The 60,948-nt window shown below is 38.5% G+C and overlaps 2 protein-coding genes and 1 long non-coding RNA gene across 5 annotated transcripts; 1 reads left to right on the forward strand and 2 right to left on the reverse strand.

Moving 5' to 3' along the window:
* Window positions 1-24,887: 24,887 nt before the first annotated feature.
* On the forward strand, window positions 24,888-26,590 carry LOC124281691. Of its 3 annotated transcripts, XR_006899962.1 has the most exons (4): window positions 24,888-25,126; window positions 25,741-25,849; window positions 25,991-26,095; window positions 26,479-26,568. It is a non-coding gene; the product is annotated as an uncharacterized LOC124281691 (long non-coding RNA). The 3 variants fall into 3 exon arrangements; XR_006899961.1 differs by having other exon boundaries at window positions 24,888-25,849; window positions 25,991-26,163; window positions 26,479-26,590; XR_006899960.1 differs by having other exon boundaries at window positions 24,888-25,849.
* Window positions 26,339-28,500, reverse strand: LOC124281690. Its single transcript, XM_046717644.1, has 3 exons — window positions 28,107-28,500; window positions 27,260-27,392; window positions 26,339-26,614 (listed from the first exon to the last, which is right to left on the reverse strand). Exons 1-3 carry the CDS (start codon window positions 28,387-28,389, stop codon window positions 26,407-26,409), a joined length of 624 nt encoding a protein of 207 aa, XP_046573600.1. The 5' UTR covers window positions 28,390-28,500; the 3' UTR covers window positions 26,339-26,406.
* Window positions 28,501-29,584: 1,084 nt separating this feature from the next.
* On the reverse strand, window positions 29,585-60,608 carry LOC124281705 (protein TANC1-like). The gene is made up of 2 exons (XM_046717656.1): window positions 60,371-60,608; window positions 29,585-30,627 (listed from the first exon to the last, which is right to left on the reverse strand). The coding sequence occupies exons 1-2, from the start codon at window positions 60,606-60,608 to the stop codon at window positions 29,585-29,587; spliced, it is 1,281 nt and encodes a 426-aa protein (XP_046573612.1).
* Between the last annotated feature and the right edge of the window lie 340 nt (window positions 60,609-60,948).

The raw sequence follows: 60,948 nt of genomic DNA on the forward strand, positions 1-60,948 counted from the left end.
CATTTCAAAATAATCTCATAGTAGTTTTAAGAATTTTAGATATTCTGGTTATTCTGCTGGCCTTCCATGACAGCTTCTTATGAAGTATAAATATTTTATTTAATCTTAATGTATGAGTATCTCTCGTCCCGATGTGGCTAAAATATTGCTGACGCGACGTAAACTTCTCACTCACTCCTGACTAACTGATGGAAGCTCCATTCTTACGACCGAAACTCTATGATTACCTTTGCAATGCATTGAAAGGTCACCCAAAGGCATCATCATATTCGTCCTGCTGCATGCTAGTTTGTCGTGTTTAAAGGAAATTAAAAGTCACAACTGGATGAACCATTCCGAGTTGAAATTATACAGTATCACCTTGATTTTACCCATAGCCTCAAAATATACATTTTGTTGGTTGCAACAGTACGGTTCACTCATTGTCAGCTTTATCAATATATACTAAGACAGGAAATGACGTCACTATTGTAATGTTGACATTGAAATATATTGCGTTGGTTAGAGCAATTTGTTTTCACATACTTATAATGGTAAAAAGGTGAAGATTCACACGTTAATTAACAGACAAAGAGTTTACCAACACCACTGCAGCCTTTATTGGTGTGCTTCTCTTTACTTGCTTCCACAAGATGGCGTCAAAGTCAGTGGTTTGTTTGGCCACCATTGGTAGCAATGACTGCTCGGCACCGTCACGGCACAGACTGGATAGGTCGACGAAGTCACTCTTGCAGAATTCTTCCCCTCTCCCTGCAATGCGATGGCCAGTTGTGGAAGTGTCTGAGGCGTGTTCCGACGTTGACGTACACGTAGATTGAGTTCATTGGTGTTCTATCGGGTTTAGATCTGGTGATAGAGAAGGCCATGGCAAGACATTGACGTTAGAATTGGACCATGACGCGTAGTGTATATGAAGTAGCGTTGTCATACTGGAACAATTCCCTCTGTCGATCCGAAATCAAAAGCATGTGACGTGCAAAGAATTTGTTGATACAGCGAAGTGGTGTCAAATTCCCATGAACCATCGCTACATCCCACACCATGACACTGTCTCCAACAAATCTGTCGACCTGTCGAGTGCAGTTAGGGCCAAAACGTTAATTTCTCCCAGGTAAACACGCTGTCTTCGTTTTCGCCGTTGAAGACGAAATCGTGATTCATCACTGAACCAAACTCGCCTCCAGTTGTATGGTTCCAGTTTCGGACTCTACGACACCACCGCACAGGGGCGATAACTGGCCTTCTTGGTTGAATCCCCACTTCACGCAATCAATTCCTGACAGTTAAGTATGAAATTCTTTTCAAACCAGGGATGCGTTGTGCAGTCTCCACGGCTATGGCAAGACGATGATGCAAGTGAGCATCCCGGATGTAGCGGTCCTTTGCTTGGGTGGTAACTCTTCTCGGGCGATCTTGGGGGGAATGGGTCTGCAGGAAACGATCCCAAAGGCGATGAATGTTGAAATGTCGGGCAACTGCTGACTGCAGCTCCCCAGCTTCAAGGCGGCCTATGGCGACGTTTCGATTGGCGGCACTCAGTCTTGGCATGATGATTTCCTCTTTTCCAGGCAAAAGCGAATGACAAAATTCAACAAATCACACCTATCAATACACATCACACCTGTCAAGACACACATCACACCTGTCAACACACATTACACCTGTCAACACACACAGTGCACCTATCAACTCTTTTTGTGATACTCTAGTTATTTTACAGTCCGTCGGTGACTGGTTATTTAACTTCTTGTAATTAGTGTGTATGTACAACCTTTCTCGTCACCATATGGCTGAAATATTGCCGAGGTAACGTTAAATATTAACTCACTCACTCACTGAAACAAGACGGATCATCAACACATGACAAACCCCGTCCTACCCTCCCAACCAAAACAATTTTGAAAGACCAAATCATCTGACTGTCGCTTATAATCCGTTTTAATGAGAGTTCTTTCCTTTTTTTACAAGAGCTATTGAGCTGTCAAAACCATACCTTGGACTTTGTATTCCTATGTCAGATACACATGAACATGAGTCACAATCATAGCTGACATGGCAACGGAAAAGGGTATAAAGTCTAGAAGGTCCCAAGTAGTAAAAGGGACCAGTTTCAAAAACGTTCTTTATCCACAGCTTCATGAAAGAAGACCTATTGGTTTTAAAGAAGTCGTATCGGTTTTAAAGAAGACCTAATGATTTTAGAGATACGGCCCAGACAACACAGGACTATGAACAGAGTTACAGTCATATTTGATGCGATGAAAACATCAAACTATTTCTTAATAGCAACAGGCAGCACGCCAGTCCTTAAGAAATGCATGTCCCGAGTGTGGATGAAAAGTATTGAATAGTTTTTGGCTCTGCTCAGGAAACGACACCAACCTCCTTTTCATTTAAGTCGTTTCCTTGGAAAAGAGGGTGGAAATGTAAATTCCCGAAATAGCAAAGAGCTCCACTTCATTATCTGTTTTGAAACTCCTGCCACGTTTTCTTTTCAGTTATACAAAATGATTATGGATGGGCGGGCAAACTGACTTACGAGGTGTCGACTACACTCTTCTACAATAAATAGAAACGCATAAGCCATTTTTATGAAGGTTTATTGCTCTTATTTTGAGACCATTTATTTCAATTAATTTGGTTTTGGTTTTGCCGCAGCTACATGAGTCCAATATTGTCAAAATCGCCAATGCGGTTTTTTTCGGGGTGTTTTTGTTTGGGGGGTTGGGGGTGTTGTTTGTTTGTTTTATGAAGAGTGTATATCCAACTGCATTATATGGTACTAGGGATAATAACACGATATTATCAATGTTTGTTACTCGCGTGCCATTAAAGTTGATTGTCCTATTCTACTATAAGTAACATCAAACATATCATGATGCACGGCATAAACAAACAAGCTGCACTTATTTCTCTGGACAGCCCCGAGAAACCAGAAAATTGTACACGCGAGGTGTACTGTTGATCTCTGCCAACATAGCTGCTGTTGCCCCATTCGTGTTCCTGTCTTTAACGTTGACCATGTTCTCTCTGATGACGTGCTTCACTATCTCCAAATGTCCACCCAAAGAGGAATAATGAAGGACGTTGTTGCTGGTACCATCAACTTGTGACACATTAGCTCCCTTTCTGACGAGGAACTCAAACAAGTTTTTGTAGCCTCTAAATGCAGCTGTCATCAATGGGGTCTTACCATGTAATCCCCTACAGTTAATATCAAGGCTGCTTAGTGAAAGTAGATACTTCACCACACCTAGATGTCCCCCTCTGCAGCCCCAGTGCAGGGCGTTGTAGCCGTCATCATCAACCTGTGACACATTAGCTCCCATACACACAAGGAACTCACAAACGTCTGTGTGTCCCCGCCATGCAGCCTGCAGAAGTGGAGGCATGTGCATATTGTTAATGTCTATATCATATTGTGGGAGTACACACTCCACCATACCCTCATGTCCACCCCTGCAGGCCCAATGAAGCATGTTCTTACCATCATTATCCACTTGTGACATATAAGCCCCTTTATTGATGAGAAAGTCAAATATTCTGCAGTGTCCCTTCTGTGCTGCCACCATGAGTGGTGTTATGCCGTGATTCCCGTCTCTACTGTTGATGTCGACCAGACCCCGGGACAGGATGCTTCTCACTCGAGTCAGGTTCCCCTTCCTGCAGGCCTCGTGAAGTGGACTGCTCGCCAATGTTTCCTCCTTGGCACCTATGTGTTTGGGAGACTTCTGGTAGTTCTGCTTCTCTATGGATATTATACGATAATGACACAATGACGTCAATTTGTAAGCATTATTCACCGTAATTAGTAAGCATTAGAATAAACCCTGTGCTACCACATTTGCATAATGTGTCAGGGAGAGCAATTTGTATGCCGTCCTCGGATTTGAATTGAGCTTAGAAGCTAAAATGTGACATCGACTCTTTGTAGATTAAAGGACTGGACGCTCTGACACATCATCAGTAATCCACTTATTCTGGCCAACCCGTGAAGATCCGGGTTAGAATTAATCTTCTGTAACCCATGCTTGTCGTAAGAGGCAACTAGCAGGATAGGGTAGTCAGGCTCGCTGACTTGGTTGACACGTGTCATCGTTTCCCAATTGCGTAGATCGATGCTCATGCTGTTGATCACTGGATGCCTGTCCCAGACTCGATTATTTACAGACCGCCGCCATAGCTGGAATAGTGCTGAGTGCGGCGTAAAACTAATCTCACTATTCTGGGCCATAATATTAGCTAGAACTAAAATAAGCCGCTAACTCATTAACGTCACCAGGAAATTGCAAGTTCCCATGGAAAATCTACCTTTTATACCTGATGAATATTCCTCGTATTGCAATCGATTATGAACAATGGCACTGGTGGTTTTAGATTTTCGAAACCATTAACTATTATCATAACAAATGATTTCTTGTGTTATGGACGCTTAGGGGCTTGTCCCTACGGGGGAATGTTGTATGTGTGTATACTACATACTGTTTCAGACTTATTGAAGAATATGACTGCATATTGAGCAAAGCCTGTATACGCATTACACAATATGGCCGGTAGACGATGTTCTAAACTTTCCACAGGCAAGGGATGCTTGGCAAGTAATGCTTTTCTACTGCACTTCCTACATCCATAAGAAATCCCTGCAAAAGGCAGAGTCGATTGCATTGTTGCGACTGGGCATGTATTTATGAGGCATACCAGGTGTTTACGAAAAGGTGAGCCTTTCCTGCCCATACTGATATCCACCCGTCATAAACATATTGAAAAGGTCGCACTAAAAATATTCCGGATCATTCGAGATACAAATCCGAATAGAGTATTGCATCGGACACAATCTTTGTCACTTCTGTGTCAATGTTTTATAATGTGTTCCACGTGTATACAACGAAACGTTTTCTTGAAAGCTTTTCTGATCCTATCTCTGTTGTAACCTGGACATCAGCATGTTAGATATTTTGTCAGTGCAATTCAGGTCACATGTGCTTCATCTTTAAGCAATTCTCCTAGACCAGTTTGATGGAATTTCATGATTTCCGTCCCTCAAGTAAGCCGACATGGTATTGATCACATTATTTGTTTCAAATAGTTTCTGTGGATGTAACGAAAGTCCTTTCGTTACTGAACATAACAATATATAAATCTTTGGACCAACTTTAAGAAGCTTGGAACACCAGTACAAAGGTATTTGATATTTCATGTCCTGGTGTGGATTGTAGATCGAGTCTAGTTATATTGACGTTAGGTTGGATTCACATCAGATTAAGGGTGAGCATATAGCCAGCGTCGGTATGAGGTGTAAGTTGCAGTTGTAACTCCCTGTATGAAGCTTTCCTCTCAGGTGTATTGTGAACATTCAGATCCCTGTATTTAGCGTTTGTATTAGGTGTTAAGTGGACTGGCAGCTCCCTTTATTCAAAGTTCGTCACAGGTGTAATGTGAACTTGTAAATCCCTATATTTAGCATAAGTCTCAGGTGTAATGTGAACTTGTAAATCCCTATGTTTAGCATAAGTCTCAGGTGTAATGTGAACTTGTAAATCCCTATATTTAGCATAAGTCTCAGGTGTAATGTGAACTTGTACCTCCCTAAACTGAACGTTCATCGCAGATGTAATGTGAAGTTGTGGATTAATATATTTAGCATTAGTCTCAGGAGTAAAGTCAACATGTAGCTGCCCAAATGTAGCGTTTTAGGTGTAAAGTGAACTTACAGCTCCCTTTATTCATTCAATCATTCATTCATTCATTCATTCAGCAGCTTGTAAGGTTAAAATCCAAAACCTTACTGTGAGTGTTAATGTAACATATTCTATAAGATGTTATGGTAATGACAACGATTGTCACTACAGTGACGTACGTACATAAAACACCGAGTGCTGTCCAGCCCATTCCAGGGAGTGTATAAGACAAATACGAAAAATACCGACCATCACCTTGCACACAGACAGACTTTCCAGATCGAGTCTTCAACGATCGTTGCCCGAAACTGCACATCTTTGATGAACACGAACCAGTCGGAACCTTCAAACCGGAGAAAGAAGTCTTAGGTTATGTCTTTTATTATACCTCATGTATCATAATAATCTTTCCTGTTTATGTTTAGTTCAAACACCATAATACTATAATCTTTGATGTCGTTGAGATTGTTTATTGGTGATATATACCCAACGGACTTAGCGTGTACTCCAGTGACCACCATGTTTAGATAAAAATATAGAACCTTTGGTCTAGAAACAGCCATTCCTCTCTAGAACTGATTGTTTATCCCTCCTTGATTGTGTTTCTCTTTTCTCAAAAACGCCTCGCCAAAACAAGATGGTTTACTTGCTTGTGGTAGTGTCATTGGATCCAGAACAGTATCTTCTCGATTACCAGATCACAGCTTCAAATTACCAGATCAAAACATTCACTTTTATTAGAAATGATTGAATTATATAATGATCTTGCTACTGGCCAATGCGACATCGTCCTCTGATGGTTACCCCGCCACGTTGTCATTTCTGGGAACACAATGGCCGATGCTGCTGCCAAGGCAGCACTCAACAAATCTGTGACACCACTTTTTATTCCATACTTTGATTACAAAGCTATCATTAGATCTTACATATGTGATCTGATGCAGAGGAAGTGGGACATCCAGGTAGGTATCGCTAAATTACATCAAATAAAACCAACGATCAGTTACACCTACTTGGGCTGTCAGTCCACATTTGAAGAGGTCCTTATGTGGCGATGTCGTATTGGCAACAGCACACATACGCATGAATATACATTTTTGGTTAATAGCATTTGAAAAAGTTTAGGTAATGGCTGAGTGGTCTGTTTTATAGCCCTGTAGAATATCGGAATCAAGTGTAAGAATAAACAGATCTTGTGAGATTAAAAAACGTCCAATCTGTCTTGACACAAGTCTTTAATAATTTGTTCGATTGTGGTGTATTTCCAGGTCAGTGGGGTAAAAGTATTATCTGTCCATTACCTAACTCTGGAGATAAAACAAGTGTTGATAATTATAGAGGGATTTCACTAATAGATACTCTATGTAAAACCCTTCCTGCTGTGTTAGATAAGAGGTTGAGAATTTGGTGTGATAAGGGAAATATTATTTCAGAGTTACAGGCTTGTTTCAGACCAAATTACTCAACTGTTGATCAGATATGTTCCTTGCAAGCAATGATTCAAAAACATCTCTCAAAGAAAAATGGCAGGTTCTATTGTATATTCATTGATTTTAGTAAGGCATTTGATTGTATAAATCTTATAGTTTTCTTTCAAAATTTTTATATGATATCGGTGATACCTGATTCCTGATTTCAATGTATTCAGCTTTTTCATCCTGTGTCAGACCACCCAGTGGAATAACAGAGTTTTTCAAGTGTAATATCGGAACTAGGCAAGGCTGCATCTTAAGTCCTCTAATATTTATCATTTTCATAAATCGGTTATCAGTGATACTTGAGGAGAAAGGGGGAAATGGTATTTTCATGTTCCTAGGGTGTTCAAACGTGATTGCATTATTTTTTGCGGATGATATGTTTGGTGTTAGTGATACTGCTGCTCAGTTCCAAAGGTTTTGTGATGAGACAGGCATGAAGGTAAACATAAGCAAAACTAAAATCATGGTGTTTCGTAGACGAGGTCCTCTCAGATCCTATCAAAAATGGTACTATAAGGGGAGCAGAATTGAGACAGTTAATTATAGATATCTTGGTGTTGTGTTTACTTCTACTCTATCATGGACTAGGGCACAGAGTTGTTTAGCATCTCAGGCAAATAAAGCTTTAATGTCATTCTATGGTTACCAATATATATATATATATATATATATTGCATAGATAAATAAAAACAGAATGCCTTTTTCTCCAACATGTTTCGTTCTTTACTCTTCAGGGAGATTGTAGCGGTTACAGTATGACGTCATTACATATATATTGTGACGTCATAATAGGGACAACATTCTAGAGCGACAAGGTCACAGCTTGCAATGGTTTAACATTGGTTTGTACTTGTCTATGAAGTAGTGTTCTTTTAAAATTCGTTTTACTTTGTCCGAATTTTGAACTTGATAAAAAGGAAATATTGTAAATTTAACATCGTTTCCTTTCGCACAGACATCTAGATGTTCACTCAGTGGGATACATCGGGTTTCAGGACACTTTATTTGTTGTTTGTGGACACGAACCCGGGCTCTTAAATTTTCTGATTGACCAATATACTGTTCATTACAGCCTGTGCATGTTATGACATATATTATGTTTTTGCAAGAGCAGTCAAAATTCTGTTTTACATAGAATTCTCCGTGTCTCGTGAAAGTTACAGAGTGTCCTTCAACAATATGTCGACACGTTCCACAGTTACCTCTGTTGCATCTAGACACAGTAGGATTTGATAAATTCTGTTTATTTGAAATAAATTTGGCTTTTGTTAGTATCTTTTAAGATTCTGATTTTGTCTTTGCTATTTATTATTTTCTAGATTTCAGCATTGATTTCAGTTTTTCATCTTGTTCTAAGATGCACATATTTGTTTTATGTTCTGGAACACATTTGGGTTCAACGGATTAGAAGTAGATACAAAAGCAATTACTTTTTCCTCATTGGTTTGTTTCATCGTTCCTGTCAAAAGATCGTCTCTATTAAGCTGTAAAGCTTTATATATTCCGTCTTCAACAAGAGAATTTGGATATTCCCGTAATAGTAAAAACGTCCTAAGTTCATTCAGTCTTTGATTGCGGGTGTCTTGGTTTGAAACTATTGTACATATTCTTCGTGCCAGGTTATATGGAAGACTTCTTTTGGTGTGGCTCGGATGGCAAGATTTGAAGTTTAAATATTGTTTCGTATCTGTAGGTTTGTAGAAGATATAAAAATACTAAAATACTAAAATCATACCAGAAAAATTCAAAATAAAGGAGATTCCTGGCGAACCTGCAGAACAAAGGAGAAAGAGAGAGAGATGCAAGCATTCAACTACATGCAAACGGAGATAGAACTAATGAAGATGAGATCGGCTGGCCAACAGGAAAGAGTTGCTGACATAGATAGAATGATGAAAGAAGAAATCAACAAAACTACACAGGGCACAACAGCCGACACATTATTCAAACAATGGCAGCAACAATGTGAGAAAGAAGAAATCAAATCTTATAACAGATGGGATAAAAACCTCTCATGGCTGAAGAAGTACGAACAAGAATTTTCTTCCAAAATCTACGCTGATAATCCGTGGCTGAAATCTAAATTAAACAAACAAGAAGGAAAATCCAAACTTCGTGAGTCAGTCCACCACAATTCGAAATCAAGATCAGTTACATTTATCGGAAGCAAGACCAAGAATGGAAGGATACTGACAAATAACAGTAACGTCCACTTCCAGTCTGGAGTTCCATACCAGCAGAAAACACACCAGAAGGAATTCACAAATCAGAATCCAGTGCCGCGAAATCAAGGTAAAACTGATGTATTCCCCTCACAAAGCCACAGATACTACAGCTCTGAAAATCCTTTTTTATTCAACACTTGGAATGTGAAGAAAAGAAGGAAAATGAAAAAACAAAGACAGTAGACATAAAGATATTTAACTTGTCCAGGCGCCCTTTAACAGAAGATGAAATGACAATATTAAATAAGGGACTCAAATTTACACCTACCCCAAAATCAAGTAACTGCAATGAAGTGAAAGAAGACTTAACTGAATTCTGCAGAAAACTCCGAAATCAGGAATACTTTTTCGAGTGTGAAAATGGGGAGGAATCCCTAGTTAGAAATAAAAGTTTTTGGTGCGCCAAAAAGGGACAAAACAAACATTTGGATAATTTTGTGGATCAAATAAACAATTATCCAATAATTCCTAACGCAAGCAAGAAACACTCTAATATAACCAGCAAACAGAGAGATTCTTTAAACTCTTTGGCCAATGATCCGAACATCATAATAAAAGAAGCTGACAAAGGCGGAGCAACAGTGATAATGGATTCAACGAACTACAAACACATGGCAATGGACTTACTCCTGGACAAAGGTACTTATGTCCCGTGCAGTGAAAAAGAGTCAGGTTCTTTAATTTCCGAAGTACACTGTCTAACCAGTCAGTACTCAGAAGAGCTGACATCAAAGGAATTAAATTATATTACACATTTTGACTGCAAATCGAGCAATTTCTATGGCTTACCCAAAATTCATAAAATTAAGGAGATCATAAGACAATGTAAAAATCCTAAAAGCAGCTATGTTGAGATGGAACACCCGGGAGATTTGAAACTCCGACCTATAATTGCAGGCCCAGCGTGTGCTACACATAGACTAAGTAATTTCATTGATATTTTATTGAAACCAATCTCATCAAATGTTAAAAGTTTTACTCGTGACACCATGCATTTCCTTTCCTCTTTACCACAAAACGTTAATAAAACAAGCAAACTTGTAACTTTTGATGTAAAAAATTTGTATTCAAATATCCCGCACAGCCTAGGAATTAAAGCGTTGGATTATTGGTTAAACCGTTGTGAAGAACACATTCCTGAGCGAATTTCAAAGTCATTCATTTTGGAAAGCGTTGAATTCATCTTAAAAAACAATATTTTCTTTTTTGACGATAAGTACTATAAACAGTGAGTGAGTGAGTGAGTTATTATTTAACGTCACATCGGCAATATTTCAGCCATATCGTGACGAGAACATTTGATAGTGAAATAAAATATATGTATACTATAAAACACCTGCCGACGAAGGACAGTAAAACAACTAGAGTATCATAGATATACATGTAAAACTAGTAATTGAATCTAAAACATTTTAACTATAGGGGACAACACAATATAAAAATGGGCTATAGATCGCCAACAACTGAAGGTAGATCACCATGCTAGGAGCCATGGGGACTTACATTACTTTTGCTACCTGCATGGATCCTAGCTGGATTTACACCATCCCTTCAGCTGCTGGCGATTGTAGGAAAATTTAGCCAACAGTTAAAATAACAAAAATACTACGTTTAAAATGTGATAATTTATATTTTACTTTGAAAGTTTTGGGACTTACGTACCCTCTCAGGAGGACAATAATTTTACGCTACGTCAACCCCCTTTGAGGGTACAGCCACTAACAATCTCAGTGACTAATTTAAATTACCAAGAATAAAATATTTATCTATTTACAAATCAGTTAACAAATCTAATTCTTTTAAAAATTCAACTATTAAATGATAATTAACATTATAAAAAAGATCCTTCAATGTTTTGACATTGAAATACTTATCCCTTGTGATGGAATATTCAACACAGTCAAGCAGGACATGCTTGACTGTGATTCTTTCATCACAAGGGATACAAAACGGAGGATCCTCACCTTTCAATAGGTACTCATGCGTATATCTTGTGTGGCCAATACGACATCGTCGTATGATGACCTCTTCAAATCTGGACTGACAACCCAAGTAAGCGTAACCGATATAGGGTTTTATTGCATGTAATTTATTGATACCTACTTGGGTGTCCCACTTCTTTTGCATCAGATCACGGATGTAAGATCTAATACAAGCTTTATAATCAGAGTATGGGAGCAGAAGTGGTGTCACAGATTTGTTGAGTGCAGCCTTAGCAGCAATATCAGCCATCGTGTTCCCAGAAATGCCAACGTGGCTGGGTAACCAACAAAAGACGATGTCGCATTGGCCAGTAGCAAGCTCATTATACAATTCAATAATTTCTAATAAAAGTGGATGTTTGCAAGAAAGATTTTTTATAGCCTGAAGACACGAAAGAGAATCTGAAAAGATGATATATTGTTTATATTTACGGTGTTTATTAATATATTTAAGAGCTGTTAGTATTGCGTTTGCTTCTGCTGTGAAAATTGAACTGTCATCGGGTAGTCTGGAAGATATTGTTTTGGACCCAATGACAGTGGCACAAGCAACCGCGCCACCATCCTTGGATCCATCTGTATATAAGGATTTATAGGTATTATATTTATTTCTTAATTGACTAAATTCTTGTTTATACTGTAAATCATTAGTTTCGGATTTTTTAAATGTGGTTAATGTTAAGTCAACTTCTGGCCTCACCAATTGCCAAGGAGGAGAAGAAAGAAGACGAGAAGGAGAGATATTCTCCAGCTTAATGCCAGCAGCAGAAATGAATGGTTTAATTCTGTGCCCAAGAGGCGGAACAAGAGAAGGCTTTTTGTTATACAAATCCTCATAAAGAGGATTGAAGACACAGTTAAATGCAGGATTAGATTCGTTTGAATATAGTTTGGTAATATATTGTAAAGATAATTTAATACGGCGTTGGGAAAGAGAAGGCTCATCTGCCTCAACATAGAGACTATCAACTGGAGAGGTTCTAAATGATCCAAGACAGAGTCGTAGACCTTGGTGGTGAACAGAATCAAGTAGTTTAAGGTTGCTCTTGCAGGCTCCACCATATACGATCGAACCATAATCAAGTTTAGATCGTACCAATGATCGGTATAAGTGAAGGAGCGTAGTTTGATCCCCTCCCCACTTTGAATTGGAGACAACCTTTAACAAATCGAGTGCCTTCAGGCATTTAGCTTTAAGGGATTTAATATGTGGCAGGAATGTTAAATGGGAATCGAAAATTAGGCCCAAGAATTTGGCCTCCTTTACAACTTTGATGGGAGTGCCATTTAAAGATAGTTCTGGGTCCTTATGAGGCTTATATTTACGGCAGAAATGTACACAATTAGTTTTGGATTTAGAAAATTTAAAGCCGTTTTCAAGACTCCATTTATTTATTTTATTTAAACACAACTGCATTTGCCGTTCAATAGTATGCATATTTTTACCACGACAAGAAATATTAAAATCATCCACAAAAAGTGATCCATCAATTGAATCGTTTAAAACCTTGGATAAACTGTTAATCTTAATGCTAAATAATGTGACAGACAAAATACTTCCTTGTGGAACACCCTGATCCTGATTATAATGGTCAGACAGGGTAGAACCCACTCGGACTTGAAATTGCCTGTTATTTAAAAAGTTAGATATAAAGTGAGGCAAACGGCCTCGTAATCCAAAGTCATGTAAATCTCTTAAAATACCATGTTTCCATGTTGTGTCGTATGCTTTTTCTAAATCGAAAAAGATCGACACTGTATGCTGTTTATTAATTATGGCATTTTTTACAAAAGACTCTAAACGCACTAAATGATCGATGGTACTACGGTTTTTACGGAAACCACATTGGATATTAGTTATAAGGTTATTGGTTTCCAAGTACCAAACAAGTCGATTGTTGATCATACGTTCCATGGTTTTGCAAACGCAGCTAGTCAGTGAAATTGGTCTATAATTAGAGGGATCAGTATGATCACGTCCAGGTTTAGGTATGGGAACAATAATAGCATCCCGCCACGACGAAGGAAAATTTCCAGATGTCCAAATGTCATCAAAAATATGTAAGAGCGTCTCTAAACATGATTCAGGTAAGTGCTTCAGGAGTTGATAATGTATGTTATCAGCCCCTGAAGCAGTATCATGTGCCTGATCAAGAGCAGTATGTAGCTCATGTATCGAAAAGGTTTCATTGTAGTCTTCCCCATTATCTGAATTGAAATTAAGAGATTTCTTTTCTTGCTGTTTTTGATACTTTTGGAATTCAGGTAAATAATTAGATGAGGAAGAATGTTTGGCCAATGTCTCACCAAGTTTATTTGCAATATCTGATTTATCAGTCAATAACTGATTCCCATCTTTGAGATGGTGAATGCTAGACTTAGAGCCCTTACCCTTGATTTTCTGGATCATATTCCACACCTTTGATATAGGTGTGCGCGAATTGATTTTTGAGACATAGTTTCGCCAAGAGTGGCGCTTATTTTGCTTGAAAGTACGTCGTGCATTAGCGTTTAAAATTCTAAATTTGTCTAAATTGTGGACCATAGGATGGCGACGGAAATAATGCTCGGCTTTCTTCCTTGCCTTCCTTGCCTGTTTGCATTGGTCGTTAAACCATGGTTTTCGTACGTGTGGAATTGCAGAGGACTTTGGGATACACTCGTCAGCTATGTTGTTAAGTTCATCAGAAAACAATTTTATAGCATCAGGAACGTTAATAAAAAGTTCAGGTTTAAGTTTGTCAGTACAGAGAGTTTCATATAAAGGCCAGTTGGCCTTTTTAAAATTCCATCTTGATGATGGAGGAACATCAGATGGGTTCACGGGGTTTAATATTGTTGGGAAATGGTCACTTCCACAGAGATCATCGTGGACTGACCATTCAAATTCACTTAATAGGTTGGAATCAGTAATTGACAAATCAAGAGCTGAATATGTTCCTGTGCCAGGATGTAAATATGTCTTTGAACCGTCATTATAAATACATAGATCATTGTTTGAGATGAAATCCTCCAGTAACTTACCTTTGGTGTTTGTGTTAGTACCACCCCAGAGTGGGTTGTGGACATTTAAATCACCCATAATTAAACAGGGTTTAGGTAATTGATCATAAAGAACTTGTAGATCCGTCAACTGGACAGCAGATGAAGGTGGAACATACAATGAACAGAGAGTAAATGCAACTTGTAACGTAAGTCGCACTGCCACGGCTTGGAGATTTGTTTTAAGTGTGACTGGGCTATGGATAACATTTTGGCTTACCAGGATTGATGATCCACCAGTAGCCCTATCACCTGCAGGAGAAAAATAGTGATATGCCTTAAAATGACGTAGGTCAAAATTATCCGTCTGCTTAAGATAGGTTTCTTGAATGCAGAATGCTGACGGTTTAAAATCTTGGACTAATAATTGCAAATCGTTTAAATTAGTCCTTAGTCCTCTACAATTCCACTGAATTATAGGTGGAGACATTATTTCTTGGGTGGAGGATGTACAGGAGATCTACCCCTTACCTTCCTTGAGGGCGACAAGCTTGTGGTGGCGCGTGGTCCTGTGCTTAAAGCTCAGGTCACAAATCGGTGAAGTTAAGCAGCGTCGAGCTCGGAGAATCCTTGGATGGGTGACCGTGTTTGGCAGCTTGACTCCTGAGAGTTTCTAGGACTTTAGTCCTGCCCCACAACGAAGCACATGTGACACATGTGGTCTCACCTTAGGCAAGTGAGTTTGTTCAAAATCGTCTCTGTTCACCCAGCAGGAAAATGGGTACCCGGTGGAAAAAAGTCATATGACTATAACCTTCTAGCGCCTAACAGGCAGCTTGGGTTATCCGGGGTAATAATGGCCTTGATTGTTAGCGCTATGAGCATACCTAGTGTGGAGTTTGGCGCTATATAAATGGACACATTATTATTATGTGTCCTTCCATGGCTGTGGTCGGACACATCCATGTCCTCAAGGGTTCCAAACCTATTGAAGGTTTGGATCGGATTTTTTTCCCCTTTGGAGGCTCTGCCACTTTGATTCTTTTTGAATGTGTCATTATTTGCTTTGCTTTTAGCAACTGGTTTCACAATTGTTTCCGAGTTTGATGAATGTTTCCGAGATGTGGATGGATCCATTTCGGAAGATGTCTTAGGATGGTTAACACTTGTAGATACAGTGATAGTTTGTGAACTGGAGCACACTTGTGGAGGCCTTGCCTTGACTTCAACAGACAGCAGGGTAGGAGCAGAAGTCCGTGCCCACGTGTAATCTGTTTGGCAGCCAACAGTAGTACATGAAACATTTTTCGGTTTTGAGGCTTGGATTGAAGCAGAAACAGTGGTAGAATATGTAGGACCACATTGTTCTTGGGCAAGTACAATTTTCTTTGCTTCAAAGAAGGAAATGTTACGTTGATGTTTTACTTGAGATATTTTTGACTGTAGTTTCCAAGTGGGACATTCTTTGGAAGAAGATGGATGGCTACCGGAACAGTTCACACAAGCAGGAGGTCTTTCACAAACAGTACTGTTATCACATGTTCCAGCACACCTATGGCAAGCAGATGCATTATGGCATGATTTCGATCCGTGGCCATATTTCTGGCAGGTGTAGCACCTTAAGGGATTAGGGATAAATGTATCCACCCTTAAGTTGCAATAGCCAGCTTTCAGTGACTGTGGATGTGTGGGAAGACAAAATGAAAACAGATATGTATTTGATTTTGTGATTTCATCATTCCTTTTAACGGTAAAACGTCGGACATCAGTGACTCCTTGTGAGCGCAATTCTCTGACGATGTCAGTCTCAGTCATGTCTGAAAGGCAACGACCGACATCACGGACGATGCCCTTACTGCAATTCAATGTCCTGTGAGGGGAAACCTCAACAGGAACATTTGCTAACAGTTTAGTTGAGAGGAGAACTTGAGACTGGATCTGTTTCTTGCATTCGATCAACAGAGAACCAGATCGTAGTTTTTTCACTTCTTTAACTTCACCTGCCAAACCTTCAATGCCCTTTGCTATTGCAAAGGGATTCAGTTTAAGTGGACCACCGTCAGGTGAAGACATGACAACGTAACGTGGCCAATTATCAGAATTAATGAGAGCTACAGGAGCCTCATCCTCCGATGAGAACGAATCATCAGATTCGTGCGATCGTTTTTAAGTGGGGTGCCATGGTAGAAATATATATGATTCACCCTCCTAGCTCCCCACCCACCATGGAGTGTCGACAAGGACGATGCCACATGTCTGTGGGTCTCCTGCAGACGGCACCAAGGATACTAGGAGGGTATACTCAAGCAGGATAATATCTTAAAAGAAAGATCCTACCAGATTGGCCCATGAGCCATCGCCTTCTGGACATTTAGACTCTAGGCAATATAAATAAGATACGTCAAATCAAGTTATGTTAGATAAACAAAAGAAGCCGAGACCTAAAGTCAACAATAGAGTTCAAAATAGAATTTGTGCAATTGCAAGTAATGCACAGGGCTCGACATGACCAGCCGATTGGTTGAACCGGGCCAATTCAACCACCCGTCTAGGTGAAGTAAGGGTCGAAGTGGTGTATTGGGCAAAGGAACGCTGTTCCTGGAGCCCTTGCCCTCAACCACCAGAATCCCGTCCTCCACCGACACAGGGGCGCAACCCACGGCAAACGGGTTGGTGGACCTAATATCCCCCCGGGTCCACAACGGGGGGTTGAAGGGCGCTTAGCGTGACCCAGCACCCACCACGAGGAGGTGGCCCTTCATGGGTGCCTACTATAAACAGATTAAAGGAACAGCCATGGGAACCAAAATGGCGCCGACTTATGCGACGCTTGTCTTAGGATATCTGGAGGAAAAGTTCAAGCATAAAATCAGTCAAATTCTTGGAGAGGATGTTGCCCATTATTTCATGGAAAACTGGATAAGATTTCTAAACGACTGCTTCATAATTTGGCCATTTTCTGAGGAGAAACTAAATACATTTTACGAACTATTAAATAGCATGGACGAAAATCTTGTTTTCACTATGGAGACAGATCAAACTAAAACAGCTTTCTTAGACACAATGGTCATCAAATCGGGGCGGAAATTGGACACAGATATCTTCTACAAACCTACAGATACGAAACAATATTTAAACTTCAAATCTTGCCATCCGAGCCACACCAAAAGAAGTCTTCCATATAACCTGGCACGAAGAATATGTACAATAGTTTCAAACCAAGACACCCGCAATCAAAGACTGAATGAACTTAGGACGTTTTTACTATTACGGGAATATCCAAATTCTCTTGTTGAAGACGGAATATATAAAGCTTTACAGCTTAATAGAGACGATCTTTTGACAGGAACGATGAAACAAACCAATGAGGAAAAAGTAATTGCTTTTGTATCTACTTCTAATCCGTTGAACCCAAATGTGTTCCAGAACATAAAAAACAAATATGTGCATCTTAGAACAAGATGAAAAACTGAAATCAATGCTGAAATCTAGAAAAATAATAAATAGCAAAAGACAAAATCAGAATCTTAAAAAAGATACTAACAAAAGCCAAATTTATTTCAAATAAACAGAATTTATCAAATCCTACTGTGTCTAGATGCAACAGAGGTAACTGTGGAACGTGTCGACATATTGTTGAAGGACACTCTGTAACTTTCACGAGACACGGAGAATTCTATGTAAAACAGAATTTTGACTGCTCTTGCAAAACATAATATATGTCATAACATGCACAGGCTGTAATGAACAGTATATTGGTCAATCAGAAAATTTAAGAGCCCGGGTTCGTGTCCACAAACAACAAATAAAGTGTCCTGAAACCCGATGTATCCCACTGAGTGAACATCTAGATGTCTGTGCGAAAGGAAACGATGTTAAATTTACAATATTTCCTTTTATCAAGTTCAAAATTCGGACAAAGTAAAACGAATTTTAAAAGAACACTACTTCATAGACAAGTACAAACCAATGTTAAACCATTGCAAGCTGTGACCTTGTCGCTCTAGAATGTTGTCCCTATTATGACGTCACAATATATATGTAATGACGTCATACTGTAACCGCTACAATCTCCCTGAAGAGTAAAGAACGAAACATGTTGGAGAAAAAGGCATTCTGTTTTTATTTATCTATGCAATATTTATGACTGAACACCAGTACTACTTTGGACATTTTGTGCGTATATATATATATATATATATATGGATTAGTCTCTTGTACTGATGTATTTAAAGTTTTTGACACAATTATTTTACCTATAGTTACTTATGGAGCAGAGGTACTGGGTGTTCATTATTCACAAATTATTGAAAGAGTACAAAGACTGTTATGCAAGAGGGTATTGAGGCTGAATAAATATACATGTAATGTTATGGCATTGGGTGAATGTGGCAGAGTTCCCCTTCAGTATAATTACATGTTAAAACCGGTTAAATATTGGTGTAAGTTGATTATGATGGATAACAATAATCTTAAATAGCGCTGACGAAATGAAACCCTCAAAGGAACTCCCTAAATAGCACATTCTAATACCACCCGGTGTGGTGTTTCGAACCCAACCCGGAACCAGTAAGTCGAACTTTTACACTGATTTCTCCCATGAGGAGCTCCCTCTCGCGGCGATTTCATACCTATATACTGGTAACCCGTGGAAGGATATTCCACCATACCAATATATTGGTAAGCCGTGTAAGGATAGTTTTGTTAGCGTTGTGTCATGTGAGGATGGTGTTTTGATAAGTATTGCTAAGGTTTCTGATGAAAGCTTACACAAGCTCACATGTTATCTTCAGAAGGGTATATTATGCCTATACACTGTGCAAAAATGTTTCCATAGTTTACAAAGGCAATAATGTATAAAAATTGTACACCTTATCAAGCGTTTTGTATGCTTAAGACACTTGATGATGTAGGGAGAATTACATGGGCATCGCATAGCAGAAATATTCTATTTCAATTTGGTCTTGGTATTTTATGGATAAGTCAAGTCAAAGGAAATGTAAAAATGTTTATCTCGCTTTTTAAGCAGAGATTGTCTGATTGTATGAACCAAGATTGACATGATAGTTTCACTTTTGAGCAAATGTCAGACATACTGTCAATTTAAGACAATGTTGCAAGTTAAAAGATATCTGTCGTTAGACATTCCATGGTGTTACAAACATGTTTAAAGCCAGTTCAGATGTAATAACTTCAAACTTGCAACTGAAACAGAGAGGCATAATAATACACTGTACTGTAGTACACTTTGTGCATATAGTCATAGCAGAGGCATGTCATTAGTTGAAGATGAATACCACCTATTGATTGTTTGTCAACGCTATAAAGATGCAAGAATTGAATGTTTCCACCATACCTACATGTACTTGGGTGTCCCACTTCTTCTGCATCAGATCACGGATGTAAGTTCTAATGCTACCTTTGTAATCGTGACTATAAATTATTCTACCATGACATCAGTAAACACTGGATTGTGATTGGTTAATTAAAGTCATTCAAAGGTATATAATCACGTTATACAGGTCTCTGTTTTCCGTGCGCAATCATACATGGTTTACGGTAATGCACTATTTTTTGTCTGCCCACTAACATGGCGGACACCAAACAACCTACCGATGCATCGATAAATTACGGCGATTTTACTGTCGGAAATTACACATATGTCTTTAAAGATGGATTTAGCGATGACGGGCTCGACTCACTACTTGCTTAAATCACAGCAATAGGTGTTTATACATACAAAAGTACTTCGAAAGCATGGAAACAAATATTCAGTCGAACAAGATCAAAACATCGTCTGCTTTCCGAATAAAAATTCAGCAAAAAAACAAATATGTTTACGTTGATTCTATGTTATGTCAGAATAGATCCAGCAATAGACTGCTACATAATTTCCCGTGTTAAATTTATTATCAGCTTTCGTCAACGATATCGCCACTGATCTTGATCCGGTAACGGAGGATGCATTAACATCGAACGCCGAAGAAATTTTAATGCCTTCCGTCGACATAAATAAACAGTTGGGTTATCAATTCAAACAAAATGATAATTTTGAAATTTGTACTGTTTCAAATTTAGCGGTAGTAAAACACAATTACAGTATCTGCAAACCGTTCTGTTTAGCCCAACATATTTTTTTTCTAAAAGTATAATATCGTTGAAAAAGTTATTTAGCTTAGTCATGATCCCTCTTATCCATTACACTGCTTGATCTAAAGTAGTCTATTAAAGTATAATTAATTACCTTACCGTGTTTATGCCAGAGGTACACCCTCATGTCCTGATCCATCCTTTCGGAAATATCACCACAAATCTGTCTCTTTGTCAACAGACTCGCGAACATGCCAGCGAATCCGATTCAATTTGAATTCACTACACTTTGAAGCCACTAGGTCACAAAACACTTTCCAAAATGTAGAAAATAATATCCGTAGAATCGAATTTGAGCACAAAGTACACATGAGTGTGTAAGAGTCATCACAGCTGTCGCGCGCAGACGTAGAGGTGCGTGAAATCGTCAAGTTGACAGGGCGCAAAATTCAACAGTATCTAAATTCGGTACAACACGGACTCCTCGTTACAGCAAAAGCGCCTCCACTCTTAAATTTTGTACCAGTACCAGTAATTAGATATCAAAGACTATCTCTGTCATACAATCAGGTTAACCTTGCGCAAACTGTCAGAGGCTCTCCTGTCGCATCTTTCCAAATTTGCACGTAAATGTAAACAATGACTTCCGAGAAAAGGTCAAGGCCATGAGGTTGCGGCCATTATTCTGGTGGGGTAAGGGTCTACTGTGGAATTTTCAAATGTGAACCAAGCTTTTTAAACTTATTTGATATATGTTTTCCAACTTATCAGTTAATGATTGGTGATTGATGCATTGAAAAAACAAAACGTGATTTGTTATTACTGAATCTGGAGTTTGTTAGTCATTGGCGGTTTGCCACCAATCACCCCGTTTCGGGCGATGCCACTTGAGATTGGAATGCGAGGCCGCTTCACGTATTGACTCGTAACCAAAGAAAGAGCTCCACCTGAAATTGTTCATAAAATTGTCATGGTAGAATGGAGATAAACCTACTGTGTTGGAAAATCAGAGGTATATAACGAAATTATAATAGCTCTAAATTGTTCATTTAAAACCTCACGCTACGCGTTCGGTTTTAAATGAAATTTAGAGCTATTATAATTTCGTTATATACCTCTGATTTTCCCACACAGTAGGTTTATCTCCTAATTATAATTATTAGAGGATATTTATATAGCGAATTAAGTTATGAGGTCATAATAAATCATTAAATAAACCTGTTGGCGAAGGACAGTAAAAATAACTAGAATGTCACAGATATAATTGTAAAACTAGCATGAAAATCTAAAATACCTTAACTATGAAAGACCATACAATATATAAACAGGCTATAGATTGCCAATAACTGAAGGTAGATCACTATACAAGGGACAATGGGGACTTACAGTACCTTTGTACCTGCATGGACGTTAGCTGGATTTAACCATCCTTTCAGCCATTGGCGATTGTAGTCAAAAATAGCCATACTTTAAAATAACACATTTTTACGATTAAAAACACGTGGTATGAAGAATCCTTTGAATGAAATGGGACTTACATACCTTCTTAGGGGGACAATAATTTTACGCTACTTCAACCCCTTTAAAGGTAATGCCACTAACAGTCAAAGTCATTAATTCATTCTCACAAACTAAAAATTCATATTCTAATTGGTTCAATAGATTGAGCGCCCTTCCCTTTTTTTCTGGATCATATTCCATACCTTTAATATCGGCGTTCGTGAAAATATTTTTGATACATAATTATTTCGCCAGGATCGACGTTTACTTTGCTTGAACGTACGCCGTGCCTTAGCATTTAAAATTTATTCAAAGTATCGACCATATGATGGCAACGGAAATAATTCTCAGCTTTCTTCCGTGCCTTCCTAGCCTGTTTGCAATTTTCTGTAAATCATGGTTTTCGGATGTGTGGAATTGCAGAGGATTTGGGTATACACTCATCAGCTATATTATTGAGTTCATCAGAGAAATCTTTTATGGCATCAAGAACATCTACAAAAAGTTCAGGTTCAAGTCTCAGCAACCCATTCTTGTCACAAATGGCGACTGCTTGTCGTAAAAGGCGACTAACGGGATCGGGTGGTCAGGCTCGCTGACTTGGTTGACACATGTCATCGGTTCCCAATTGCGCAGATCGATGCTCATGCTGTTGATCACTGGTTTGTCTGGTCCAGACTCGATTATTTACAGACCGCCGCCATATAGCTGGAATATTACTGAGTGCGGCGTAAAACTCAACTCACTCACTCACTCAAGTTCAGGTCTGTTACAACAGAGGGCTTGATATAAGTGCCAGTTACTGGCAATTCACATTCATTCGATAGGTTTGAATCTGTAATTGATAAATCAAGAGCTGAAAAAATTCCTGCGCCAGGATTTAATGTGTGTTGGAATCGACATTATATATGCATAAATCATTATCCTGAACAGAACTCTTCCAAATGTTTCACTGATTATACAAATCCAGTCGAGAGGCAGACGCCATTTTGTTTACATGTCCTGTAGTCGGTAGCGAGCTTATCAATCTTCAAAATAAAACAAGTTGTCACTGAGGTGACATAACCCCACGCCGCAAGTTATCAAATCAAATTTAAAAACTAATGAAAGTGAACGCTGTAGTTTAAGATGAATTTAAATGTCTACAAAAACATGATCAGTCAACTCTCTTGATATCTTGCTCTGTAGCTGTTCAGACACACACGTATTTTCACGGTGTATGAAACATAAAAATTACGTGAAAGTCACCAGAATCGACCGGGCCCTGTGCCTTCCCTAGATGAAGCTTGGCGTCAAATATCAAGAAAATCCAGCAAGCAGTTCTTGAGGTAATTCGCTTACAAGGGTAAAACGTTAAAGTCACCTTGTGACCTTGAAATTTAGGTCAAGGTCACCAAATTTGACTGGGATGTTTCGCATACTGAGATGAACCTAAGTAAGAAGTATGAAAAAATCTATTCATTGGTTCTTAAGATATTCCAATTCGTACCTACGTACGGAGGCTAATACTATATCCACCGCTTTGTGCTGAACGCGCAGAGGGGGATAACAAAATGATATTTTGTACTTTTAAGATAGTGGTAAGATAAATACGTTGAGATCTTCTCCCTCGGATAATACGGTCTGATGGGTGTCTTTTCGTATTAGAGTCATCCCTCGCCTACAGGCTCGGATGGCACTGCTACAGCAAGGCATACATCAGATCATATTAACCTCGAGAGAAGCATACAACTTATAATATTCCGCCGAGAGAATACACAAACTGCGTACACAAACTGATTCAAACACTGAACACACAGCATAGGCACCATACAGATACTGCGTACACATACTGATCCAAACACTGAACACAACTAGCACAGGCACCATACACGCCACATTAAATCGCATCAGAGTATACACTACACAACACAACACAGCACAATACCTCCATTCTACACATGCAAACACACGGACACATTACACCCGTCAACACACACATAACACATATCAACACGCACATCACACCTGTCAACACACACATCACACTTGTCAACACACATCACACCTGTCAACACACACATCACACCTGTCAACACACACATCACACTTGTCAACACACACATCACCCCTGTCAACACACACATCTCCCCTGTCAACACACACATCACCCCTGTCAACACACACGTCATACCTGTCAACACACATCAAACGATGCCACACACGGACATCACCCCAACACGATATGATAAAATAACCTTCATATTTATAAAATATTTATATCAGCCTGAATTGGTAAAAATTCTTAAATCAATAAAATTCTTAGAATTCCATTATATTTACACTTAAGTGTTAAGAATTTCTTAAGTCACATTTATAAAACTTTGTATTCTTAGAATTACTCCTAAGTATGGCACATATTTAGGAGTGCCCCTATGGTACTCCTAACTAGTTAAGAATTTTCTTAGCTTTACAAACATGGCCGCTCGTATGCGTCGCTTGAGAGATTTTAGGTTAAGAAGAGATGTATTAGCAGTGTACAACAATGAAGAATTGATAAAGAGGTACCGTATGGACTTGGGGGGGATTGTTTTCATCACGAATTTGGTCCGGCAACACTTGACAAGTCCGACAAAACGGAATCATTCCTTGGACGCTGAGACTAAGATTGCCATCACTCTGCGTTACTTAGCCACTGGCAAAATGCAGCTTTGTAGCGGCGACGATTTCGGTGTTAGTCAGCCCACTGTCAGTAGAATAATATCCGAAACTTTGTCAGTACTTTCTGACCCTCAAATTGTCACGCAATTCATTTCAATGCCGACTTCACAGCAAGAAACACAACGCCACAATCGCCAATTCCACGCACTTGCGGGCTTCCCCGGTGTCGTAGGTGTCATTGATGGGACACATGTGAGGATAATAGCTCCTACTCAAGATGAGCCTGAGTATGTGAATCGGAAGAACTATCATTCCCTGAACGTACAAACAATTTTCGATTCCGATTCTCTTATCCGAGATGTTGTAGCGAAATGGCCTGGAGCAACACACGACGCCCGGATCTTTCATGAAAGCGGCGTTCGTCAGCTGTTTGAAAGGGGTTTTATGCCAGCTGGGTCCCATTTACTTGGAGACAGTGGCTATCCATGCAGAAGATATATTTTAACACCCTTCCTGCACCCACAAGCTGGACCAGAGACAAATTATAACAGGTATTCTGTTTGTTTATATTCACAGACATGTAAACTTGTCCGACACGGTATGAATTAGAGTAGCTTCCCTTGGGAAGGTGGTAAATTCTATAATTTGAAATTGTGTTTTTTAAACGAAATGACATTGTAGCTTTGTAATTCTTCATAAAACGGATTAGCGATTAAGGATTTAACGATGCTTATTTTATTAGATGAGTAAACGTAGTAAATATAAAAGATGATATACTACTGTCAGATGTTCATCTACATTTATGAATGCAATATAACAATAATGCAAATCTCCAAAAATACATATGGGTTCAAATATCATACTGCATGTAAATTATAAGAAAAATGTCTTTTGCAATCAAATATGGTTTTCATATCTTGTGATGAACATATACTTAAAAAATTTGAACAAAATTGATGAGAAATTAAAGAAATATAGAGTTCCTGTATGAAATTACAAATTAGAAATTGAGCCAGTATTTCAGTCAAATAAATTTAAAATTCATCTGAATCATTAGCATAGAATTATACATGAACTCAGTGAATTTGATTAATTATTTCAATACATTGAAATATGTTTAGGCTTGAAAACATTTCAATTAAATGTCCTTAAAAATTCCTTTTAGATCTCACAAGAATACAAGGAGTGTTGTTGAGAGAGGCATTGGACAATTAAAGAGAAGATTTCATGTCCTGCATGGAGAGATTAGGCTGACACCTCAAAAAGCATCAAAGGTTTGTTTATGATATATTGTAATGTTTGTGTTTTTGTAATACTTTGTTATTAGAGAAATGTAATAATTACAATAACATAATTGGTTTTCTTGATTTGTGTAATTTCTATCTTTCTACATGCTGCAATTGAATATTTTACAGGTTGTGATTGTGTGTGCCGTGCTCCATAATATCTGTAAACAAAGAAATATCCCACTACCTCCTGGACAAGATGGACACCAAGATGGACAGAGACCGCCTCCCCAGGTTGTTCAGCCGCCAGCAGACGGTGTCAGATATCGCCAACAATTTGTCAATCTTCACTTCTAGACATGGTACTCCATCTTATAATAATATTCACTAAATTTTCATTGTTTTTTAATTCATGTTTATAAGTCAGACACTGGGAAGACTAGGAATTGATCCTTCCCCAAGTTTCCTAAGGACCACAACTTTGAGTAATATTTATGTTTGTATTAAGAATTCATAATAATCATTAGATAAAGTATCTTTTACTGTGATAGCATCTTTATTATGGTGGAAACAACATTGAACATCTTTATATATCACACAGTTCCTTAGTCTCTTTTCAATTTCTTTATCTTCAGTTGGTAATACTCAAGCTGGGCCTCTAACACTTTTAATTCCAGCTCCCTCTTCCTGTCAGTCACGGGAACTGGAAGTTGTACTGAGGCCGGAACAGGGACTGTACTTGCAGCTGGATCAGGGACCATGGCTGGGACTGACACTGGGACATCCACATCGAGACAGTCGCTCTCATATGGACTGAAACATGACATTACTAACACTGAAGTGATCAGCAAACTTGTATCTTCTTGTACAAGTACAAGAACCTTGAATGTCATCAGAATCTTAAAGGGACAGTCTAGAGAATCATTATAAGTGAAATGCCAATGATGTGTGATATCCAGAGGTGTGGTGCCCTTTTTCATTATATGGTGTTGACAGTGTGGGCTTGTTGGATAATTTGGAGTTCATTTCAAAGTTGCACCACTTCAAGCAAGCTCATTGATTATAGTCTATGATGAAAATAAGTCTATATATTTACAAAAAATTGATATATTAGTTTCCTGGAAGGGACCACTAATAACATCTGCAGAGTTCAAATCTGTTGGGGGAAACTACTGTGCTAATGTGTGTCGTTAAGGTTGTATAATTTCAACATTTCAAGAAAGCCTTTCATAAAATAATTTCATTACATTCAGTTAGGTACATGCATTTGTTTGGTAGGGTGCTGTAAAGTGTATGTACGTATGTAATATTGTTCATTTCGTCATGATATGGTGCACATTTTAAATACATGAACCAAAGATCAAGCTTGATATCATCTTTGATACATTCCATAAGGTAATAAGACTTGTTTTAAAATAATTGAACAAGTTGGAACATTTGTCTTAATGATATAAATACCTCAGATTAATAAACTGCAACATGGATGTGTCGATCCCATTGTCTAATCCACTTATAGATGCGTTAGCTTCACCAAGAATTGATTCAACTGTGCTTGCAACCGCTGAGAGGGGAGAAGTACTTGGACCTCCACCTGAAATTATTATGTACACAACTCGGATCACTAGTTCACAAAAAATCTGCTCAAAGTTATGTACATCAGACATGAGGTGATTGGAAACTGAAATGTAAGTGAAAGTAATTAATTACAAAATCTGTGAGCATACATGAAGTAATGGACTGTTTATAAATGTTACTGGCAAGTATACAAATATCATTAAAAATTATTGAAGTATATAAAAATCTTTATGATGTTTGCTTTACGATCGCACGTTCACACTGTTCAGTGTGGTGAACAAATTATGATATTGAGCATAATTGTATTTTTATTACCTAGAACTTATTGAGAAACAAACTTGTTTCGAATAGAATGTGAAAAGTATGACCATGGGAAAAAGAACTGTTTTTTCTTGGTATTGATGTGTTTCAAAAATAAATTACACTGTGTTACATTTAAAGATCAAGACCAAATACTATTTAAAAAGCTATTCCATGTAAATATGATTGCTCTTTTAACATTAAGTTTTAACTTAATACAAAATTAGTGTTTTCATGTGAGATTTTCGTTGTGTTATTTATGTAAGTAATTGCTTTTTATATGTTCGAACAAGAAACATATAGTATTGATCAACAGACTATTTCATGTTTATTTCCTAATTAACTTACTAGAAAAAATGGATTACTAAAAAATGATTGGCCTACGTACATGTAAATAAATGAATGCGTTATGCAATATTTTAAATCCCACCTGTTGCTGTTGTTCCTCGCCTGTATGCTGCAATTTCCTGCCTTGATTTTGAAAGTAGATTATACCACTTTTTCTCCACTTCTTCATTGGATCGAATCACATGAGGATGGGATGCATTGATTGATTCGGTGATTGACATCCACGTCATCTTCTTTTCCTCTGATGTTATTCGAGATGAAAATTTGCCTCTTATTATTTCTTTCTTTGATTCCACTAACTGAACAAGTGACAGACATTCGTCACTTGTCCAGTTAGGTTTTCTGTTCCCCTTTTTCGCATTCATTTTGCGCTCGTCACGAACAAACCAAAGATCGTCGTCTGCTAAGTTTGCACGAGACAACTTGCAGATATAGATTTATTTAAAAAACACATTTTGGGGATAACATAACTCGATTTACCTACCTTTTCAATCGAAGTTTTGGTCAGGATGCTCCTCTTCCGGTAACAGAGCGTAAACAAACTAAACTCGGTTCAGTCTGCTATTCAACTCTTCATATAAGTCAGCGCAAGCGCCGCCATCAACATGACGTAAGCTATTTATAACCTCGGGGAATTCCCGGAATTCCCTTGGCTACAGCGCTAAGTATTTTCTTAAGATCGAACTCCCATTCTTAGTTAAAAGTTACTCCTAGACCCTTTATGAATAATTCTTAAGAGTTACTTTTAGCTAAGATTTTGTTTTGGTAATCTTAGAGCAAAACTAAGAATTTTCTTAGAATTTTTATAAATACGGCCCCTGATCTTCATTGTCAATAGATATTTAAGTGAGTCACTGCACGATATCCTCTTCTCCTTCCACAAAACAACCATTAAGACTGAACGAAGACGTGATACACATACAGATGCCCATGAACATGAGTCATAATCATGGCTGCCATGGAAACAGAAAGAGGTATGAATTCTAAGAGTCTAAGTAGTCAGTATTACTAGTTTAAAACATGTTCTTTGTGCACAGCTCCATGACAGAAGACCGATTATTTTTAGAGATATGGTCCAGAGAGCACACGACTATGAACAGGGTTAAATTCAAACTTGATGCCATGGAAACATCACACTATTCCTAAATAGCAAAAGGCAGCACCTCAGTCCTTTATAAATTCATGTCCCGAGTGTGGATAAAAAGTATTGAATAGTTTTTAGTTCTGCTCAGGAAACGACATCAACCTCCTTTTCATTTTAGGCTAAGTAGCTTCCATGGAAAAAAGGGGGAAAAATGAAAATTCCCGAAATAGAAAAAAGCATCACTTCAGTATCTGTTTGACATGCCTGCCATGTTTTCATACCAAGTGGTGCGCCAGAAATGAAATGGGACGGACAGACGAGGTATTGACATTATCCAACCGCATTATATGTCGGCAGGGATAATAAATAACACGATATCATCAATGTCTGTTACCTGTGCGTCACTAAAGTAGATTGTCACATTCTACTATAAGTCACCTCTAACATGATGCTTGATATAAGAACTCAAGCTGCACTTATTTCACTAGACAGCCCCGGGAAACAAGAAAGTTATACACAGGACGTTTAGGCTTTGCTATCATGGCTGCTGTTTTCCCATTCTTGTCTCGGGCGTTAATGTCGGCCATGTTCTGTGAAATGATGTGCTTCACCATCCACAGGTATCCATGCATAGAGGCCAAATGAAGGATGTTGTGACCCTGATCATCCACTAAGTGAGTTAGACCACCTTTATTCGCAAGCAGATCAAACACTTTTCTTTTACCATAATACGCTGCATTCATCAATGGTGTCCTTCCATGTGTCCCCCTGCTGCTAATATTTACATTGCCCTGTGAGAGAAGACTTTTCATGACATCTAATCGTCCGACCTTACTGGCAATGTGCAGGACGTTGTTGCTGTTATCATCAACTTGTGACAAATTAGCTCCCCTACTCACGAGGAGCTCACAAACGCGCGCGTGTCTCCACGATGCAGCTTGCATCAAAGGGGTCTTGCCACCTTTCCCCTTACTGTTAATATCAAGACTGCATAGTGAAAGTAGATACTTCACACTACCTAGATGTCCCCCTCTGCAGCCCCAGTGCAGGGCGTTGTCCCCGACATCATCAACTTGTGACACATTAGCTCCCATACACACGAGGAACTCACAAACGTCTGTGTGTCCCCGCCATGCAGCCTGCAGAAGTGGGGATACGTGCTTATTGTTAATGTCTATGTCATATTGTGGGAGTACACACTCCGCCATACCCAAATGGTAACCCCTGCAGGCCCAGTGAAGGATGTTCTTACCATCGTTATCCACATGTGTCGTGTTAGCCCCTTTTCTTATAAGAAAGTCAAATATTCTGCAATGTCCTTCCTGTGCTGCCACCATGAGTGGTGTTTTGCCGTGATTCCCGTCTCTACTGTTGATGTCGACCAAACCCTGGGACAGGATGCGTCTCACTCGAGTCAGGTTCCCCTTCCTGCAGGCCTCGTGAAGTGGACTGCTCGCAAATGTTTCTTCCTTGTCAACTTTATGTTGTGGAGACTTCTCAGGGACGTTCTGCTCCTTATCTGCGGATGTTATGTGATAATGATACAACGACGTCAATTTGATAACATTATGCACTGTAGTTGGTAACCAATAGAATGAAAGCTTGTTACCAGTTGTGCATAATTAGCCCATAAACTGAAATATTATCAACAATGATCATAATTCTTAGAATACTACCTCTAACACTTGATTGCATTATTTCTAGAAACCTAATTCTGATCCACAGGTCTAACGTGAACGTTTTCGATTTTTTTGGGATGACCTATTGGTCTTCCAACGCGTTCTCTGAAGATGTTGTCTCCACGGACTGGAAATTGTGTAATATTTCACTAGAATACTCAGTGAAAGGTACTCTGGGATTACGAAGGAAGGATGGGCGAACCATTACCCCAAGTGTTAGATGCAGTATTCCAAGAATTATTGATTGTACTTGAGAGTTCTAATGAATAAGTCCTCCTAACAATTGAATGCAACATGGACTTGGTGTTAAGACAAATAAACCTTGTAGCCTCAATAAGTCAGTTTTAACTTTGACAATTTCAATTTGAAACTGTGATCTCAATTTCCCTAGTTTAAAGGTCTTGGTGCAGGTAGAGCAGTTGGAAGTACTACGGGAGATTATCTCTTTGAGATTGGTGACTTCTAGGGGAGATAACTCCGGTGAGGTTAAGCAAGCAGGCAAAAAGGCACATGGCACGATTTTCGGTAACGAGCATTGTCTTTGGAGCTAAACTGATGTAAATAGACCGAAACCAAAATGATTATGCCACGAAATTTGTAATTACCCTTCATATGAGTCATGCATTGTCATCATTTCGGGAGAACTGTTGTCCATTTGGTGTATTAGTTGTAGAAATGTCGTAACTTTGAAATGTAAACAAATGTGATGACAGTGTAATTTTTACTTGTAAACTAACGTGTGAAAAGCAAAGTTATTGTTTCATATTTGTATTTGAGCCTAAACAATTATTCATGATGTAGCTTTATCCAACATTTGGTGAATCAGGTTCTGTATGGTTTCAGCTTGAACCCGCTGAATGATTTATACTGTTCAAGTTATGAAACGCGTCATGACGGAAATAAACTGCGGTGTAACAAGAAACAAAAATCGTTTAGTGTGATTGTAACCTAACAAACCTCCTTTTGGTTGTTGCGACAACACTTGAGCAGTCTCCTGCTTCTGCAATTAATACTTTGGTGGACCATGATATAATTCTTGGAAATGATGACAATATTAATATTTTCTTACCCTTCAATGGCGTCATGATTTGATTATGTAACGATGACTTAACTTCCGGTCCGTATGCTCCAATCTATGAAGACCAAGTATGATCCTTGATTGGATATGAGTGTACCATGTGAGTCGTTTGGGCTCAACAAAGTGCAACAACAAAGGTTTTCTGGGATCACAAACAAATTAGTCTGTGACGCACACTGTTGTATCAATCAGGGAGGTGGGTAAAAGTCCAACCTAACACACACACACACACACACACACACACACACACACACACACACACACACACACACACACAGAATGTAAGGATATGAGGATAGAATGGCTAACTACGATGGACAACAACGTGTTAGAGCTTGCAAGTCTTGGGTCACATCTCTCAGGTAAAACGTGATAATAGTGATGGACGTTCCCAACTGGCAAGCTGCCATGATCTGCTCAATGATCTGCTCAATGATCTGCCCAATGGCATTGGCAAGCTTAGTAGTCGTTTTTATCCATGCAGCCACAGTATTCTTGGTGATGTCAGTGTCAGACTGTTCCTACTAAGATAATCAAAGCCTGAAACGTCCTCGGCGAAAGGCTTCATGTCCAGTTAACCCCTTTCTAGCGAAGGAGCTGGAGAAGGTATGGTAAACGCTCGTTGTCCTAGAGGTCCAGCAGAGGAAACTCCCGTTGAAAATCCCGCTGACAAGAGATGTTGTTGGATACTTTTGTAAATTGCAATAGAACATGTCTGACTTCAGCTGTCGGAGAAATGTAGGCCACTGAGGAAGATGTAATGGTAGATCTTGCAATAGAGACAGTTGGTCTTTAAACTTCGATCGCATTTACACCATGCCGGTGCTACCAGGTACAGTATAATGTGACGGTTCCTGGTCTTGGCTACAATTTGTGGGATAAGCGCCATTGGTGGAAATGCATAGGCAGTGATTCCCTCCCAAGGTGTTGACATGGCATCCACTACATAAGCTTGAGTATCTGGCGTTGTCCTTATATAGGTCGTTGAGAGATGTTCCAATTTGCTTGTTCCCATTTGGTCGCAATCTGACTAAAGGCATGTGGATGATGCATCCAATCTATTGTCCAATTCTTGTCTGGGCATTGTAACGCATCTGCAAGAATATTGACCTTAGTAACCACACTTGCTGGATTTGTAAGACACGCTTGGAATGACTACCGCTCTGGAATCTACGAAATTTCTTGATTGTTGTAAAATCAACTTCCTTGAATTAAATGTTGAGAAAACAAAAAGAGATGGTTATTCATTTTCGGAAAAACAACAATTGCATTTGATAACGAAACCAGAGGAGTTGAGGAATATAAGTATCCTGGCACAGTGATAGATTCTAAGCTCACCTGGAACAGTAATACGGATTACATATCCAAGAAAGATTTACACAGTTTTTATAAGGCCTCACTTTGCATACGCCTGCGAAGTCTGGAATGGCTTCGGAAAAGAACTAAGTTTAAAATTGGAAAGGCTCCAGATGGAAGCTGCAAGAATTATTATAGGAGTTCCCAAATATTCTTCTTCTATTTCACTTTATTATGAAAGAAGCTTGGAAACACTATCAGAGCGTAGAAGAATAAGTAAATTGTCTTTGTTCTATGATATTCAAAACTACAAAAGTCTAATCTACCTAAAAGAAATAATTCCGCAGTACGTGGGCTCCAGGAGTAATTATAATTTAAGAAATTGAGGCAACATCTGCTGGCCAAGAACAAGAATAAAAGTTTCTCACGGGTCGTTCTTCCCATCGACTTTTAGATTGTGGAACAATTTATCTACAGAGGTAAGAAATTGTACTTCACTGTCAAAATTTAAAACGAGCATAATAACATCATATAACTCAGCTCCACTGTACTTTTCTAACGGTATTAGAAACTTTAACATATTACATACGCAACTACGTCATGGAGCTAGTAGATTAAGTTACGATGTGTACGGTCTAATCACTGATCCATCCTGTGCATATGGCAACCCATTCAAAAATGCTCATCACTATTTCTTAGAATGTTGTTTATACAATCAACATAGAAAGATCATGCTTAAAGCTATTCAAGATGTACCTGCTAGTAATTCTGCGATTACACTATCTGCTATTTTAAACGGCATTGCAGATCATATAAATGAAATGATATTAAAAAATGTACATAAGTATATATGCAAATTTAAACGATTCCAGAAGTCTTTTTCTATACACCTTTTGTATTATAACATTTCCCCTGAAACTGTCAATCTTTCTCTGTCTCTGTTCCTAATAATGATGTGATGCAATTAGTTATTGTAAATATCTTTGGAGAGGGGTTACATATATTGTAAGAACTTGTCCCCGATCCTTTTCACATTGTGAATAAAAAATGTTTAAACTATACAAGAAAGGACTAAAGCGGCTATACCTTTTATTTTAGTTTTCAATGTACATTGCTGGTATGGGGTTCTGTCTGTTCAAAATCGATGTGAAGTTTCCAAAATTGTTAACACAGCAAGTAAAATTTCTTGACTTAAAATGCAAGATATCGGCAAACTGAAAAGAAAACACGTAATTTTTTAAATGTTAGGACTAGGGCTGCGCAATATAACCAGTTTACCGGTACTTACCGGTTCAGACATGAAATCGATACATATTGCGATACACTGATCGAAAACCGGTATTTCGACATGCATTCAGAAAACTTCGTAACACTCGGAAATCTTCGGATATTTCCGTTTTTCGCACCGGAATGTATGGGTAAGTTCGGTTTGAAGTTGTGTTCTTAATTTTTGTTCAAGTATTTCGCAATGTTTTGGATCTGAATGTTTTAAATGTTTACTCATTAATGACCAGTGATCACTGATATGTCCTGACCAGGTCAAGTTGCTGTCTAAAATCTCCGGTCTTTTTTGAGAGTAGAGAAACTGGTTCAAACTATTAACCACTTTGTTGATGTTAAATTGTTCTTTCCTTTGTTTCATTTGTGCCAAATATTATTTATTTCGTCATGTTTAAAAGTTTTTATAAAAGCATAATCAGGTATAGTGATTGTGTTGTGTTTTTGCTTTATAAATCAAGCATGAACTCGAATATAAGTAGTTTTTTATTCTAAGTTTTATTGTGCAAAATATTGCAATACATATCGCAATATATGCTTTCGCATCGCAATATATCGCAATATGAAAATTCACTGCAATACCCACCCCTAGTTGGGACTATTTCCTGAATTTCAATTTCTTCCTTCCGGCCGACGACTTCACACGCCAATATTCAGAACAAACAGTGCTCGAAATTCTTTCATCCCAGCAAGCATCAGGGTTTTAAATGAATTATTTTAATCATTTTAAAATATTTTATCAATTGTTTCAAACTGTTATATTAATATACGTTTAGTGCTAATGTTCCTCAGCATAATTTTAATGTTGCCACTATAGCTTTAAATCTTAAATATATTATTTAGTGTTTTCATGTTAACCGTGTACAACACATTTTCTTCGAGATAAGAAAGCATTACCTCATCGTATAATACAGGCTGATGCCAATATTAGGGACCGTGGACCGTGGGGCTTGGATGACCTTGATGATCCAATCACCTTCCACTTGTCCGTGAATGGTGACCCTGTGAAATTCCCTGTCTTCTTCCGACTTGAACGCTAAAGTTTCTTCTAATGAACGGTCGATTCTCTAACGGCTGTGAGTAAGGCATGTTCTGAATTTCCGGGAGATCGGTGATGATCCCTGCAACGTAGGTAAAACTGCACCGATAACTTCGCCAGGAGAGCTTGAGAATCATAGACTGCCATGCTATGTAAGTAGCCATGCAACATCTGGGTTGATGCTTGTCGTAAGAGGCGACTAACGTGATCGGGTGGTCAGGTTCGTTGACTTGGTTGACACATGTCATCGATTCCCAATTGCGCAGATCGATGCTGTTGATCACTGGCTTGTCTGGTCCAGATTCGAATATTTCCAGACCGCCGCCATATAGCTGGAATATTGCTGAGTGCGGTGTAAAACTAAACTCACTCACTCACATCTGGGATGTTTTCTCCCGTCCTGTGATCTCCAGCTCCATCTGTATTGTGGAGCTTGCAGACTCCGGAGATAAACAAATAATTACATGCTTGGATGTTATTAATGGTGCGGGCAGATTCATCGAGGCCTTGGAGTCTCGTCTCCTTCATAAAGATGTACAGGGACTTTAAGCGCAAAACCTTCAAACAATTATCTTGTGATAGGAGACGGGAGTTCCACTCTGTCAGTCGCGTAAGATTCCTTCCCTCGTAAAGTCGATACTTTACGGATATTGAGATTCAAGTTCATGGTAGATTAAAGGACAATGGTGGATATTTTCGCGTCTGTTTTGTCTTGAATAGAAGGGCCCCTTGGTGCTGAATTCCTCCTCCTTCGACATTGGTGGCATGGCCTCATGGAAGAGGACAACGAATAGCCAGCTGCTTTGAGATTTGTGTTATCCCAAGCTAAACCCAGTGATTCCCAGTATGGGTCGTATAGAATATCGTCATTTGACATATAAAATGAATCAGGATTGATTGCCGGAGTACATTGTGATGACTCTCTGTTGTTAGAACCGTTAGTGACACCACTGCTCACGCTATCTATCGTGTACTAGTAGTTTACTCCTGGTCTGACGATTGCGTCTTGCGCTGCAGATATCTGCCTGGCTGGTGTGGATTAATTTAGCAGGGGAATTTCTGGGGGATTTCTACATCGGTGGTCTCTATCTACTGTGCAGTCTGAGCTGATGGTTCTATTAGGTTGGTAACTGCACTCTCCACGGCGCTTGTGGCTGGGAAGATCTGTGCCTCTTGCAAGGTCCTGACGTCTGGTGTGGTCCGTGCGGCAACGCTGGTCAATGTGTCTGGTGCGTCTGGTGAAATCTACACCATGCCTTTGGTTAAAATAAGGTCACAGAGGTATAATGACGTGCACCAAGACTTGCGGCTTTTTGTAAATGGTGATAGCAACAGCAGCCCAGGCTCAACTACCTAGGTCATGGTGACCCAGACAATCCCGATGAGTTGACACTCCCCACCAGGACAAAACTCAGCTCCGGGGTGCTGGTTAAAAGAGTAAAAGAGTTTTGAGAAACGGCTGAACAGGAAGGCAGCCAAACGCCTCCGAGGCGACCAGAACCTCGGTTGGTCTGTTTATCTCATCTGATGTTATGATGCTCGGAGTAAAGGTCTTTTTGGGGGGCTGGGGAGGGGGAGGAAGAGTGTTAAGTGATGAAACATATTTTGCAGATATAATGTACAGTTTTAGATAGTGATGAGTATACTTGGTGTAATTAGATTTAGCTTGGGGTGAGGGGCCTTCGCTTGAGCGAGAAATTGTTATGTATCTAGAGGTACAGCTTGGGGTTTGATGAATTCAGCTTTGGTCAGTTAATTGAATGTGGCCAGCCAGCTTGTAGGGAGAAGCTCGGTGACTCTTAGCTGGTTGGGAAGTTTCTTGAGGACTGGACTTTTTGCCGGCGGGTTTGTACCCATGATGTGAATGTTCAACTGTGAATTCACAAACTTGCACTCACGTCGGGACTGTGACAAATATGGAAAATGAGAAACTAGGAAATCATGGTGTACACAGTTTTGGAAGGATTTAAAAATAAGATGACTATACCATATTGCTTTGCACATAATATTATTGCTAAGGATCACAAAAAAAACTTTACTTAAACGTAGATATATAATTTGAAATTGTATCCATTTAAAACAGGATGAATAGTAATGTGGTAGCCCCTCTTTAGGCAAACAGCCACTTTAATCTTACCTTATGCACTTGGTACATGAGTAACCATAAAAAGGGTTTTCATGACACCAATCAACCATTTGGCAAATCATGGATGGAGTCATTGACAAATAAACAACACATGTCAATAGCAGGTATGGGATCCACAAGATGCAATGACATACTGAAACCTAGGATCCATGCTTACAATAAATGTAAACCAAATTTGATCCCACATCATAGTTTTCCCTTGAATCGATGATTTGATCCTTAGCAAAGTGTGAATAGGATATTATGAGCGTTAGAATAACACCACACGAAATGACTGTATTACCCAAATTTTCTAACGTTAGTAAATAAACGTGTCATCCGGCGGCCATATGAACAACGTTTGAAATCTACGTATCATCTGGCCTTCAGATTTACACACGTTTAAAGGGGTGTTAAAATAAACGAACACCCAACTCTGCATTTACATGTATTTCACAGGTGTGTAAATCTGGCCATTGTTTTCATGTATTTTCTAGCATGTGTAACATATGTAAATGCTGTGATTGTAGGACATGCATTTCAATACCTTTGAAATCTCGTATGACCAGGTATAGTTTTGTCATATATTTAGTATATGCGTAAATGGTTGATAATGGGTAAATAGAGTGTTACAAGATTGACACTACTTTAACATGTATTTCAATGGTTCTGTAATATAACTGTCACATAGTGTTCGTAAGCGCGTCCGACCGCGCCATAATGTACTGAGATAATTAGAAACGAATGGTGAAGTGATACCCATGACTGAGCACCACTATTAACGTGCGTGTCTTTCTTAACATACACGTGATGTCTGTTTGAAAGGTTCAAATATCGGGTCTATGGGCCAGAGCGATATGTATGTTAGGAAGTGTGTGTACATGTGTGTGAGAGGGTGTGGGATTGGGTAGGCATAGGGTGGGGGTGGCGGTGGGTCGGTGTTGAGGTACTGATAAGTCATTCTGATCAGTAGGTAATATCGTTTATACTTGTTGTAATGGAAAATACATTACAGTTCAAATATCTGACCTAAGGTATACTTCTTATATATGCCTAATTGTAGGTCCCTAATTTTAGTGCTCACTTGTATAAGTTATCCGACTGATCATAACTTAACAAATTTCATTATCTATACTTTCAAAAAAGATGATTACAATGTATTAATGATTTCCGGTGTAAGTTACTGTTGTAAATATGTAAACCCATACGGACGTTTTCTCAAATTTCAGTTACCCGACGGAATATACTGTACACCTATTTTCATTCCATCTCTTGGATAGATTATAGAAAATTCTAGTGACTGCAATTAGTTCATAAACTTAGATTACTAAGCAGTTTCGATAATTATTGAAAGCTTACTACCTGACAGCATTTATGTTGCTCATGCGTTTTCATTTTTGCTTTTGCTCTTTGCTGTCTGAGTTGAGTCCATGTTCAGACTGGTCACGTAGTTGTTATACATTATACAATTATGTTAATCATTTTGGCATCCCAATATCATGGTATATAATTTGTACTTATTAATCTATCAAAGTACCGAAACGTATTATCTGTATGGTTTACTGTTATTGGGTGGAACTGTTAAATGTACCTTCGTACAGAATTTCCAGGAAATAGAAACTGAAAATTGTTAAATAAATGGAAAACTAACTTGGGTAAAGATTGCAAACAATCATTATTTATATACCTGTTTCAAATTATCAGTGTGCAAATCATGTCACTAACATAACAACTAAAAGATATATAGTGAGAAAACTGGGTTCAATCTTGAATGTATAATAAATGTACCAATGTATATTCTTTAACAGTATCAAGGAATGATGGGGTGTGCTCGTGCATAAAGCGTTCTCTTGTCAGGTCAAAAGTCGGAAACCCGAACCCTGCAGTGAGTTTCCCCTGCAGATTATAACAGAAGCTAAACATATCTGGAATATCTATGCAGGGCATAAGCATTACAGTAAGGGCTTTGCGGAAGGGGAAATGATATCGTTCTGAGACTCTAATACAGACTAAGACAAGATATGGAAAACCAATAATTTGGACAACATACCATTGTTTGGGTCTTTTAATTGTAAATATGATTCAATTAGTTTAGCCTAGATTTCGATATCCTTCGAATGTACATTTGGTTGAAACTGGAAAATATACAGTTATCCCGAGAGAAGAACGAATGTTTACATATAATTCAAAAGTATAACAGCACGAGTATCCATTTTGTCTTTTGTCTTCTACCCGTCTCTACTAGACTAACAACTAGTCTTTGAAATGAACATATTGTAAAAAGTTCATAGTAAAAGAAAACTAATCATAATGAAAAGGAGCCCTGAGACTTTCTCCTGAAGCTGTGTAAATCTAGACCTGCCACATTTTCTAGACTTGCGAGGACTTGGATATATTTGCTTCAGGGTCTGTATGACAGACTACGTCCCTACATACGCTCAATCACAAGTGTCTCCAGGTCAGGGAGAATCTTTGGTTTAGGGGCCCGTATTGCAATTCTCGTGCGTTTGCATGTGTTGTTGACGCGGCATTGTAACATCACTATTTGATTATGATTCACAAACACATACTCATGATATGGTCGGAATCGTGCCACGGATTAGCAGATATTTATCATGAAAACAGGTTTCTATGTAGGTGGCTTGAAACTTGCTTTTACAAAGGCCTATAGATTCGATAACTATACATTTCGTTTTACAGCTTCTTTTCTCTTAACATTCTGACGTCAAAACTGATTTAAATTCTAATCGCTGAGAAAGACAATCAATAGTATGCCAAATTATCGTTACCTTAAAACCCTGTGATACTTCACCTTATGTAAAAGAGTAATATATACGATGCTAGGTATGGCAGTACTACTGCAGATTATACTGTCGGCCGTACATTTTCATAAGTTGCTTCAACGCTATCACTAATCACCGGGTATCTATACAATTATATGTGTGATGGAGGAGAACTTGCGTCGCTAGTTTTCTAATAATATGAATACATGTATGTAGCGTGAAACCGGCAGATACCTATATAAGACAGTGTTTGCCCTACCTGTAACAACGATGCCCCGTGTCTATAAAAGGGATATAATATGGGGATGAATGACATGTACTTTTATCTTGGCCCGTTTATAATGATACATACAGCGATCGTTCACAATAACCTCTATCAGATTGAGGGTACTTGTTAAACATAACCAGTATTTCTATTATTGTATTTATACAGTAACATTCTTCGAATGTTCTCCATATACGTCCATCGGATACATCGTGCACTACCCTTTTCTCTTTTGATCTTCTCCAACGACTGTTACAAGTTCGAAGAATCCTTGTAGAAAGTCTTAAGACTATGCCCTACAATTCTGTAACATACACAAGGACAGCAATACAATTATCTCCAATGTTGTAGTAGGCACTCCACTTACTTAGGAAAACAACAACCCACTGAGATATTGCATTCTTGTTGGAATCAATATTTTCGGCCCCTGTCAGATCTGAACTTAAAAATGCGAGGTCTGCGCCTGTGTCAGACTAAAGGTCATACTCTACAAGCTATTTAGCAACACGGGGGCGTAATAGTCATAGGCCTGCTCCAAGCAACGGAATATATATCTTCTCAGACGGGGAAAAGTACAGCAATGCAACATCACATTTACTTGTGTGATATTTGCTTTCGCAATCTGAGTTTAAACAGGACAATGACGACGAATTTCACAAAAGGCACGGAGGTCCAACATGCCAATGGTATACTCAGAGAACGCACCCACCTGTGCTATCCAGTCATAATCGCTACACGATAAAAAAAATATTTTTCATTTCGTGTCTCACAGAATTATATAATTTGATATGGCATTATTTGTTGTCGCATACGTTTGCGTTAGTGAAACAAATGTGGACAACTTTAAAGTTAATGTATGGCGTTATTACAGGAAAGGCTGAGCGGAAGAGAAATAACATGGTTCAGGCACTGTGAGACTATTAAGAAAGGTCTCGTGCAGTGCAATAATATTCCAATTATGTACTGCCAAAAAATATTTTACAGTAGTGAGCTGAATAGACTTAGGAAATTACGAGTTGGTACGTGTTGCATATTTGGCTCTGCTCTAAGAGAGATAGAGTGCTATTCTATTGGGACAGCTAGGGACACATGCGAGGACAAAAGGACCTTTTAATCCCTCGAAACAAGCACCTCACAAGATTTGCCATACATTACATAGATTACATACATATCTAACATACGTAAATCCGGTCATGGCATGTCCTACTGTATTTATGTTTATTTCAATGGTTTACTATCAGGCTTTTGGTCCTGTGTAACGTGTGCTATAAACTTACTTGGTTATGACAAATGACGTTCCGACAGGACGTATGTAGATATTAGAGAGAGCGAGAGTGCTGTCCAAACTAGTTAAGTGAGTGCACGAGTGAAAATATGACAAATAACGGCCATTACCTTGCACACAGATAGACTTTCCAGATCGAGTCTTCAAACACCGTTGCCCAAAACTGCACATCTTGGATGCACAGGAACCAGACGGTACCTTCAAACCAGAGGAGTGCTATGTCAGGTTGTTATTTATACCCCATGTATCACTATTATAATGTTTCAACTTTTTAATTTTTGGTGTAGAAGTCAGAGTGGAAAAATCAAACCAAGGGGGTTTCACCAAGACTAAGATGGTTTACTTGTTTGTGGTGAGCATGTGAAGGATAATAATTAAGAAGCATCAGAATTTGACCCTGTGTTCGACGCATGTCCATTTGTTTACATTTATGTTCTCGTGAACCATCAGGTTAACATCTATTTGCCTTTGCTCCTCTTCAAGAACACCCGAGATCACCAATATGTGAAATTCATAAACACCTGCTAATGATTAGTCCGGAGCCGAACAACTGCGCTGAGTAGAGATGTTATATAATTATGGATAGGGTGTGTACGCCTTTACTTACATCTGAATTATTCCTTGCAAGTCTGACAAATCCTTCCTTCGCCTTGGTCTTCCGTGATTCACCATGTAATAAACGACAGGTCAATGTGTCAATATTGTATTGAATACTCAAGCATTGACCACTTTCAACACAGTTTTGCTGGCACAACTTGATGCCAACATTCTTGATAATGACCCCCTGAGTCGTCGTAGGTCTACATTGTTTAGAGCTGGATGTTGAATGTGCAAACATCAGAATAACCATTAATTGAAGGGGCAGTTTCACACAGTCATTCACATACATCATGTTGGAGTGCTAGCAGAGGGTCACCCGTTGTGTCGGATGGTGAGCAACTACCACGAAGCCAAAGGGTCAGGAAAATAGTGGACACTAGGCTATGTACACCAATGTCTGGAGGCTACCACCGGATAGACAGCAAACATGTAACTTGAACACCAATGTCTGGAGACCACCACCTGATAGACAAACAACACTTGTATATTAATACCTATGTGGAGACCGGGTGGACAGCGGACTATTACCACTAACAACCACAGAAGACTGAAGACCTTGATGTCCGGCAATAACTTCCAGCAAGTCGGGAAACTCTTCAAGTGGCAAATACTGCGACTACTGTGATCAAGTATGTACAGAAGGCCAGTCAGTTGATATACTTAACATTTCAGGAATTCACGTTATACTTTACCTGATTGGTTGATTCTAGACTACAAGGGCATAAATCTTTTATCCTTGTCTGAAATTGACAACATGATGTGTATTAGATTCATTGCAATTGTATCTTTTGACACAAATTGGTATCGAAGTTTAAACATTGTCATTATTCTAACTCCATTTACTGCGTCCTTGTAAATATTGATAATAAACATGAAACAGCAGATGGTCTGAATTGCTTCAGATAGCTTTATTTTCGTTACCTTGTTTCAAGTAATTTGATTTACCTATAATTATTAGAAATATATAACTTGATATAGTCTCAATATGGCTGAAATACTGCTGATATGGAGGCTCAAGGGCCAATCTGGTTTTATAGACCTCTGAATTCCGTGTCCTTTAGAAATGCGTCACAGGCAGAACCTTGCTTAAGTCTGGTTTCCAATGCAATACCACCCTTGTTGACGCTCGATGACGGAGTTGGGTGGGGGGCAGGGTTGCTAAATAACATTTATCTACCATGGCTACAAACACTCATTCTGGTTCCGTCAAAACAAGCAAACGTCGACATATGTCTTGGTCAGATGAAAAGATATTTCCTTTCACCAGAGATTGGTCAGAATCGAACCCTTGTTGTTGGCAATAACTATGGGGCAATGTGCACTTGATTATATTTTCGTATGTTAATATTATGAAACATTTTGCAAGAGAAAGTTTCTTTTGCTCATCAGTATATTAATAAACACCCTAAATATAAACAATATATCATATTTTCAGACTCTCTTTCTTGCCTTCAGGCTATCAAAAATCGTTCTTGCAAACTTCCACTCATAATCGAAATTATTGAATTATATTATGATCTCGCTACTGGCCAATACGACATCGTCCTCTGTTGGTTACCCAGCCACGTTAGCATTTCTGGGAACACAATGGTCGACCTTGCTGCCAAGGCAGCACTCAACAAATCTGTGACACCACTTCTAATTCCATACTCTGATTACAAAGATAGCATTAGAACTTACATCCGTGATCTGATGCAGAAGAAGTGGGACACCCAAATAGGCATACACAAACTACGTGAATTAAAACCCTATATTGGTTACACCTACTTGGGTTGTCAGTCAAGATTTGAAGAGGTCATCCCGCGACGATGTCGTATTGGTCACACAAGATATACTCCTGAATACCTATTGAAAGGTGAGGATCCTCCGTTTTGCATCCCTTGTGATGAAAGAATCACGGTCAAGCATGTCAAGGGATAACTATTTCAAATCACGAACTATGAAGGATGTTTTTACTAATATCAGTTCTCATTTAGTTATTGCATTTTTCAAAGAAATAGATTTGTTAAATGATTTGTAAACAGATAAATATTTTATGATTGGGAGTTTAAATTAGTAAATCAGCTGGCGGCTGTATCCTCAAGGGGGGTTAAAGTACAGTAAAATTATTGTCCTCTTGTGAGGGTATGTAAGTCCCAAAACATTCAAAGTCAATTTAAACTATCCGCTTTTTTAATCGTAGAATATGTGTAATTTTAATACATAGCTAGATTATCTAAATTGCTAACGGCTGTAAGGATGATGTAAATCCAACAAGGGCCCATGCAGGAAGCATATGAACTGTCAGTCCCCATGGTACCTAGTATGGTGATTTTAAAAAAATGTTTTTGATTTAATTATTAGTTTTAAATTTTGTCTGTGATAATCTAGTAGTTTACTGTCCTTCGATGACAGGTTTTTATAATGTACCTTTAATTTCTATTAATCTATAACTTGATTTAGTCACGATATGGCTGAAATATTGCCAAAGTGACTTTAAATTTTAACTCACTTACTCACTCACTCAAACGGTGAGGATCAGTTTGAACACAAGACTACCAATATGTGGTGGCTACCATTGGATAGATAGGCAATGGACACCAATGTCTAAAGGTTACCTTAGACAGCAAACACAATCTGTTTATACCAATATGTGGTGGCTACCATCGGATAGATAGGCAATTGACACCAATGTCTAAAGGTTACCTTAGACAGCAAACAGAAGCTGTGTGGTGGCTAATGTGTGGTACATGGTGAATAAAGACTATTTTCATGAGTATATGGAGATTACAAATAACTTAGTTTCCGTTTTTGCGGAAACCTAACGGATACTGGGTAATGTAGGTTTCCGCTAGGTTTCAGTATCCGGAAACAGACAATGCGAGTTTCCGCATAGTTTACAAAACTGAAACTAACAAATCTAGGTTTCCGTCAAGTTTCTACAACTGAAACTATCATTATGCGTTTCCATTTAGTTTCAGTTCGCTGAAACATTCAAAGAGAAATGACTTTGTTTCCGCTATTGCGGAAACCTATTGGATACTGGGTAATGTAGGTTTCCGCTAGGTTTCTGTTGGTTTCAGCTTAGATGAAATGGCAAACTTATAATTAGCTTTGTGCTGTTCCATTGGGGGACTATATTTACTTATTGTTACATTTGCAAGATAATTTCTGTTTACAGAATCCAGTTAGGGTCAATGCAGGAAGCAAAAGTACTGTTCGTGCCGTAGTCCCTAGTATGTTGATCAACCTTCAGGTGTTGGCAATCTATAGCTCATTTTTATACTGTACCGGTAAAGTGTTTATGGTTACATGCCAGTTTTAGTGTACATTTGTGATAGATTAGTTATTTTACTGTCCTTCGAAGACAGGTAAGTATATAAGTTTGTTTTATTTCATGTACACATTTACAAATTTAGAGTTACGACTTTCATAGTCACGATATGGCTACCGATGTGACTATGCAACTCACTCACTACCATTCTGCATAACTTGTGAATGTACAATTTATTACATTGTACCCGAAAAACAACAAACACAGTGACACATGCACTGTTATGATTCATCTGTTTCATTATTGTGAATAGCTCACATTTCAACAGTACTCAACAATGTGTGTGTGTGTGTGTCTGTGTGTCTGTCTGTCTGTCTGTCTGTCTGTCTGTCTGTGTGTCTGTCTGTCTGTCTGTCTGTCTGTCTGTCTGTCTGTCTGTATGTGTATGTATGCATGCATGCATGCATGCCCATATCAAAAGGGAATTTTCAGCATTGGAGAAAACAAATTCTGTATGAATATGCAAATACAAATATGTCAAAACCCTACAACATTTTATGCATATGATGAAATGAGGTCTACTAGTGCAGGCATAACATATTTGCTGTGGTATTTATAAAACAGATTTCAAATTCAAATTCAAATGTTTATTGTATGAAAGGTCATGGGCCCATATACATATACATGAAGTGTACATTTGAAGCTGTCTCAATGTATCTTAACATATACACACTAACAATCTCACATAGTAAAGACTTGGCAACTTGCTTACAACCATGAAGCTTCTGTTGCACTCACACTGAGCAGCCAACAATCCTCTGATGTGGTACATATGACGCAGAGCCTTGAGTTGAGCCTGAGTTTTGCCACACAGAAAGGGGAAATATAACCAAGTTGATTACAACAAGGCTTGAACCAGTCCACAACCGCAAACAGATGGTGTATGCTCTACTTAAGATTTGTGGGTGAATATGAAGAGTCCTGGTTGATGTCTGGCACAACATCGTTGCCATCCTTATCATCCCACACAGACTCTTCATCATCCTGCAAATACAATACATACAATGCTTAGTAAAACTGCAAAACAGCCAAAGTAACACATTTATACATATTCATAAACATGCACAGTGGTACATCTGATCACAATGAAATTATATAATTAGAACGACTAATTTGTATATGTAACCAAAATATTTTTTCACAATCACAAAGGAAAGATATGTAGTATACATGTATATTGTATCTTCCATTTGACATGTCACTTATTTTATTGATTGGTACCAGAAAATAGCAGCCAACCCAGTATTCTGAAGCAAATTGTTGTAATATTTATTACTGTTACTGTACTCATATTCAAGGTAACATCTACTACCAAATCGCCAATTGAAATCGAAGCATATGTAAAACGGTACATACATATTTTAAATAGATACGAATTATGTTTAAACACTGAATGTAACACATAATTATATATGTGATCTTATTCAAATTGAAATGACCAACTCAACTGAGAAAAGCATACAAAACCTAACATTTCCCATGAATGAAAAATCGTGGGTATTTCTTAGTTTTATCAACTCTCTAAGGAAACATTCCCAGCAATATAGTAACATAAAATATTATTTTTTATGTGACCTTTAATTTAATTTAAAACTGTAAAATGTGTAACACAACTTATTCACTTTCAGTTACAGTTACATATCTGGTATACAATAATTACACTCTTGCTCGACAACGGTATAAGAATCCATACCGAAACGTCGCATCATATATAATAAAGAAGTTGTTATCCATAAACTCTCTTACTTTCTTATTTGTCACCAACTTCTAAATGCCAATCAAACAAATTACAATAATTAAATATATTCATTATTGATATATGATGGATAGCAATGGGATAGATCAAACTGAAGTCGTTAAATGAAACCTATGAAGTGAAGTATTTTGGACTAACCTGATGAGAAACTGCCGTCCATTCCAGACGATTCCTTGTTTCCTTGAAACAAACGACTGGCAGTGCGGACAGAAAACTGGGTCTTTTCTTTGAACTGAAAACATATCAACATATCTTAACTTATGAAAGTGTAATCCCATATATAACATATGTTAAACTTATGGTTACACTGGAATCCACGCACTGTTACATTTTGAGTGATTATATTTTTCACAAAGATAAAGAAATTTATTCTATGTATCTATTTAGTGTTTACTTGTTTTTGACTAAATGCTGATGAATAAAAAATATTGTTTTAAGATTTCCTTTAATGAAATTAGGAGCATGGTATGGTGTAACTATAAATGATTACCAAGCCAAGCCTCTTGTCAATCTCCAACAAGTCAGTGGATCCACAATACGTATCTGTAAATCAAATAATTGAAACAATGATTCTTTTAGAAATGTTATACGTGACTTGTGTCAATGCATTGTAAGGCTAAGAGGTTCAATAATTGATTACCTAAATTATTACACAAAGCTATGAGTGTAAAGTATATGTTATAATTGTTTTAATGGTAATAAAATGATAAAAAGATGTACTGGTATAATTGGATAAATACCGCCATATAGCTGGAATATTGCCGAGTGCGGCGTAATACTAAACTCGCTCACGTAGATATATTGAGCTGACATCACATATAATTAGATAAGTAAAGTTATAATACAGGGAATGTACGTAGATCTACGTGTAGAACTGAAAAGAATGAACATGATATAAGCATGTCTAATACATGTGCATGTTTTGAGCTCAATAGGTAAATTACTTACCTGGTGAAGTTTTACGTCCAGCAGAACGTATATTGCCTACTCCTGACAGGGTTTTGAAAAATCACCTATTTGCCACTAACACAATCTCTCATGAGTAGGACTCATGGAGCTCGATGAGGACTTTTAAAGTAACGTGAATATGTTTTCAGATTTATTCACTCTCTAGGCCTACATGTTGATGCTTGACACTGAGGAGGAGCAATTAGTGCCCATAATGCGATGAGAAGACCCTTAAGCCCATACAAGCCCACTGTTGGGTACTCACATTCAATCTGCTCATTTCCACCTTCACGGTCCCTTTGATGTCGGCAATGTAAACAAATAAAACAATGGCGACCGGATCACGTCCACGCGAGACTACCTAAATCATTATAAAACACACAGCTGACATTTTATGTGTATAGTGTATGTTTATTTTGTTGTATAACGCGGAAAGATATTGTCAAACTGTAATGTTAGATTTAGATTGAAAACAACAACAAAGTGTTTTTCCCGTGAGCCTTTGCGAGTCGCGATTTTCAAAGCCGCCTCAGTTTTCCTCAAAGCACTGAAAGAGAGAATTCGCTACCTGAAAAGAAAGATGGAAATGGCTGCGAAAAACTCGCAGTACCACGACCCTGTCAGGTAAGACCAATTTGTTTTGTTGTCAAATAACGTTTTATGAATTATTTACTTTACGTACAGATAATCCGGATTGGTAATCAAGCTAATCTATCGAATTACAGCCAGTGGCCATAGGTATTCGCCACTATGCATTATTCGACTTACATGTTAATTTGGTGCAGCTAGAAATATGTCTTGAATTTATTTGATATCCGTTTGATATTGTTCATATTTTGCACATGGGTTCTGAATCATCTCAGCTTCAAAGACATAATTTCCGTTTTATTTTCAATTCAATGCGTGTCATGGTTATGGCAATTTTAACATGGCGGTCTATGGGGAAAGAATACGCAATGTTGTATATATGTTGCTCATGTAACTACAATGCGGAAAATTATGTATCTGTGACCAAGATTATTTCCTAACAGCCTGCATAATTTGACAACCAAATATGGAAAACTGAATTAATGAAAATTACATAGCTACACTAAAATAGCATGCAAGTCTATGAGAATTTTGCCGACTGACGTATATTTAAGTCCCCTGACTGTATAAACAGTTTTGCACGAACTATTTTCAAAGGTTGGTGAAGTAAAATAAGTGTCTATCGAAAAATATACTACAATTTTGAAAAATATAGCAAATAGATTGTATATTAATTGATTTGTTTTATCCATTTAGGCTGTTGAGAGGAAACGTGTCACGACCACTCCTGGAAGAAAAGATCACCCTCTCTAACTGAAGGTATGTGTTTATGGTACTATGAAACATAGACGTAATTTCACTTTGAATATTTTATTATTATGCTTCCCTAGATACATTTTCACAAAATGAACCATACTCAAGTTACATTTGCAAATGGATTTGAATAACCGGTAACTTAATCATGATTTCAAATTGGACCAAATAAACTTCACACCTGTGTGAAATGGCAGTAAAACTGACCCCTTGATTTTACAATACCGTAATTACTCCAAGGTTATGTCACATGAGATAACTGAACTTCATTCATCAGGATGTTTATGTCAGGCCGTTCACTTACTCATTGCATAACCTTAAAGTGATAAATCTGTAGTTTGTTTGTTGGTATAAATGTCGCTGCAATTGTTTGGGGTTTGTTAAACCTCAAATGAATGAATGGAGAAATGCAAAGAAAAGTAACGTGTTATTGTTTATTTTTTTCAGCTGATGATGAGTCTGCAGACTGTATAACGAATGACCAAGGATGGTCAGCTGAAACATGTGTGAAGGTAATTTTGACCTATCTGTAGTGACTTTCATTATAAGTAGTAAATTATTTCCAATTCATAGAGTAGAGACAGTAGTTTATGGATGTCAACTCCTTTATTATGTGAAAACATGTTTCAGAGTGAATGCTTACCCCTTCGTCAGGTGTAAGCATTCACTCCGAAACATTGTGTTTTCACATAATAAAGACCTTGACATCCGGAAACATTCGCGTCTTGTATTATTCACTTCTAAATACACCTCAAAGACGTAATGGTGTAAACATACAGTCACTACTGGGTGAATATACTTGTGCCTTCAACAATACAACTGCCTGACTGAGTTTGGTTTTACGCCGCTTTTAGCAATATTCCAGCAACATCACGGAGGTGGACACCACAACGTTGATGAAAATCTATTACTAGTACCATTATTACTACATAGAAAATGCAATAAATGTTCAGATATTATATATAACATATTACTACCTCTGGTCTGGGAAGCATGTAACTCCAGAGCAAAGTTTGTATAGATTCTGTGTCCTCTTTAGAAAATAAGATATTACATTCGGTCAATGAAGTGTGATGAATTGCATAATTTGAGTTTTGAGAAAACTAGTGCAAAGTGTGATTGTTCAATTTAGTTCTCTTTATTCAAACTTACTTGTGGATTACTCATTTTAAATCATCCTTGGCATTGTCAGTTTCTTGTTGATTGATGTTTGTGTAATTCATCAAAATAACCTAGTAATTCGTTATAACCTGCCATTTTCAGAAACTTGCACAACGCCCAAACAGACTTGCATCTATTGATTGGCCAGATAGACGATAGAAAAAGGTAGCGACAACACTCACCATAGACATGACATCACCAGTCGTGAGTGACGAAGATGACGTCAATTAGTTGCATTCCGTCCCCTTTGTCTGTGAGTCCAGCAAGCTTATGGCATACACGACGACACTGGACTTGGAAAGAATCTACACCTCCACTGCTCTCGTCAAGGCCAACAGGAGGACGAGGATGAGGCATCCAACCAAAGTAACAGAGGGATCTCCGCTCAGGGATGCCCCTTACAGGGCCCACTGACCAGCTCTTGCAATTTAATTGAATTTATTTTCAATTTCATAATGTAATTTTTATTTTATTTTTGTATTGTAAGCTGTATGTTGTTATTGTATATCATAGTGGATGTTTGGCGATAGTTGTGACATAGAGTGTGTGGCTGAATGCCAAGGCGTGCAAATAAATGTCCGATGCAACTATGTTTTATCACTGTGTTAAGTTGTATGTTATTGTTATTTTTCATCATTAGCCTGATTTTAGAAATAAATTTCGTATCTAACATGCTATTTCAAGATAATAAGTGAATGAAAGTTTAACTGATGAAAAATTACAACTTTGTTATAAATGATATATGATTTCTAAAACTGGATTGAGTTATGCCAACATGTTTTGCCCTGTTCTTTAGTGCTATATTACTAGTTATATGTATGATCTTTATTTGCCTTAAATGCTAATCCATACCATGTTGAGAAAATAAAACAATGAATCTTATTATATATTCTGTTTTTCTTTAGTAAATGTCATGATAATAACAAATTGCTTATATTGTTTTGAACAAGAGTTTATGATATAAATAAAGAAGAATGTTTACATTTAGCTCTTTGAAACGCATATGAAAACCCGTGAACCTGAAATTGAAACCGGTAACTGAAACTATGCGGAAACCTTGTCGGATTGTTGGTAACTGAAACTATGCGGAAACTATGTCGGATTGCTGGGAACTGAAACTATGCGGAAACTATGTCGGATTGTTGGTAACTGAAACTATGCGGAAACCTGTTGGAGTCTTAATAACTGAAACCTTGCGGAAACCTGATGGATTCAAAGTTAACTGAAACTCAACGGAAACTTCTTGGAGTGTGGGTAACGGATACCTTGCGGAAACCTGTTGGAGTGTGGGTAACGGAAACCTTGCGGAAACCCTTTGAAAGTAATTGTAAGTTTCCGTTATTGCGGAAACTCAATGTAAAAGAACGGAAACTCACTGGATTCTAGGTGGAAACTTAAGTTTCAGTCCACTTTTTTACCAGGTTTCCGCATTGCGGAAACCGAGTTATTTTGCTGTGTTTTACCTTTCTTTCTTCATTTTTGTATAAATATTGAAAGTATATATGAAACAGCAGATAGACTGTACTGCTTCAAATGTCTCAAGTCATGTCACTGATGTCCCGAGAGCTGGTTACCCGGGTCTTACTAGTCGTCAGGGCAACTAAGAGGATTGGGTTATTGCCGTGTCTTCCTGTCTCGATGTGTAGAGTGTGCGATGAAAGACTGGGTTTACATAGTGCTCTTCTATGCTTAATATTTCCAACTACATTCTGCCAGAATATTGGTGAAGTCGTTGTCAAAACATATACAGACACAAGAGATCTGTTTTATCCAGTGACTTTATCCCCTGATCATTGCCACCAGCAGCTTAGATCACTGTTCACTAAGCCATGTTACCATATACATAGAAAGTATGCATGTGCCTAGTACAGGAGTTTACAAAGAGGACTTAAATGTAAACTTAAATCAAATCGCAGCCATCTTCCTTCGTTAACTTTCAAACATAATAACCTCGTTCTCAGTCTCATAAACATATTGTATTGCACTATTTTTCTATCCGTTGAAAGGGTTCCATTAAGCTATTAAACTGTCTATATAAATTGATTGCGAGCTGTTTTCTGTATTACTGTTCCATGATCGATGGCACATATCGGTAGCACCTTTTCAAACAGCCAATGAAAATCACATTTATTAGCAACACACTGTGAAATCTAGAAGGATTGATGTGAAAACCTCATTGATCTACAACGAGTACAGGCCTGTGACAGGAGGGTGAAGCAAACACTTTGTCACCATGACTGCTCAAGGATACTGTCACTGACAGATTCCCAAAAGGGTTTTGATTATGGGAGATCTTAAGGTGATCATATGATCAAATGATACCTGTAAAATCTTCAAAGATCTGCTTGATAAGCATGATGCATGCCTTCATAATGATGGAAGTAATACACGTCTCCTTCCAGCTGAAGGTAATGCTGCTGGAGACTTATCTGTACTTGATCTAGTCAAGAGGGATAAATAATTCAAAGCTATAAAAATGAAGGACCTTTAAAATAATGTCACTCTTCGTTCGGTTATTGATTTTCTTAGAAAACAAAAAGTCATTGGCTCCCTCCCTCTGCAAGCCGTCTGCGTTTTGCTGTTTATTTTGTTGACAGTTACATAGACAGATTCTTTAATACAAATGCATAAAATCGGTGATTTACAATGTGATTAGGTTGTCTGACAAAACATCCACTTGCACAGTTTGAGATCGATTGGATCATTGGATGAAGAGATATTTACAAAAAAACGGGTCCACATGCATTTCATGTCAAACTATAAGTCCCCATGGTCCCTCGTATGGTGATTTACCTTCGATTGTTGGCAATATATAACTTGTTTTGATATTTTATTGTCTTCTGTAGTTAAATGTTTTAAGGTTTTAATATGAACGGCCATAACCCCTATGGGGGAGTACCGATACAAATAATAAGGGAAAGGTCCTTGATGATTTTCTCTCAAATAATGATCTATGCATATTCAACGATGGAGCAAACACTTATCTCCATCCTGCCACTGGAACATATTCTGCTCTTGATCTATCACTTACAGCTTCAAATCTTTTAAACGAGTTTGATTAGTTGGTCCAAGATGAAGCTCTTGTACAATTTTTACTCCTATCAATCCCGGGGATGAACCACCTTCAACAAGGTGGAATTTTACTAAGGCCAATTGGCTATGCCCTGAAAAACTTAAAACTGACAATTTCAGGAATGTTCCTGATCCCATGGAACTATGTTCAGACGTCTTAAATACCATTGGAGACAAAACCATTCCTGAGTCCTCTGGAAACCTGCACATACGAAAACCATGGTTTGATACAAACTGAAAACAAGCTACAAGTATTTCCGACAACATCCTACTGTGCATATCCTGAATGCTTTTAAAATGACAAATGCCAGGGCAAGACGTACCTTTAAGCAAGCTAAACGTCGGTCATTGAGGAAATATGCGTCCAAAATCAACTACCACACACCCATGTCCAAGGTGTGGAACATGATTCCAAAAATTAAGGGCGTGTTTAACTCACTCACTCATATTTTCTGATCAATTATTTACAAAGTTCCTTGGAAATACTGTTATAATGGTGACTGTATTTTTGAATTTTAAATTTGAAAGAATAAAACATTTAAATGATCCCTCCTACATGCTCAATAAAACCAAGGTCAAACAGTATTGACGAGTTGCTGTTGGGAACAGATTCACAAAATATTTATTGGTATCTTACTCTAAACACAAAAATCGTCGAAGTCGATGCATAAATATGTCTCTGGTATTCCTAGAACAGATTCTAATGAGTGTAAATTACCCAAAAGGGATATATAATGGACCATTGATAAAATGTGAGCATGTGTTGAAGGACTCGTGGTCTGCCTGCTGTAGACGACTAAATAACATAGCCATGGACGACCTCCTATACATTTACATCAATTTACACATCAAACAGAACAGAAAGTGACTTTTCTTACCATGCATCGTATATCAGCACAAATGATCTAATGATTAATGCATATCAACCCTCCATGAATACAGAGCACATTTCCATGTATATTGAATGCAGTTGTCAGGAAACCGATACTGATACACTTTAGAGAAAGTTTATATTCTCAAATTTCAAAACTTGTAAGTGACAATAGCGTAGGTTGAGTTGACTTTTAGTGTTCATCGTGATCATAAGACCTTTGCGTTTTCATTATTATTAACATACGAAGCATATATGATACGCGGCATTTCCCTGTTGTTAACAATATAACCCAACTCAAACTATGTATGAGGAAAATGAATACAATTTGAAAACAATGGTCTGGAAGTTTGTTTAATGCTAATGACTCATTGTGACAGATTATCTGAAGTGATGTTGCTCATTGGTCTAAGGTGTTTTGAGGTATGGGTAGTTCAGCTCAAAATATATTTAAAGAAAACAGTGGCCTCTTGTATCTTTACCTTATGGCTGAGATATTGCCGACGTCACGTTAAATATTAACTCACCCACTCAGTTGTTTCTGTACCTTATTGCTGAGATATTGCCGATGTGACGTTAAATATTAACTCGCTCACTCCTTGTTTCTTTACCTCTACTGAATATTCCATCACAAGGGATAAGTATTTCAATGTCAAAACATTGAAGGATCTTTTTTATACTGTTAATTATGATTGAATAGTTAAATTTTTAAAAGAATTATATTTGTTGACTGATCTGTAAATAGCTAAATATTTTATTGTTGGTAGTTTAGATAAGAAACTGAGATTGTTAGTGGCTGTACCCTCAAAGGGTGTTGATGTAGCGTAAAATTATTGTCCTCCGTAGAGGGTACCGTGAGTCCCAAAACTTTCATAGTAAAATGTAAATTTACCATATTTTAAACGTAGTATCTTTGTTCTTCCGGCTAAATTTTCCTACAATCGCCAGCGACTGAAGGGATGGTGTAAATCCAATTAGGGTCCATGCAGGTAGCAAAAGCACTGTAAGTCCCCATGGTCCCTTGTATGGTCATCTACCTTCAGTTGTTGGCAATCTATGGCCTGTTTGTGTATTGTATTGTCATTTATGGTTAAAATATTTTAGATTTAATTACTAGTCTTAAATATATTCCTGTGATAATCTAGTTGCTTTACTGTCCTTTGCAGACAGGTAAGTATAACACGTCACAATTTAATTTTCTAGACTCACAAAAGTCCAGAAACTCTACGCACTGTGGACACTTTCTGACAAGGGATTTGACCAAATCGAACATGCAGTTGTTATAAATACATGCCAAGGATGAAAAAATGAAAAAAAAATGTTTCGAAAACTGTCAATTTCAACTCGCTCGCCCATGTAAAATTCATGTAAATCTTTTAAGATACCATGTTTTCACGTTGTATCATGTTTTTTTCTAAATCGAAAAAGATAGATACAGTATGTTGTTTGTTGATACATTATTCCAGACGCACCAAATGGTCAATGGTACTTCGGTTCTTTCGGAAACCACATTGGAGGTCTCCAATGTACCAGATTAATCGGTTGTTGACCATGCGCTCCATGGTTTTACTAACACAGCTAGTTAGTGATATAGGACGGTAATTTGAGGGATCAGGCTCCGATTTCTCGAAACAAACTTAAGTTTTTACTCAAATTTCAAACTGAGTTTGACTATTTGAAACAGCTAAATTTTTAAATCAAGTGCATTTTTGAAATAAAAAAGCCCAAATAACTTAAGTAATCTATCCACCAAACTCAAAATGTTTACTATGTTGGGTTTAATATCGATTTCAATCTAATCTGGGAAATGCATTTTCCTGCATTGTCTCAAATTTGAGCAAAAACTCTAACTTAAGTAGACACTCAGACTTAAGTTTGTTTCGAGAAATCGGGGCCAGTATGATCCAGGCCAGGCTTTGGTATAGGGAAGATAATGGCATTGTGCCACGAAGGAGGAGAGTTTCCGGTTGTCAAAAAATCATTAAACATATTGAGTAGTGTTTTCAAACTTGAATCAGGGAGGTGTTTCAGAGGCTGATAATGAATTTCATCAGCTCCTGCAGCAGTGTCGTGAGCCTGCCCCAGGGCAGTACGTAGTGCATGGAGAGAAAATGTTTCATTGTAATCCTCTCCATTATTAGAGTTAAAATTGACTGATTTCTTTTCTTGTTGGGTTTGGTATTTCTGGAACTGAGGGTTATAATTTGACGAGGAGGAGTGGTTTGCCAACAATTTCAAATTTATTTGTTAACAGAGAGTCACCATCTTTAAGATGGCGAACACCAGAGTTTGATCCTTTGCCCTTAATCTTTTGAATCATATTCCACACCGTGGACATGGGCGTGCGGGAGTTGATTTTGGACACATATGTCCTCCATGATCGACGTTTAGTTTGTTTAAAGGTGCGTCTTGCTCTGGCATGTGTCATTTTAACTGCATTCAGGTTATGTACAGAAGGATGTTGTCGGATGTATTTTTCCGCCTTCTTCCTATTTATTCTAGCTTGTTTACAGTTTGTATCAAACCATGGTTTGTGTATGTGCGGGTTTGCAGAGAACTTAGGAATGGTTTCGTCTCCAGTGGTATTTAAGATATAAGAAAATAGTTCCATGGGTTCAGGAACATTCCCAAAGTTGTCCGGTATAAGTTTTTCATAGCAGAGAGTTTGGAATAATGGCCAATTGGCCTAGTAAACTTCCACCTTGTTGAAGGTGGTTCATCCGCTGGATCGATAGGAGTAAGAAAAGTTGGGAAGTGGTCACTTCCACAAAGGTCATCGTGGACCGACCATTCAAACTCGTTTAAGAGATCAGAATCCGTAAGTGATAGATCAAGTGCAGAGTATGTTCCAGTGGCAGGATGGAGATAAGTCGTTGAAGATGCATGGATAATTATTTGACCTTTCCCTTATTACTTGTATCAGTACTCCCCCATAGAGGATTATGGCCGTTCAAGTCGCCAATGATCTGAAGATCTGATAGGCGGACAGTTGAGGAGGGAGGAAGATAGAGTGAACATAGTGTAAACCCTATGTTCAGAGTCATGTGGATAGCAACAGTTTCTAGGGTGGTGTTTAGTGGAACAGGGCTATGGAGGATGCCCTGCCTCACCAGGATAGAAGTGCCTCCTGTAGCTTTAACACCTGGAGGAGAAAAAGGAGTGGTAGGAACTGTACCGACGGATGTCAAATTTATCATTTCTGTTCAGGTAGGTTTCTTTGAGACAAAACGCGGATGGTTTAAAGTCTTGGATCAATAACTGTAGTTCATTAAAATTATTCTTAATCCCCTGCAATTCCATAGAATCATGTTTTGTGGATTCATGAGGCTTCCACTGGTGACATGTCACGTGAACGTGAGGAAGCGTTTGAAGTACTCCTATTGGTGTCAGGTGGAGATGGAGTCCAGAGGACCAAAGGAGTTATGGACCTCGTCGGGGACCTCTGAAAGAGAGGTGGCCTTTGGTTTTTGGTTTGGCAGTTGCTCAAGCTGCCTTAGTGTCTGTAGTTTCTTTTCTTTCTTTTTTGGCGCACAGTTTCCGTTTCTGGCTTTGGCATTGGTTCTGGTGTTTATGATTCAGAAGTTTTGACTTTTGGCTTTGGAGATGAAGGGTTTGAGAAAGGGTGAGAAGATCTGGCCCATGTCAGATCGGTCTGACATGAGATGGTTGCAGTAGTGGGTGAAGGGCGAGAGACGGCAGAAGAGATGCTTGAAGGGGATACAGTTAAACTTGCAACCCTCTTCTTAGCTTCATTAAATGAGACACTTTCTTTGTGCTTGATCTTTATGATATCTGATTCGCTTTCCCACACGGGACAAGATTCGGAAGAGGCCATATGGTTGCCACCGCAGTTTGCACACTTCACTTCCATAGTACAGTCTATTCCCTCACGTTTGTCACAACAGCGGTAACAAACAGCAGAGGAATGACATGACTTGGATCCATGGCCAAACTTTTGGCCGTTGTAGCACCGGAGTGGATTGGGGACATACACCTCCAGACCAATGCTACAATAACCAGCTCTAATCGATTCAGGGATCTTCGATCGGGCGAACGTAAACAGATAGGTGTTTGTTGGTTGAACAACACCGTCCTTCTTGATGGTGAATCTCTTCACAGCTGTGACAGACTGCTGGGAAAATTCATGGACAATTTGTTCCTCAGTCATGTCAGACAGGCATGGAGCTCTGTCCCGTACAATGCCTCTACACGTGTTCAGTGTTTTTTGTGCGCTGAGACAGAAACCTTTACATTGACAAGCTCTTGTAATTTCAGTAGGTTCAAGGATTGCTGTCTCCGAGCACATTCTTCAAGGACAGAACCGGACCGAAGCTTTGTTACATTGGCAACCTCTCCGCAGATACCAGCGATACCCTTGGACACTGCAAATGGGTTCAATTGCAGTGGTTGATTGTCACCAGCTCGAAGGGGCGTACTCTCATCAGACGACGAATTGTCAGAATCCATATGTCTTCGCTTTGAACCGGGGTGTTGGGAAGCCATGTCGTAGGGAATGTGGTTCGGCATCCCCTCTCCCCACCAACCATGGAGTGTCAACAGGGGGATCTTATACTGCAGCGGATCTCCAAGCTGCCAAGACCGGGGATAAGGGGGTGTTATACTCCAGCGAATTTGACATGAAATGCTGTAGTTGTCTACCAGTTGTCAGGATGGTTCGGCCCATGACAATCACTTGGAGACGTACAGAAATCTGATGTCAGTATCACCAGATTGGCCCATGAGCCACCGCCTTCTGTGCATGGGTCTGCAAGGCTATTTGGTTTGGGCAGAATATCAGTTAACATTTTGAACATGTCCAAAAGTGTTTTGTAGTACCAAATTTTGTGGAAACATTCCATGCACAGGGCAAGGCGTGACAAGCCGATTGGTAGAATCGGACCTATTCTACCACCCGTCTAGGCAAAGTCAGGGTCGAAGTGGTATGTTGGATTAAGGAACACTATTGCCGGTTCCGTCATCCTCAACCACCAGACTCCCTTACAACCGACACAGGAGCGCAACCCACGGCAAACGGGTTGCACAATTTGGTCGCCTCTTACGACCAGCAATGGGGTGCTGTGGACCTATTCGACCCTGGGTCCACACGGGGGCGAAGAGCCATTAGCATTACCCCGCACCCACCACGAGGAGGTTGCCCTTCAGGGGTGCATCCTAGAATAACGTTCTTGGGTTGACGAACATGAAATCAAAGTCCTTTTACATGTTCGTCATCTCCTGTTTCAGCTGTTGTATATTTCGCTACTGTTGTTTTCCAACTGCCCCGCGTTATACGCGTTAGACACAGTTCGCTAAGATGTCTGTTGTTTTGTTGTGTAAGTGTTTAATTTCCTCGTTCATTGAGTCCACTTTACTCAAGAGTTGTTCAGTTTGCTCTTTCAAGGCATCTGGAATGAACTCTTTCAGTTCGTACTTGTCCGAGTCTGCCGGTACAGAAATGGCTGCCAGGGTGGGCGGCATGTTCTCCTGGTCCGGTGGCCTCTTGAGGCCTGTTCTTGCTCGGGTTTGCATATATTCATCCAACTTGGGAGCAGCAGACTTAGATGGAGTATCCGGATTTGTTTTACCTTTATTCACTTTCTTAGTGGACATTATATTTCATTTAGTTAGGCCGGGTTCGAAGAGCTTGAGTGACTAACCACTTCGACAGACAAAATTGCAAAAATGTGAATGTACCATTTCAACGTTGTGTCGATACACTGTCCCCTGGATTTCGACTCATACAATAGGATAGGTTGTATTTTTCAATCCAATATTTTAAAAGCAATATCTGGAAGTCATGATTTAAAGGCACAAATGCATGTATTGACTGTTCCTGATTGGACACAATCCTTCTCAGCTTGCTTGGCTAAGACACCACAAGCTTTAGAAAACATATTTTTAAGTTAATCCCAGATATTCATAGTAGTTGACGGTTTCAATTTTCTCATTT

The sequence above is a fragment of the Haliotis rubra genome, unplaced genomic scaffold (genome assembly GCF_003918875.1).
Source record: "Haliotis rubra isolate DU_JTF1 unplaced genomic scaffold, ASM391887v1 Scf288, whole genome shotgun sequence".
NCBI lineage: Eukaryota > Metazoa > Mollusca > Gastropoda > Lepetellida > Haliotidae > Haliotis > Haliotis rubra.

Bases quoted from the DNA above. Each gene is read 5' to 3' on its own strand.
- LOC124281690 (XM_046717644.1), bottom strand. From the start codon at position 28,389: ATGAATGCGAAAAAGGGGAACAGAAAACCTAACTGGACAAGTGACGAA. The intron at 27,393-28,106 runs GTGGGATTTAAA...TAATAATTTCAG, and splicing joins GCGAGGAACAACAGCAACAG to GTGGAGGTCCAAGTACTTCT. The intron at 26,615-27,259 runs GTATTTATATCA...GTCATGTTTCAG, and splicing joins TTGCAGTTTATTAATCTGAG to TCCATATGAGAGCGACTGTC.
- LOC124281705 (XM_046717656.1), bottom strand. From the start codon at position 60,608: ATGTCCACTAAGAAAGTGAATAAAGGTAAAACAAATCCGGATACTCCA. The intron at 30,628-60,370 runs GTAAAGTGGACT...TAACATCCGCAG, and splicing joins GCAAACTGAACAACTCTTGA to ATAAGGAGCAGAACGTCCCT.